The sequence below is a fragment of the Eretmochelys imbricata genome, chromosome 2 (genome assembly GCF_965152235.1).
Source record: "Eretmochelys imbricata isolate rEreImb1 chromosome 2, rEreImb1.hap1, whole genome shotgun sequence".
NCBI lineage: Eukaryota > Metazoa > Chordata > Testudines > Cheloniidae > Eretmochelys > Eretmochelys imbricata.
Window position 1 is genome coordinate 51,517,821 of NC_135573.1, and position 72,089 is coordinate 51,589,909.

The 72,089-nt window shown below is 42.5% G+C and overlaps 2 protein-coding genes and 1 pseudogene across 2 annotated transcripts; 2 read left to right on the top strand and 1 right to left on the bottom strand.

Annotated features, from left to right (window-relative positions):
- Nucleotides 1–16,555: 16,555 nt before the first annotated feature.
- On the bottom strand, nt 16,556–18,757 carry LOC144260113 (myelin P2 protein-like; annotated as a pseudogene).
- Nucleotides 18,758–21,481: 2,724 nt separating this feature from the next.
- Nucleotides 21,482–24,366, top strand: LOC144260342 (fatty acid-binding protein, adipocyte-like). Its single transcript, XM_077808945.1, has 4 exons — nt 21,482–21,554; nt 22,941–23,113; nt 23,336–23,437; nt 24,316–24,366. Exons 1-4 carry the CDS (start codon nt 21,482–21,484, stop codon nt 24,364–24,366), a joined length of 399 nt encoding a protein of 132 aa, XP_077665071.1.
- Nucleotides 24,367–34,486: 10,120 nt separating this feature from the next.
- LOC144260343 (myelin P2 protein) lies at nt 34,487–39,358 on the top strand. The gene is made up of 4 exons (XM_077808946.1): nt 34,487–34,559; nt 37,473–37,645; nt 37,909–38,010; nt 39,308–39,358. Exons 1-4 carry the CDS (start codon nt 34,487–34,489, stop codon nt 39,356–39,358), a joined length of 399 nt encoding a protein of 132 aa, XP_077665072.1.
- The last annotated feature ends 32,731 nt before the right edge of the window (nt 39,359–72,089 follow it).

The following is a 72,089-nucleotide window of genomic DNA, read 5'->3' on the forward strand; positions in this document are numbered from 1 at the left end:
GTGGAGCAGGTATCAGAGGCCAGGCTTCTGCTCAGGATCAGTGTTCACCCAGTCATAAGCAGGGCTCTTTACTGCCACATCATCTGTTGAGAAAGAAAACCAAGATATCAAACACAGAACATGCTGTATTTCTCGGGACCACATTGTGAGCCCCTTACTCACATTGCTGAACGATTACTTACAAAGGGTGTCTCACTGACATCAATGGAAGCATTTGCATGAGTGGTATCTGCTCCCACCAGAAGGTGTTCACAATGTGGCCCTCTGTAGCTCTGGTCCTTCACTAAAATGGGAACAATACATACCTTCCTCACAGTGACTGAGTAGCTAAATTCACTCCTCTTGGTAATGTGCTTTCAAATCCGCAGATGGATGCCGCAATCTAGAATTCTTACGTTCCAGCAGATCAGTTCTAAACACACCTCACTTAAAACTGCTGCTGCTGCTGTTTTTCTGCACAACTCTCCAGAACCACACATCTTACCTACACAGGGGTCCACACAACCCCCTAAGCAGGGTTAAATCACCTTTGAGACACAAAAACCAAATATTAGTAGCACAGAGTTTTATGTTCAGAGTTATCCAGTGGGCTAAACACGTGCACTGTGTGTATTTAGACTCGGCTCATGAACAAAAAACATTCAACATCTAAATGTTTCCATCCCTGCAGCTTGCTGACATTTGGTACATTCCTCTGACCTATTAAGTGCTGATTTGCCAGCTCCAGCGGTAGGTGGTGCTAGAGAACACTGACCCCAAAGGACTGGAGCAGAAAAGATACAGCAGAACATTCACACAGGAGATATGTCTGTTCCACTAGTTCTGGGGTGAAGTTCACACCACTGAATAAGCATCAAATTTTACAAACCAGGTGCCGCAACCGATTCTTAAATTTGCTGATGTTATGGATGCAGCTGCTCAGTCATTGCTCTAACCTGCTGCTCTGTTCCAGTGAGCTACCAGGGGGACTCTATTTAATGAACATCCTGAAGTTCACTAAAGCACAGAAGTCTCATTGATTGCAGTTCCATGCTAGGTAGTACATTGAAAGCCTATAGTTACACTATCGCACAGAACCTACTCACCTCCACATAGGCTGATTATATAGAATGGGCTGAGTTTATTCTGATAACGGTGGTGCTGCAATTCTTCTGTAGGACCTGATGTTGGTTTGGACCCCTGTAATTCAAATAACAAATGAACTGACCAAGTGTCTTGCTTCCCCGCCCCTCAAGACAGTTCCATTTTTCAACGGTCTTGACTCTGTTCTGGAAATTTGACATCTTAAAATGGGACACTCTCAGTTGTCCCATTTTATGCACAGCATCTCTCCTCACTCCTTTACCTAGCAGAGGGCACTGCTACAAGCTGCGGGAAGCCATACTCCCTATCCCCCGCCTACTGGGGGAGCAGCTACAGCAGGAAGAGGACCATGGCAATGCCACCAGATCACCCCCACCAATTAACCATCACCAAACCCCAGCGAGCAGCACCACCACCAGGCCAGCATTAGCAGCAGAACCGCCACCCAGGCTGCCGGAGTGGAACCCAGCTGGTGGTAGCACCAATCCCTAAGGTGAGGGAAGAGGATGAGTGTGAGAAACTAGCTTCTCAAAGGGGTGGGGAGTAGGGTTGCCACTTCTGAGATCCAAAAAAAATGGGACATCTAGGATTCTTCTGAGCCCATAAAACTGGACACCGGGCAGTGTGTACTGAGCACCTTTGCAGATTTCCCAGGCAACTACCTCAAAACAAGGAGGATCCTGGGAAACCTGGACTGGTGGCAACCCTCGTGGGGAGTAATGACAGTTTTACCTTTTCTGTATTGGGTTTTTTCCCACAATTTTGTGAACGTGGTCACCTTAACAACAAATAAATAAATAATAATAATAATAAAGCTGTCTATAGTGCTGCCCCCTAGTGGTGACTTTATCTCAAATGTCAGCAGTCTGTGCTCTTTGAACAGAAGGGAAGGAGCTCATTCCTAGCCTCCGGTTTCACCCTGAATGTCATGTCTTGTTGTCTGTGCAATCAATGGCAAGGTTCCTCCGAAGTGATTATCCATCATTTGCGCTCCGCAAGGAACAAATTGCTTCGGGAGAAGCTAATTTGTAGGGATGACTCCTTAAGAACCTTCAGCCTGAGGTGAGATCCGGTGGGGGTGGATTACGACTGATAGAACTGGCAGCTCTGTTTATGTAATGCTTCTGCAAAAAGACCTGTTGTTCAAGGGTGGAATCAGGACAGCTTTGTTCTTGGAAAACTCCTTGTTACTGGAGAGGCACAGAGAACAGGAAAACTGGGTCACGCTTGTTGGCCTGTGGGCTGAAGGTCTTGATGCAGGGATGGCAAACAAATAGTGAAGTGCTGGGAAAAAGGGCGTGTTCCTGAGGCACAGACATTAAAGCTCTGATCCTTCAAACTCTTATGCATGTGGGTAATTTTACTGGCAGGACTTGGGCCTAAGTCAGGAGAGGAGCCACAACCCCCTCCAGCACAAATGCATTGGCTTTCTTCTTTTGGAATCATTCAAAGAATTTAAAGAACTATTCCACATATAAGAATGTATGCAACTCCGTTCATGTCAGTGAGACTGTATTATTGAGGTCTGCTCGGGCCTAATTTTAAAGGATCCTAGATCTGAACCCAACCCGGACAGAGCGGTCCTGAATCCGATCCAAGGGCATTGAGTCCTTTTCAAATCCACCCCAACTTGGACCCAACGCTTTCCTCTAGACCCATATCAGAGCTGCCACCTCATCCTTGGGGCTTGGCCTCTGTGGGCTTCCTCTTCCCCACACCCTGTGCCCACAATCCATTTCTAGCCACCTCCTGCCCATGAGGTAGGTAAGACAGCAGCTGCATGCCCTAGTCCTGCCAGCTGCCACCGCCTCTCTGCACCGTACGTGCTGCGGAGAGAGAGACACTGCAACTCGTCAGCATACTCAGTCCTCAACACACGCAGCACAGCAAGGCGGCAGCTGGCAGGACCTGGACAGGCAGCCACCACCACACCGATCCCACAGGCAGGAGGAGGTGATCAGAGATGACCTGAGCCCAATAGGGTCAGGTTATTTTCTGATCCTTCCCAATACATGAAGTCAGGTCACATCAGGTTTGGGTCAGATTGGAAGGCTCTACTCTATTAGCTTGGCAAGCTATAGAAGTGTAAAAAGAGACAGATTTCCTCAGGTATCTGTCAGAGGTAGGTAAGAACCACCCAGGAGATGGCTACGTGCTATGTTAGCGTTTCATACCCTGCGTCCCTAATACAGACAGAGTCATGGTGTCCAGAACAATATGACTACCATATTTCCTCAAGTAAACACAATGGGTAGAAAGAATAGTAAATATGGCAGGTGACCAGCTTGGCTTAACAGTGAAATCCTTGCTGATCTTAAACACAAAAAAGAAGCTTACAAGAAGTGGAAGATTTGACAAATGACCAGGGAGGAGTATACAAATATTGCTCAGGCATGCAGGAGTGAAATCAGGAAGGACAAATCACAATTGGAGTTGCAGCTAGCAAGAGATGTCAAGAGTAACAAGAAGGGTTTCTGCAGGTATATTAGCAACAAGAAGAAAGTCAACGAAAGTGTGGGCCGCTTACTGAATGAGGGAGGCAACCTAGTGACAGAGGATGTGGAAAAAGCTAATGTACTCAATGCTTTTTTTGCCTCTGTCTTCACGAACAAGGTCAGCTCCCAGACTGCTGCACTGGGCAGCACAGCATGGGGAGGAGGTGATCAGCCCTCTGTGGAGAAAGAAGTGGTTGGGGACTATTTAGAAAACCTGGACGAGCACAAGTCCATGGGGCCAGATGCGCTGCATCCGAGAGTGCTAAAGGAGTTGGCGGATGGGATTGCAGAGCCACTGGCCATTATCTTTGAAAACTCACGGCGATCGGGGGAGGTCCCAGATGACTGGAAAAAGGCTAATGTAGTGCCCACCTTTAAAAAAGGGAAGAAGGAGGATCGTGGGGAACTACAGGCCAGTCAGCCTCACCTTAGTCCCTGGAAAAATCATGGAGCAGGTCCTCAAGGAATCATTTGTGAAGCACTTAGAGGAAAGGAAAGTGATCAGGAACAGTCAGCATGGATTCACCAAGGGCAAGTCATGCCTGACTAATCTAATTGCCTTCTATGACAAGATAACTGGTTCTGTGGATGAGGGGAAAGCAGTGGATGTGTTATTCCTTGACTTTAGCAAAGCTTTTGATACGGTCTCCCACACTATTCTTGCCAGCAAGTTAAAGAAGTATGGGCTGGATGAATGGATTATAAGGTCGATAGAAAGCTGGCTACATTGTTGGGCTCAACGGGTAGTGATGAATGGCTTCATGTGTAGTTGGCAGCCGGTATCAAGCGGAGTGCCCCAAGGGGCCGGTTATGTTCAATATCATCATAATTGATCTGGAGGATGGCGTGGATTGCACCCTCATCAAGTTTGCAGATGACACTAAACTGGGAGGAGAGGTCGATACGCTGGAGGGTAGGGATAGGATACAGAGGGACCTAGACAAATTAGAGGATTGGACCAAAAGAAATCTGATGAGGTTCAAAAAGGACATGTGCAGAGTCCTGCACTTAGGACGGAGGAATCCCATGCACCGCTACAGACTAGGGACCGAGTGACTAGGCAGCAGTTCTGCAGAAAAGGACCTAGGGGTTACAGTGGACGAGAAGCTGGATATGAGTCAACATTGTGCCCTTGTTGCCAAGAAGGCCAATGGCATTTTAGGCTGTATAAGTAGGGGCATTGCCAGCAGATCGAGGGATGTGATCGTTCCCCTCTATTCGACATTGGTGAGGCCTCATCTGGAGTACTGTGTCCAGTTTTGGGCCCCACACTACAAGACGAATGTGGAAAAATTGGAAAACCTCCAGCAGAGGGCAACAAAAATGATTAGGGGACTGGAACACATGATTTATGAGGGGAGGCTGAGGGAGTTGGGATTGTTTAGTCTGCGGAAGAGAAGAATGGGGGGGGGATTTGATAGCTGCTTTCAACTACCTGAAAGGGGGTTCCAAAGAGGATGGATCTAGACTGTTCTCAGTGGTAGCAGATGACAGAACGAGGAGTAATGGTCTCAAGTTGCAGTGGGGGAGGTTTAGGTTAGATATTAGGAAAAACTTTTTCACTAGTAGGGTGGTGAAGGACTGGAATGCATTACCAAGGGAGGTGGTGGAATCTCCTTCCTTACAAGTTTTTAAGGTGAGGCTTGACAAAACCCTGGCTGGGATGATTTAATTGGGGACTGGTCCTGCTTTGAGCAGGGGGTTGGACTAGATGACCTCCTGAGGTCCCTTTCAACCCTGATATTCTATGATTCTATGAATTTCTGAGTGTCCACATGTCCCTTTAAGACTACCACAGTTCTTCATTTGAGAAAACCATTCTTTCCCTTACATATTATAGGCAGGCTGGTAGCACCACCTATTATTAACATTACCTGAGTCATCCCATTATCAAGTAAGTCCCATTTTTAGTTGCTTATTACTGTCTGGGCTGAAATTTTCCATGGTAGATGTCCACTCAGGCTGAATTTGTTTTTGGAAAATTTCAGCCAAAACCATTCAGATATTTCGGACGAAGTTACAGAAAAAATTATGTTGCTTTACCCAACTTAAAAAATTCTAGCAACCTTTTCTTTGACAAGTTTTACTGCCCCAGTCACTGGACCAGAAATGTGCATGTGGTGTGGGGAGGGAGTGGATGACCTTTGTCCTGAGAGTGTGTCACTTTTTGCCATCTCTGTGAAAATCCACCCAACTTTGGCCAGGTTATAAATCTTTGACAATCACAGTTCACACGTGCTCTGTAGAGATTTTCGAGACATTCAGAGCTAAATTCCTCAATGATTCCATTCCAGTGAGCATGCTCCAGCCCAGGACTTTCCCAGCAATCGCGGGTCTGAGTCCAGGAACCAGAACTGAAAGCTGGGGGGCTGTCTCTTCCATGCTCTCAGTGCTCCCACTGCTGACGCTCCGTGGTATTGAGGAGGAAGCTGCATGATTCAAATGCAGAGGGGACAACAGTCAGACTGAGGAGGTGGGGGAGAGTAGCTTGGGAGAAGGACCCTGGGGTTTGGGGAGATTGGGAATGGAGGCTTAGCAAAGAGGGAGAAGGAAACTAGGGCTAAGTATTGGGGGTTGGGGTGGGATGGGGGAGACTGGGACCCTGGATGGACACCGGGATAGGCTAGGCAATGTGATTGGGAGTAATGAGGGAAACAGAGAGAGGACAAGGGGCTAATGGGAGTGGGGAAAACAGATCAGATGAAGATCCAGGGGGAGACCGGCAATGGCTGGACAAGGCCAGGAATCCATGGGGTAGGAGGAGGTAGAGGTGTGGGGACAGATTTGACAAGGAACTAGGATGCAGTGGCAACTGGGACTAGCTGGGCAAAGGGACTGGGTAGTCAAGGATGAGAAGACTGAGGAGTGGAGGCTGGGACTGGGACAAGGAGGCAGAGGTGGGGAAGAGAGAATTGGAAGGGTGACAGCCTTCAGGGGAAGGGCAGAAGGGTTGAGCTCAGAGGTGACAGAAGAGTGTACACACTACTCCACATTCTTCTCCAGAGCTGAGAATGGCACTCAGATTCCGGAATCTGCTGTCAACAGTCTGCTGAGTTTGATGTCAGCAAATAGCTGTGAAACCCCTGGCAAAGAGTGTCTCCTCTCCCCTACTAATGCTGGTCCACATAAAGGAAGACAATCTATTACTGTTACCAGTTACTCCATTAGCTCAAGTGGCAGAGGTCTGGGAATGGATCTAAAGGTTCCAGTCCTCTCAATGACTCAAATGTGTTAATATGACTGAATTCCTGTTTTTATGACAACCTGATTATTTATAGAAGTTTAATTTCCTTAAACATTTGCAACTGACCATGACTAGTAAGTATTACTAATAGGTTTTTTTAAATATAAGACTATCAGGTTGTGCACAGAACTACATAATCATGTGCTCTTAGCATACCATTTGTCCTTTCTCCCATTTGGTCCTGGTGTGTGTTACACTCAGTTGTTGTGTCTTGTTTTAAAATGATTATAAGCTCTTCAGGACAGGGACTACGTACTTCCATGTGTTTGTACAATGCCTACACAATGGGGTCCTAATTCTTAATGGAGCCTTTGGGTAAGCATAATTATAAGAGTAACTTTTAATCATAGAACTAATATGGTGAAAAACTAATGATTAAAGACAACTGAGTAGCTTTATTTATAACCCTAAGTTCATCAGTTTGGACAAAACTGTCCAGTTCGCTGGGTGGTGTGAATTGAGTTTCAGGTACCTAAATACCCTCCATGCAAAAAAAAAAACCCTCAGCTAGACTGGAGTGCTTCCTCAGCTTTACTCTGAAACTGGCTGTTAGAAGGGTTCACTGTGAGACACAATGAGTTTTGTAACAAAACCCTCACCACTAAAAGTCACTGGTTTCAGCTGAACTTCTTGCTGAATTCCCCTTTTTTGATCTCTACCGAAGCCAGAGACAGGAGAAAGCTTAGTGAGAGAAAAGGTAAAACTCTGATCCTTTTATTCAGTGACAATCTCCCTGAAATTTGGTGGCACAAAGTGGAAACTTCAGCCTCAACTTGTCACTGAAAACCAAAACTTGGATGATGAGCTTTTGCAAAACTAAACCCAGGCTTTCTTTCCTAATTAGAGATGGAATTGACTCTAAAATTAGCTACTTAAGTTATGAATAGTGCTAACAAACAATTTTGTATTTGTATAATTGTGTTACAAAGAGAAGATAGTAAAGAGAGGAACCCAAGAGTCCACATTAGAGAAATGATTGTTCTAGCTACCTCCTAGCAACAACTCTTCTCTTTTTTGTTATGCTCAACAACCCAGAAAACCCTGCCCTTCTCCTATTAAAGGCTGGTTTAAGGCATGTTTTTGGAATGTTTTAGTTATTTTGGAGAAAAATCAAGTCAATTATGGGTTACACAGTAAATTGAAATCCTCTTCGGTTAACCACATCAGAGATTCACCTCTGCTACTGCAAGCATTCTGGAATGGGTTATAAAATACAGGAGATGTTACCAGTGAGTCTTTCACAGCTCCAGCAAACAAGTTACACTGAGACCACAATTCAAGAGGCACACCCCTAGCACGCTATAAGACTAGGACATTTGCACCTGCAGTTGCCCCAAAGAATCCAGTTTAACAGTGTGTTGTACTACCAACAGCAAATCTAGATAGCCACATTCTCCCCAGAGGTGGGCAACTACCACTTTGATCCCCTTACCCTCCCTGGTCACCCTTAGGCATAGAATTACTTTGCTATAGCTACATTGCTCAAGGGTGTGAATAATCCACCCCCGAGTGACGTAGTTACACTTATCTAAAGACAGCACTATGTCAGCAGGAGAGCTTCCCCCACCAACATAGCTACCACCTCTCAGGGAAGCGGATTAACTACACCTACAGGACAGTTCTCGCCTGTTGGCTTAGAGCTTCTTCATTCAAGTGCTACAGTGGTGCAGCTGCGCCGATACAGCGGTTTAAGTGTAGACCTGCCCTTAGATAAGGAGCTCCATAGGGGAGAGCCATTTTCAGGTATGACTGGTAAGCACATTGAGCACTACCATAAATAAGTGATAGTGACCCACTTTCCAATAGCCTTACTCCCACCAAGGAGTGGCCTTCTCCATGGCCTACATCAGGAGAGAGGGTGTTGGGAAGTGGGCCACTTTGAGCACAGAAATAGAGGAAGAAACTATTATCTCCTTACTGGTTTCAGAGTAGCAGCCGTGTTAGTCTGTATTCGCAAAAAGAAAAGGAGTACTTGTGGCACCTTAGAGACTAACCAATTTATTTGAACATAAGCTTTCGTGAGCTACAGCTCACTTCACTTAACCTCAAAATGTCTTTCTATACCTTCACCCCCACCTCTTGATGAGGCCTAATTCCCCTCTGGACTTAATTAAACACAGAAGCATTTTGAAGCCACTGCATTGACTGTTCATTTAGTTTGTCTTTCTGAAGAAAGATCTTTTGGAAGCATCATTGTTACTGCAGCGTTCGTCAACCCTTACTGGCTATTGGGGTAGAGGTTTAGGGTGGTACTTTGCCTCAAACAGTGTAGAATTCACATTACTCTGAATGTGGGTTACTAGTGCCTTTACCCTCAAATTATGGAAAACAGAGTATACTGGTGAGTTGAGTTCTTGTTGTTACCTCATGCCTTACCAGCAGCAATTCAGTAACCATTAAAGAACTAGGACTAAACACAGGCTTACTCAAGGGCCTTAAACTTGTGATCTGGCTCCTGTACCCAGCAAATTAACTGAAGATTTAGATAAGAAGCACCAGTATGCAGGAGATTTAACCACAACATTTGTTTAGGTAGTTCAAGAATTGGCCTCTGGGGTGTAGTGCAATGGGATGGTTCCTTCTTCCTAGCTAGGAGGAATATACTCTACAGCTTCCTCACTAGCTTTTCCTGGTGTTTAATTAAATAGGTGAGGAAATGAGGCTTTGTTGCAAGTTTCCTTTTCAAGAATAACTGTGGAAAGTCTGAAGCAGGCCGGGTAGCCAGGCTTTCATTCCAATAACCCACTCTCTTAGTGCTTACTAAATACCACATCTGTGATTTGTAACAAGTTGCTACAGATTTGCCTTTTTGTTTCTCCAAAATTGAAACTCTGGAAAGACTTTACCATATAGATCAAGAAGGGAATTATCAGGAGACTGTTTCTTCCTGATTTTGTGCAGTCCCTCAGGTACTACAATGATGGATAGCGGTGCAAAACCCTGGAGGTAAAGAGTGTCCTACAGGAAAGTTAAAAACTAACCAGATGAATAGCAGTGGATGAAGTGTTAAAGACTGTATTTCTACTTTCCAACTTGATTACAGAATATTGAGTAAATAGAGATACCTACTGCTTGCCAGTCCCCAATGTTAGCATTCACTCAACAGGACTGCTTTCCTTCCCACACAGCTATCTGAGGTTGTTAGTTCAATTCAATCACGGTATTGCAGCCCTTGTGACTACAGCTATCTGCAAGCTGTTCCTCCTACACACTGAGCTATCCCACAGGAGCAGAAAGCCACAGGTAATGGTGCTAACTTACAATGTGTTAAACCAGATCCTTGCTTTAGTGTTTTTCTACAAGGCACAGGAGCATTTTCCCATCCAGCCCAGCTTTGAACTATTTAGACAAGCTTCTACCTGCTCCCTCCCTTAGATTTCAGTGGTTTGAAGAAAATGGGGACTGACTAGTCACCACACATTTTGCAAAACCAAGTCACGGCCAGTGAAGTTTTGCAGATTTAAAGCCAAACCAAGATTAGCTTCTCTCTTACTGAACCCCTTATTCTCCTTCCCTTTTCTTTCCAGCAAGGGCCCCACACCATCTCCCCCCTCAAGCTATGCATCGCCAATAATTTGAGCCCCATAAGGCCAAGATAAATTGCCAGAAGAAGCCATACTTCTGCTTTAGTGTCACCAGTTTCTGGAATTTAGGTCTCCAGGTTTTTAGCTTTTTCATAATTAAGAAAAACAGGTTTTAGTGAGCATATGTGTGACCATTTTTTCATGCTCAGATGAAGTCTTTTCTGAAGCACCAACCCTCCCCCGCCCCCCATGAGAATGAATTTCAACCAATCCCTTCCATAGATAGTTGTGAGAACTGAAAGAGACAAGAAGGTTCAGATAGTCTCAGTGTGACTTCTAAAATCCCACCCTCAAGTACTTGCTTCCAAAAAATGTTTTAACCAGTAATAAAGCTTCACCCCCTCCCCCAATGAGTTGCAGAGCAGAGAGTCACAGAGGCAGCAAGAGCTCTGTTAGTTTTCATTACAGCCATGGCAAGACCTTACAACCAGCAATAACTTCTAAAAAGAAAGTGAGACATTAAACTCACACACATTTCTTACCCAGTGCTTTTATATAAACCTCAAAGTTTTCACTGGAGACAAGTTTCCAGGTCCCTAGAAATATGTTTGAGAGCACATAGCAAGAGACAAACGATTGGAGTGAATTACGAAACTCTCAACTGTTTCTTTTTGAGGATGCCATGAATATGTGATAAGCCAGGAGGACCAATGAGAAAGCCAGGAGGACCAATGAGGAGTCAGAGGTTCCAATCACCAGCGTTTCACTAGTTTTGCTTTGATCAGAAAACCAAAATCTAAGGCATTGGCAGTAAACAGCTCAAAGACTGGCTGTAAGAAAGTGTCCCTCGCTCCTCCCCCAGGTAAAAGAGTTGCAGAAGAAATCCACACAGAGCTGGGAATAGAATCCAGGACTCCAGGCTCCCAAGCACATTGTCCAGCCATATGAAGATCTGTCTTTGATTACAATTGTGACTTTATGAACAAAATGTCCAATCCTAGGTGAAAAGGAGTCCTTGTGGCACCTTAGAGACTAACCAATTTATTTGAGCATGAGCTTTCGTGAGCTACAGCTCACTTCATCAGAATCCTAGGTGGAATGGGTTCATAAGAGGAAGGGATTACATTGTGATAACTGGGCCTAAACATTTATCCTAGTCATGAGCTCAACTGTGAAAAGTGAGTGAAAGTTCATAAATTATCACAATAACCTATAACAACAAATGTAGATGGGCAAAGGTGCAAAAGAGAAGACTGAATTAGATCAAACAAAAAGGCCTACTGATATAATTCAAAGTCTGTGTTAAGATTATGCCTGGAAACAAGAAAAACGTGGGACTGGCACTCAATGAACCAAATCTGGTGCATCAGAAATTACAGCAGTGGAGGACTGTCAGCACACGCACGATTTAGCCTGCATCCCCATTGTAAAGTGGGTGATTTCCAACCCAGGGATTCTGGGTTCTAATCTATAGCCCCAGCCAGGTAAAATAGATTGGGTTTAAAGCACTTTCTGGGTCAGAGATTGTTTAGTATGGACAATAGGGGAGTTAAGATAAAAACCAGGTTACCTATGTCATCAGGACACATCCCTCAGAATGCTAGAACACAGGGTCACTCTATGCTAGCACAGATGACCCCTCCCCGCATCTTGCTGTCTGTGGTATGGATATAGCTGGATATGTATCCTCCTTTTTGACATTAGGTTCCTTGGAACCAGCGCTACCCATTTATTATCTCTTTTTTTCCTCCAAGGGTCGAGATTATTTCTGGGCCTAGGTTCAATTAGCATTTGTAACCAAAGTCAGCAGTCAAATCCAAAATTATGGGCCAGATTCTACTGCCCTTACTCGCTCACAGTGGTACCTTGCTCTTCGCAATCAGTGCACTACATGAGGAGTCAGGGTGGTAAACTCAGACCCCATCATGGCATTCATACAAAATACTGTTTGTTTAAGCAATAGAAAAAACACCTTAAAGTGCAGCCTTTAAACCTAGCTTGCCTGGGTGTGGGCTTGGACAAGCCAAGCTGGAATAGATAAAATGGTTCATGAAACATTGTACCTGCAGTTCTCAGTTGAGAGAAGAAATTCACACCGTTATCTTCCACCAGGGGGTGTCCATCCAGTCTGTTTGTATGTTTGTTTGTTTTTCCCAAGACACCTCCACCCTCTTCTGTCTTTCTTGTCACATACCCAAAATGCTTCTTTTGAGGACTCATTTTAGTCTCCTTTATATAGCCCACCACTGTCATCTTCAACACTGTATAACATGAGCCTCATCCTGTCTTTTCCTTCATGCTGAGACACCCCCCGGAGTGCCAAGTGGGCAGAGTTTTTCTGATGCTGCCAGCTGCGTGCCGGCTTTTTAACTAAGCTGATGCTGCTTTCTGCATTTTGAACCATACAGACAGTAGGCAAGATTTACCCCCCAGAGCTCAAGCATGTGCAATATCCCCCCCTTTTCCACTCACAGGAAGACACCTTTAGACTCTGATGACAGTGAAGTCTCCCCATGAGATCATCTGAATTAGCACATTCCAAGCTGCCCTAACCTCTGTCTTCTTGGGCTGATGATTTTGCAGGCTCTGCAAGCCTGTCTCCAGGCTGCCTGGATGGTAAAGTTATTAGGTGGCTTCTGCAAGGGTTCACCTTACTTGAGATAGACACGTTGCTGGTAGGGTTTGGATGAAGACTTCTGCAAACAAAAGCCCTCAGGACCCAGAAAGCAAGTCTACTGTACTAAATGCAGACTACCGGAAAGAAGAGGCATTCCCAACCCCAGGAGGAATGGGGAAGATAAAATGGTAGGTTCCCTAGGGAGAAGTGCATGAAAAGTTAAAAATTTCATCCATCCTACTCTTAGGGCCTAATGTATTGATGTAAAGACTAGGGCTGAATATTCTTATTTTCTCTCCTTTTTTATCTGTTTAATTATAGCAGTGGAATTGTTTGTTGCTTTTCTAGGAATGGGATCTTAAGAAGACACCCCTATGCTGCAGCTTCTTAATTGTTTTGTGTAAATTGAATGACTAGACTGGCACACACCCATGTTCTTCTTTCAAGGACTGGTTCATAGAAGAGAAGCTACAGTGAACAGTACCACATTCCAGAGACAGGTCAATTCTCTCCTCTGTACATTACAGAGCGAGTATAAAAAGCTAGCTGATCAGCCTGGCTTCATTGTAAACACATGTGTAAGTGACTAATCAAGGTGCAAGGTAACAGAAAGAACTACTGTGCTTAATCTCCCTAAGAACGGCATTTGTGCTGTCAGATTTGTCCTCAAAGAAAAGCTGGCTGGGAATGCTCTGCTAAAGTTTGAGTTCACTGTGGATTACACTTTCAGATAGAACAATAGCATTCAAGGCTAGAAGGGACCACAAGCTCATCTAGACTGATCTGCTGTATAACCCAGGCCAGCAGGCTCACGCTAGATCCAACAACTGAAATTAGAGTTAAGTATCACAGCCCATAAGAGACTAGACTATTATGTTCCACAGGTAGAAAATAGGAGGGACTGAAGTACACCACTGCCCATGGCCCCCACAGTGACAGGGAAATGATTGAGATATACCCAAATAATCTGGGACACCCCCCCCATCCTCACGATCACTGCCAATCTGACCTAGGGGGAAATTCCTTCCAAACCCCACATCTGGTGATCGGAGAGAAAATGCTTGGTGCCACCCCAGAATCCTGGCCCACCCCTTCCCATGTACCAGCTCTAGTCATGGCCATCCCTGATGCTTCAGAAGAAGGAGATCAAAAGTACTCTTCCTCGTTTGTATCAATATCATTCACTTATTTAACATGGGTGTTTGAGAAAAGCAGCTGCCTTCATCAGTTGGTATTTTTAGGTGAGGAAATATAGGAGTGTACTCTCAAGGGAAGCATTGTATATTCTGTTGTGCATTGCATTTCTTCAGACCAACTAGAATGGCATCCAGCCCATTCATGCGTTAAGATAGAGACTTTGGTGTGAATTATTGGTTTGTGTATTATGAGGAATGTGACTCACCCTGTGAGTTGAGCAGTGGTAATCCAGCATACAGAGGTGGGGGAAAGTTGCACCCTGGGTCCCATCATGTGAGGCTCCATGTTAAATTTGTTTAATCTCTAATATAGTCAGTTAGGGAAGGAGATACAGCCTTTAAGATTACTACAGCAGTGGGGAGGACAAGAATTAAGATATTAATGTACAGTTTAGATGTCTGTGGGGAAGATGTTGTGGTTTTGGGTAGATCAAGGGGACATAACTTAAGAAAGCGTTCCTATAATATTAGGATGGAATATTCACAAACCTCAAGGGAATTAGGCACTTATGCCTTTATACAACTTCCAAAATCCAAGCCTATATTTATAGAAAAGCTTTCTAAAAGGGGACTTTCACTAAAATAGATCTATTTGACTAGATGTAAGCAGGGGAATAGTCCCGCTATTGTGGGGAACTTTCCTGGCTTCTGCACTACCCTGGTGAAGTGGGCAAGCAAAAGGATCTGAGTCCTTGCTCCCGCTTCCTTTAACCAGTGGCCTCTCTGCCCTTGAGGGCTACCCTTCCACTCCGTCTGGCGGAGTCCTCATAACTCCAACAAGGCTGGGCCCAGGATTCCTGGGAGGCTCAACCCCCAACCCGGCTGTCGTCAGCTAGGACAGGGGCTAGGGTGTCCCCACTCCAGGGTACTCTCTGCACTGGGCACTTCTGACCCACTGACCATTAGATACAATTTGAAGCAAATGCAAGTTATTTAATCAACAATTAATTTTAAAAAGAATAAGGGAAAATGGGAAAGGTTAAAGGAAACACATCAACCCGCTCTGTGGCGGGGAACATCACAAACAGCGTCTCTGGAATGTCAGGGCAGTTCACAGTCTGTTCCTTGTAAGTCCCAGGCCTTCTTCTCAGGCCCTGGCTGTGCTGCAGGGATGCTTGTGGGTTGGACACTTGCTCTGGTGGTGGCAGATTCAGACGGTGGCAGACGGTCTCAGGTTCTAGGTGGCAGGGCCCTTCCCAGCATTGCCCCTACCCTGTCAGGGTTACCAATCCCCCTCCGAGTCTGGCCTGCAGAGCCTCTTAGCTGAGGCGTCTCCCTGTGCTGGGCTCACTGCCCAGGGTCCCCCCTTGCTCTCCCCAGCTGCTCATGACACCTGGCTCTGGACTGCTCCAGCTCCAGGTCCACTCTTTCTTAGCTCCAGTTCCACTCTACCTCAGCACGGCTGCTGCTCTGCCTCCAGCTCCCTGGGCTGCTTCTCTGGCCCCTCCGGCTCTGGTTGCTGCAGCTCTGCTCCCAGGACAGGTCTGCTCTGCAGGCTGTTTCTGTGACTCTGCTCCCAGCACTGACCTGCTTCCCGGGCTGCTTTTCTGGCCCCTCCGGCTCTGGTTGCTGCAGCTCTGCTCCCAGGACAGGTCTGCTCTGCAGGCTGCTTCTGTGACTCTGCTCCCAGCACTGACCTGCTTCCTGGGCTGCTTTTCTGGCCCCTCTGGCTCTGGTTGATGCAGCTCTGCTCCCAGGACAGGTCTGCTCTCTCTGGGCTGTGCCTCTGGCTTTGGGGCTGCAGCTCTGCTCCCAGGACAGGGTCTGGTCCCTCTGGATCTGACACAGCTCTGCTCCCCAGCTCAACTTGGGCCCCTGCTCTCTCCTTAGCTGGGCCCCACTCTGTCTGACCCAGGAAATTCCAGCTCACATGGAGGACGGGACCTCCCTGGCCTCCTGACTCCCTGATTAGCCTGCCCGCCCTGTCATTCAGGCTGACCTGGAGCATTGGCCTCTCCCCATTGTTCCTGGGGGCTGTCAGTCTCAGGGTCCTGATTCCCCATCGACCCTTCCCCCTTTTTAGTACTGGGAGCTAGCAACTAAAACACCCCCACTGAATGTTAGTAAGGGGCAACAGTCCCCTTACATAGATTGGAAAGAATTAGTGGGATTTTTAAAGCACTTTAAACTAGAATAGACAAGCAACTTGGAAACATTATTATTCTACAAGAATAGAGGAGGACAGAGTAGGCTGGAGAAGGTGGACTAGACACCTTCATCTCACCTCTGTTTTTACAATTCTGAAGGTCAAATCTTCAAGCATAGTTACAAGCTAACAAAGAATATGGCCTCCAATATTCAGTGTCTGAAAGCGTTTTTGTTACTCTGAGACAAGCCTGTACACATTTGAGTTGGAAACAGAAGCTTGTACTGGAGCTTTCTTGTCAAGGGCCATCTCAGGGAGTTTCTAGTCCAGTGGACAGGGATTGATGTCCTCTTGCTTTCTCATATATTCTGATGCACGTGACGTTGTTCGTGGTACATTCCTAAAAAGGGGGAAGTTATCACAGTATGATTTTAAAATGCCTCCATATGCAGTTCAAAAAGTACTATCACACATGGTTTTCAGAAAACACTTAGAGAAGCAACAATGCAATGCTGACATAAGGTAGAGTTCTTTGCCTCTAAGAGTTTCCTTCAGGTTAAAAAAAGTTAGTCAGTCATCTTTGCTACAGTTCAACTTGCTAAGCATTTACTGTGGAGATACACTGCTCAGTGATCAAATAGCAGGAATGGAACCACCACCTTCCTATCCACTAATCTTCTCTTTATTGTGGTCTCCTTGCCATTCCACTTCTGCACCTGAGTCAGTTAGCCATCATCTAAGGTTACAATACTCTACCAAAAACAAACACAAACCTCAAAGTAAAGAGTTTAGCCCACTGTCCTGCAGGTTAGAAGTTATTCAGTCTGCAGGAGGTTAGGAAAGATTGGGGGGTTTGCCTCTATAAGGCTTGTCACTTTGCCCCCATTGTTTAGCCCTCACCTTTGTTTTCCTGTCATCTGCTGTGGTTTCCTCAAACTCCTCCCAAGCTTGAAGGAGACCTCAGTACTTCTGAAAGTGCTCTTGGTTTGGATTGTTAGCACATCCCCATCAATGCTGATGGTCACAGTGGGTTTGGTGAGGCTGCCCAGTTTCCTGGTGGCTAAACTCACACCTGCAAGTTACAAGATGTCTCAGATACTCGTTAAGGTCATGGGATAAAAGTTAAAGGAATAAGAGTAGGACTAGTCTCCTGTGCTCTCTGTACCAGCAGTTTGTTACTGTAGTGCTTAGACCAGGGGTGGGCAAATTTTTTGGCCCAAGGGCCACACTGGGGTTGTGAAACGGTATGGAGGGCCAGGTAGGGAAGGCTGTGCCTCCCCAAACAGCCTGGCCCCCGCCTCCTATCCACCCCCTCGGACTTCCCACTCACTGACTACCCCCCTCAGAATCCCTGACCCATCCAACCCCTACTGCTCCTTGTCCCGTGACCGCCCCCTCCCAGGACTCCCTGCCCCAACTTCCCACCCAGAACCCCACCCCCTATCCAACCCCCCCTGCTCCCTGTCCCCTGACTGCCCCTTCCCCCCCATGACCCCACCCCCTAACAGGACCCCTGACCCATCCACCCCCTCCACTCCCTGTCCCCCCCTGCAACCCTCCCGTACCACCATCCAACTCCCCCACTCTCTGTCCCCCCCCAGGGCCCCATGGGACCCCACCCCCATCCAACCCCCACTGCTCCCTGTCTCCTGACTGCCTCCCCCAAAAACCTCCACCCCAGGACAGTCCCGTGGATTGGATGTGGCCCGTGGGCCATAGTTTGCCCACCTCTGGCTTAGATCCTTTAGTCCAACTGAGGTGAAGCAAAATTTATATAGTAGTCTTACGAAGAAACAGCATCAATGTTACACTTGTGCTTGTATCATGTCTCACAGAGCAGTCCTCTCATGTATAGTTTGAGTAAATTACAGAAAGGCACCTACATCAATTTCCTTGTTGCGGTAGAGTCTAAAAGTCAGCAAGATATTCCAGTTCACTTGTAAGGTGAACAAAGCTTTGTTGAAACAATGCTATGGGTCTAATTCTTTACTACTTTGCACTTTGAGTCATTCATGCAACAAGATCAGTTAAGATAGGTAGCATTTGATACACCTGTGCAAAGTGACTACATGAGATGCAATGCAATGGAGCTCTAGACCCCATGTTACCTAGAGTTTAAGTTTCATAATGTTTAGTTTACTTATGTACACAGCAAGCACCTCACCCCTATTATTCTCTCCTTTCCGTAGTCCATTTACCTCCCCCACCCCCAAAAGACATGCTCAGTCTTCCACTAAGAGCAGCTCAAGGGGCAGCATTCATGAGAACAGTTCACATCAGAGAGCCACTTTCCCTTGTCAGCTTACAGTTCTCAAAATAAACCCCTCATGTCCCTTCTGAAGAAATGAGCACTGGGAAGCTGCAGAGTGAAGAAATGTAGGAGCAGAGTTCAACTAGAACATATCCTTCCTAAATCCCACACATTACAACATTTCTCACCCAGCTCTTTCATGTCATCATCAAATTTTTCACTGGAGCTGAGTTTCCAAGTTCCTAGGAACAGGTCACACATTGTGAGGATTTGCTCAGTAGACACACTCAAGAAAACAATAGCAACTCTCAAAGAGAGCCAAGAAAAGAGCCTAAGCTATACACACCCTGAAAGTCTGTTTTTAAAGCTGATCTGAACATGTGACATTATGAGATAACCAGTCAGGAAAGTTATCATGGACTCCAGTGAATAGAATTTTAGTTTGATTTCTTTTAGCACAAACCCACAGTCAGTAAATACAGCAAAGGATAAAAAAAAAATCACAATTTTAGCCCCAATTTAAAACATAGCTTCTCCAGAAATAAAAAACAAAAAAAGAAAATCACCATTCCAAGACAAGAGCAGCACAGTCTTAAAGAGATGTATGAAGGCTCAAGAAGCTAATTGTTTCAAAAAACTCCTAATCATATGCCATTAATAATGTTATTTATAAAGCACTTGGGCCTATAGGTGCTCGAACTAGGGGTCCTGGGGGTGTGGCAGGACCGCATGGCTTGAAGTGGTTTCCATCACATACAGGGTTTACAGTTTGGTTCAATGGCTCTCAGCACCTCTACTATACAAATTTTTCCTGCCCCCCTGCTTGGGCCCAGATGCCCAACTTTAACTTCCACAATGGCTCTACACCTGCAGAATGTTCCCACTGGCAGGAGCTGACACCACTGCTTGAAGTGCTGCTTTCTGGCACTGGAACTTCACAGGGCAGTTAGGAAGAGGGTCCAGCAAATGGTGCATTGGCCACTATGGCAAAAGCTCAGTTGCCTTCTAATACTAATATTAGTTATTATTTGTGTTTAGACATAGTGCCTAGAGGCCCAGTCGAGATCAGGGCCTTATTGTGCTAGGTGCTGTACAAACATATCAGTCTGTGCCCCAAATAGCTGACAATCTAAATACACAAGGCAAAGGGTTGGAGGGGAAACAAAGGCACAGTGCCACGAGCTAAGAGTAAAATCCAAGTCTTCTCTGGGTCCCAGTCTAGTGCTCCAATCACTAGACCACACTTTCCCTGATATAAATCACAATAGTGGAACTTCTAAGAGTGGGTGGTGCCAGAACACAGATACATGCCAAGATACTGCTCACTGGGAGAGTGCGTGCGTGCAGGGGAGCTAGGTCTCAAATACCAAACCCCTTCCATGACTTCAAAAACTGACAAGACCACCTTAAAATCAATCTGTTACTGTCTAGATAGCCCATTTAAGATTGCTGGTGATTGTGATCATCACAACAATGCTCAGCCTGTACAAGGTATAAGTAATGAAGACTTGCTGGAAGCCCAGTTAAGAGAATGTGAAGTAATTGGAAGTAAGTGTTGGAAGGGACATGTGGAGAAGAGTGTAGCCTGTGCCTGTAATGCAGCTGGAAGGAACATCTAGTCAGACGCATGGGTTTCCACGGAGCCCACTTACAGAATCAGGGCTTAAACCAACAAAGAGCAGGCGCTTCATTGGAGAATCCTCTTAGATACCCAACCAGAGCCGCAGAAATTTACCAGTTTAACTGACCTGAAATCTCCGCCCTGCCCAAGCATGCTACACTTTCTGCTACCGAAACCTTGACAGAAAAAAGACCTGCTGCCTGGTTTGATCAGAGAGGTCTAGCTTTGATAGGAAGTTCCTCAGTGAGGTCCCTCTCCTCAAAACTCACTTCTAACATGAAGCCTAGGAGTGCTAGGTGTGCTCGAGTGTGTTCTGTGTGAAATCTGTTGCTTGTGTTCTGCAGGAGGTCAGATGATCATAATGCTCCCTTCTAGTCTTAAAATCTATTACTCTAACTATATTTGTTTAATAAAGAGGGGAGAAATGCAACAAGAGGTAGGGAGCATAAATTTCTATGATCAAACCTTAGCATGGCTCTACCAGTGTGTTTTTTGCTGTCCATCTGTTTAGACTGTAAGGCCCAGATCCTCAAAGGTATTTAGGCACCTGTCTCCCATTGATTTCAATGAATTTCAGGTGCCTAAATACCTTTGAGGATCTGGGCATAAGCTTCTAAGAGCAGGAACATTGTCTCCTTTGCTGTCCCATTCTGCAGTAAGCACACCATTGGCACTTAACAAATAAGAATAATTAGCACTAGAATTCCGTGGATAGGAACAATACAATTTATTTTAATAGATGTGCAACCCTAATGGGGTTAGGATAAACTATCACCCAGATCCTGCAACTAACAACAGGGTTCCAAGTGGGCAGAGAGATCCACTCATGCTCATTCAGTTGCAGGAAAAGGGCAAAAATCTGTTCCTGGGATCATAGCAAGGTCTAAGCAGGTGCAAGAAATGTCAGCTGAACAGAAACTGATTCAGACTCCAATCCTGCAAAAATTTACACATGTGCTTAACTTTATTAAGCACTGTGAGTTGTCCCACTGATCAGAACCTAATGCTGTAGACTTTTCTTCCTGAACAAAATGCTTCTCAAATATTTTTCTTTAATGCACAGTATTTTTGAATGCTAAAGACCATTAAGTGCTGAGGACACAGTGATCCATGTGCCAATGAGAGAAAATAAAGGAATAACAACACTATGACCTACTAAGAAGGAAAAAAAAAAAAAAAAGGAGCAATGCTCAAATTGGAGTTCCTGATATTCTCTCTCACCATTGGGCATCCCAGAGGGTCACATGGTCAAGGATCCTTTTTAAACAGGTGATGTGGTCTTATAGAAGTCATACTACCTTCTTGTCTGATAGTGAGAGTTGTTGCCTGATTCCTGCAGAAGCCTGTTTAACAAGCCTCACATAATGTGTGATCTATTTGTAGGCACCTGGAAACTCAATTCCAGTAAAAACTTTGAGGATTATATGAGAGAACTAGGTAAGGAATGCTATGTGGGGTTACTTCTGGTTGTATCTGTGTCTTCTTAGGGAAAGATCACTGAATTTGCATTTTAATCCAGATTTCTTCATCCTGGCTTTAGGTTTCCTGTACTATTCACTGAAGGCTTCCTTCCTTGCTCCTGCCCACTCCCCCCTGGCTGATTAACTGTCTTAGCCAGACGATCTTAAACTGCAGAGTTCTTGGGGAAGCCTGTTGCTTGGTTTAGTGTGGTCAGGCTTCTTAATGTAGAAAGAATTGGACTGGAGGGAGTGGTATCCTGTTAATTGAATAATGCATAATTAACTCCTAGTAGAAATAATTCAGTAGTGCTATTGTCTAGGGTAGAAAAATCCATTGGAGTACTCAGTACCTTTGCCCCTTGGAAACACAAAGCAGTAGAACGCTGAGACTATAATAAGATCTGTAATTTAAACACTTGTCTAATCTGGATTTCTGTCTAAGTGGTTGTTTCATTGAAGTACGATTTTATGTTGATATTGGAGTACTAGAATTTCTAGTTCATTAGAACTGGAATTTAAGTACCCTAGGGACTGGAAGTAGCTACTGCTAGCTGGCTAGTGTGTGCTTAAATTAAGGAATTGCATGGACTCCTGACTAGATACCTGGAGAAGTCTTGACTAGGTAATATGCTTCTCTAAAGACTCCTAGTTTTAAATTGAAGTTGACTTCAAAGGGTCTTATCTCTCCCATAGACTGACTGGAGACTCTGACTAGCTTCTTCTGAGTTAATACTGTAATCTAACAAGTCTTTCATCTAGAGACTAGAAGCAAAATTCTCAGACTTCTAAATCCTGTTTCTCTTAATGAGACTTGAGCATCCTGGAAAACTCTCCTAAATCTTATGGAGAGCACAAGTGTTGCCTTTTAGTCACTTTTCAACTGCTACTAGTTCTGTAGCAAACTGTTTGTTTGTTTGGGACTGGTTTGAGGAGGAGGAGGGGTCTAAATCCCTTTAAAAGCATTTATGCTCTCTGGAAGCGAAAGGTTGCATAACTTGGTGAAATTGACTCACCAGGATTCTCTTGGCCCTTAAACTCCAAGGGCATATGCAGCTGAATGTTTAATTCAGTAAAAGGATTGAATTTGCATGGCATTGCACTTCAGAATAGTGGCTGTACCAAAAAAATCCTCACTTCATACTCCCTGGACTGGGCTTGGAATGTCTTTATCAGAAGTTTCAGGCAGCCTCTGAAATGTAGGATTACTAAAATAGAGCAAGGGGCAGATTCTCACGGAAACAAGTCATGAATGTTTTAAATCCCTGGTCCCCTGCCTTCCCTTAGTTGAAAGCAATAACACTAGGCAAGAGGGTGTTCTGGAAGTGAATAGGCTATCTAATATAGTCTCCTGCATGATCTACAGGTGTGGGCTTTGCTACCAGGAAAATAGTTGCTGTGGCCAAGCCCAATGTAATCATAAGCACCAATGGAGATGTGATAACCATCAGAACTTTAAGTACCCTCAAAAATACAGAGATCTCTTTCAAGCTGGGTGAGGAGTTTGAGGAGACCACAGCAGATGACAGGAAAGTTAAGGTGAGTCTTCCTTAGCACCAGCTGGGGTTGTGGGAGGGGAGGGATTTCAAAATTGCTCTTGAAATTAGCATGTCTAATATGAAGAAAGTGCTACAAGTGTTATGCAGAACTATAGGTATACCCAGTCAACTGGGGTCTGTTAATGTTGGACTTGTGGTCAAATCTCCTTTAATCTGTGGGACACAGACTAAATAGCAACACTTTGTTTCCTTGTCTCTGCAGAGCATCATAACACTAGACAATGGCTCACTGGTTCAGGTGCAGAAATGGGATGGAAAAGAGACCACATTAATAAGAAAATTGGTGGATGGGAAGCTGGTAGTGGTGAGTTAATGCCTGGTATTTAATCACTGAATGCAATATGTGTTCCATATTGGCTTCTAATGAGGTGGTGGGATGGAAACATGTAGGATGTGAATTATGATAGAATGGGGGTGGGGCTGTAACTTCAAAACTAGTGAGAGACTTGCACACTAAAATTCAGGAGTGTTAAAGATGGAAGAGCTGGAGAAGCCCTCAAGGCATGGGCATTCTCCTAGTCTTCCATCTGCCTATCCCAAACTGTGAAGTGAAGAAAAATGTGCACATAAAGCTGTGTAGCAATGAGTGGGTAAAAGTCCAAAAGTCAAATTCTCATGAAAGTTGTGTCCCTTTTCATGAAAATCTAAGTCTTGACCAGTTGTAGTAAATGTTGTTGTAAAAGACACTCCCCACCATCCCCTGCAGAGCCACTATCCCAGCATGATAGTCTAACACACTGACTGGTGAGCTTGCATCATTGCTTGTCATTGTGGTATGTTGACTGACATGTGATCTGTCACTACTGAATTGACAATGTGGCTCTTTGCCATATTTCTTCCTGCTCTTGTTTCCTGGGTGCTGGAAAAGGGAATTTTTGTAGCAACTCTGAACCCAGGATGTTGCAGAGAAAACATATATGGGTAGTTCCTATGCTAAGTAAATGGTGCCTGTGCTCCCTCAAATATTAAAAATACTCCTGTCAGGTTGGCCTCCTGCTGAGACCAAACCGTGATTGAGAGGCCTATACACTCCTTAGGTACAGAGAGTTTGAGTTGTTCCCTATTAACTTGCTTGAAGGGAGGAATGGAGGTGTTATCTAAAGCTTGCTATTGGTTTAAAATAAAAAGTGAGTACTTGATATGCTGCCTAACATACATTTGTTCAACAATCTGTCCTCCTAGGAATGTACCATGAACAATGTTATCTGCACTAGAGTCTATGAAACTGCATGAAGAAACCCTGTCTCCACAATGGACTGGGATCTAAGTTGTGGAGAACCAGCTCAGTTCCAGGAGAGAAACTTCACAAGTCTGCTTTGTGACCGAACCAGACTGTTCACAGACTTTATGCCAAAGCAGTGTTGTAGCTAATCTGAACTCTTGTGGTTATGCAATAAAACATTCAACTGTCTAGAAATGGTGGTTTTGGAATTTGTACAATATAGCACTAGCTAATGGGGGGTGGGGGGGAGGGTCTTAACAAACTGGGGAAGGACCAGGGTGTCCAGTAACTTTTGACTCCCTTCCTTACTATGGCAAGAGTAGGTAGATTTAATCTTAATAAATACCAAGTAATCAAGCTGATTCATAGGGTTGCAGCAATGGTGACAACATCTTTGTGCATCTGGCTATAACACTCAAAGCTCTTCTGACAGAATTCAGTCTCCATATGCCTGAGACAGGTAAATAGTCACAATTTTCTAAAGGGGGAAGTTTCCACAGGAATGGAATTCCTCCCCCAGAGATGAAGACTTTCTTCCTCCATTTTAATATTGGATCTTAGTATGGGAAAACAATGTGAAATAGATGTGATTCTCAGTCTAAAGGACTTCCGTCATTGGGTGACAAGCAAGAAAAAAGAATAGGCGTACTTGTGGCACCTTAGGAGACTAACCAATTTATTTGAGCATAAGCTTTCGTGAGCTACAGCTCACTTCATCGGATGCATAAAACTGTATGCATCTGATGAAGTGAGCTGTAGCTCACGAAAGCTTATGCTCAAATAAATTGGTTAGTCTCCTAAGGTGCCACAAGTACGCCAATTCTTTTTATGAATACAGACTAACACGGCTCTTACTCTGAAACCAAGCAAGAAAATTCTACTAAGAAAACCATAAAGCAGGAAGAATAACTTTTTGGAAGTATAAAACATTCCAGGGCAAGAGCACTAATGGAGGCAAGTGGTGTACAAGTATGAAAAGGTATGGTGAATTCAATATAACAGTACCCTCAGAATGGCAGGCAGATGGGTCTTAGTGGGTAAGGTGGCCTAAAAAGCTAAGGGCCCACAGGTGGGGCCAGATTGTCAAAAGAACTCAACTTTCCTTTAGGCCCCTACATAAGGACCCCATTTTCCAAACAGCTCAGCATCCAATGTATTAAGCTCCTTTTGAAAGTCAGGCTGCTTATTTTGATGCCAAAATGGGTGCTAAGCTCTTTTGCATGCACTTAGGGCTGGATTATCAACACAAACCAGGGACTTCATTTATTATAAACTCCAATACACTTGCACTCGAGTGTGTTTTTAATTTAACATTGTCAACAATTCACATTAGTGATGCTGCTTTAAAATATGCCTGTGTACAACAGTCCTTTTCTTGAGGAAAGAGCAGTATGGAACTTTCTTAACTTAGCTGGAGTTTATCTGGTGTATAATTTTGTGATTATTTTTTTAAATAGCCTTTAAAATTAACAAGCAAAGCCTCTTTTCTTGTATCCTCTCTGTTCTGGTCAGTCTCTAATTGATTTCTCTGAGGGCACACCAATGGCAGAAAGTTAATGATGAAGTCAACTGGAGAATGACCAGAAAAGAGATCCTGAACACAATCACCATCGTGGTTTTTGGAGATGCTGAGATGTGAGCTGGGTACTTAGAGACCATCTCTAAACTGAGTGGTCTTCATCCTTCTCAAATTGCTTTTCAACTTAGGGCAAATTAATAATATAGCAGCATATTGGCTTCTAGTGCTGTCAGTTCATTATGGCTTCATTTCTTTGTCAACCCTCCAACATCTACCTTTTTCCTTCTTTTCCAGGGTTCCTTCCCCACTCTATCCCCCTTTTTGTCACAAACTACATCTGAAAGCCTAACTATATACAGCATGAAAGAGCGCCAATATTCTCTGTATCTGTGTAGCACCCAGGTCTAGATCCTCAAAGGTATTTAGGTACCTAACTCCCATTGATTTCCATGAGACCTAAATACCTTTGAGGATCTGTGCCCCAAAAAATTGGTAGTTTCCCATCTGCCAGCTTCCTGTAGTCTCTTGTCCATTCCACTTCTGTACTTGAACTAGTGAGCCATTCTCTAAGGTTACAACATTCTGAAGAGACACCAGGTTGGAAATGAGTATTTACCATCAAAGTCCTTCAGTTTAAAAACGAAGCAGTTCACCTAATTTTCAACAAGTCCCATGGTCTATGTACCTAGTACACAAGGTACCTTTGAGTTCCAGTAGGACATTTTCTCCAGCTATTTCACTTTTTATTAATGAGTGACATTGAGAGACACCCATATCCAGCAGCTATTTTTTACCTTGATATTAATGTCCTTTGCTGTAGCTTCTTCAAACTATTCGCCCAGTTCAAAAGTAATCTCCATATTTTTGAATGTGCTCTTGGTTTAGATTGTCATTGTGACTCTGTCACTGCTGGTGATCTCCTACTAGATTTTTTCCAGCTTCCTAGTTTCCTCTGGTATGACTAAACCCATTTCTTTGAGTCAGACAAGACACTGGCTCAGATTTTAAACATCATGCAAAAGTCATTGAGGGATGAAAGAAGGAAGAATAGGGTTAGTTTTCTGCTGAAATTTCCTACTTCAGCTCCTCCCCATACACAACTGATGATGAATATTTAGGCACTTTGGTCTAAGTTTTCAAAACATAGTGATTTTGGGTGTCCTGCTTGAGTGACTTAAAGGGGCCTGATTTTCAGATATAGATGCTCAACACTTTCTGAAAATAAAGCCCCTTTATTTTGGATACCAAAAAATATCAAGGCATCCAAAAATATTAGTCACTTAAAAATATTAGCAAAAAGAAAAGGAGTACTTGTGGCACCTTAGAGACTAACCACAAGTACTCCTTTTCTTTTTGCGAATACAGACTAACACGGCTGTTACTCTGAAATCTGTCATTAAAAATATTAGGTACTGATGTAGAAATTGGGCCTCATTCTGATCTCACTTAAATCTAAAGTAATTCCACTGATGTCAGTAGAGTTCACACCAGTTCAAAAATAGTGTGAAATATGAATCAAGCCTAATGTATTAAATGGTTGACTAAAATATTATCTCCATTATATTTTCCACACACTTTTTTTTGTTGTTCTATGTTTAAAATATCCAAGTTTGCTTGGCAATACTTTTTCCAAATAAAGGCATGCTTCTTACTGCTTATGGCACTGTTATTCTCTAGGGTGCAATCCTGGCACCACTGAAATAGCGCAACTTCAGTGGGGGTCTGAGTTTCACCAAGATTTTTTGTTTTTACTATTTTTTCCATTATTCCATGATGAAATGAAGTTAGATTAACTGGATGATATTTGTCCAGATCTTCTTTCTTTATTCTGTAAAATTTGTAAGCACATTTGCTTCCTTTCAGTTTTCTAATTACATCCTCTTTGAGAAGGAGAATCTGCATCTAGACTTTATTCCTGGACTGTTCGTTCATGGCTCCTGTGCTGTCTATTGTTCGCTGCTACTAATTCACTGAGGTAAATGAATTTCATTCTGATCTTAACCTGACAAAGGGAAATGTACCATCTTTCCCTCACTCACCTGAGCTTGGAATTCCTGTCTCTTTTTAATTTGCTTAGGAGAAAAGGTTTGGGCTTCAAGATATGCTATTTCCACTTGTGATGGTGCTGGTATTTCTTGCTATTCTTCTTTCTAAGCTATAAATCCTTTGCATGAGCTGCTGTTTCTGCATAGGGACACAAGGATGGATGGTAGCAATGTGGACACTGTTTGAGTAGCTTAAGAATGGCTTTTCGTCTGTATAATTAATGCACTGTCCTTTCATTCTTAACATTACTGGTACTGCAGTATAACTGCTGTATTCTGACTAAGGGCTTGCACAATGCATTAGTCCGTGCTAGAGGGTGTAAATTCTAGTGTACAATAATGTGTGATGCACTAACTGGCCTGTGTGGACCCTTCTGGTGTGCACTAACCATTCCCTAGTGCACATTAACTTAGTACTGTTTGAAATGGGACTACTCTAGGGGACATTTTGTGCACCTTCAGGGTCCACATGGGCCAGTATATGCTAGTTCACGCTCAAATTCACACTCCTCTAGTGCAGACTAATACTCCATGTAGACAAGCCTTAATTCTCTCTCCTTGCATGTCTTAAGGGCTGATCCTACGAGTTTCTGAGCACATTCAACTCCCAATGACAGCAACAAGCAGTTACCTTATAAAAGCGCCGCCCTTTGGATGGGAACATTAAATGGAAAAACTGAAGAATTCCAGTTGACTAACTGTAGTAGGATCCTTGTATAATTCACATGGGGAAGCCTTGTGAAACAACAGAAGAATCTGACTTACCCAAGAAGCTAGGACACTTTTTCTAAGGGGGCTGCCTTTGTTTATACTTTGAAACATATGTGATAAATTAATCTGTGCTTTGGAAAACAGGTCATATGGACAACATCTGCTAAGATTAACATTAATCTTCATTTTGTGGATTTACTCTCATGTTGGCGCTTTTTTACTTTTTAAAAAAAATGTTCTGCTTTTGGTACCTTTCATTCCCCTGTATTTCAGATATTGCTCAACCACTGCAGCACCAGAATCAGGACTGTGCCATAGAGCAGGGCAGAAAATGGTTTTCCTGTCCTGCATGAAGTTTAATGAGTTCAAAAAAATTCCCATTTCACAGTGGGATAAAACTGAGACCTTTTTGAAAATTTTCACGGATATCAGAGGTGCAACCCTACACTCCCGGTCACTCTTTCTTCTTAAGAAAACTGAAAAGACTGACACTCTTTCTCCCATAATGAATATTTAATTATTTATACAAAGTAGAACAGCTTCAACAGGAGAGCTCGACTCAGAATAGCTAATAGCATTAGTGGTTAGGGCACTCACCTGGGCTGCAAAAGACCTGGGTTAAAATCCCTGTCCCAAATCAGGTAGTGCAGGGACCAGAACCTGGTTCTTCCATGTCTCCTGTGTCCCCAGTGAGCACCACAACTGCTGGACTATTGGCTAGAATGTGGGGAGGGTGTTTCTCTGGCTTTCACAGAAATTCCATCCTGGCCCAGAGTCACTTTCTGACAAAACGTTTGCCAAAACTGGTCCTAGGGTTGCTACCCATCTGGGTTTTACCCAGGCTGACTGGTTTTTGGCTTCTGTGTCAGGGTGCCATTGAGAGTTGCCAGGTGTCTGATCAAAAAGGGAACTTGGCAGTGTCCAGTCAGATGTACTGATCAAACGCCAAAAGCCAAGTTACTGCAGGGCTGGGGGAGGCACCTGGTCATTAACCCACACCAGCCCCTGCTCAGCCAGGGCCAACCCCTATGTGCAGACAGGCTCCTTGTCAGGCTGAAGCAGCTCCTGTCTCAGCCCCAGAGCAGAGGGAACCCAGCTGGTGTTGGGGGAGGGAGGTGGAAATGATCCAGAGAGTAATGGGGGAGGTGGGAGAAGAGTGAGCAATGAGGGTGCAGCCTTGAGGGGGAAGAGGCAGAGGGGCAGGGTTTGGGGGATGAGGCATAGAAGGGGCAGGGCATGGGGGAAGCGGCAGAGCAGGGGCGAGGCCTTGGGGGGAAGAGGTGGGATGGGTGTGGGGCTTCAGGGGTCCGATTACCAATGATTAGAAAGGTGGCAACCCCAACTGGTCCTCTCATGGGAAAAGTTTCAGGTTTAACTAATCAGCATTTTGCAACAAAAAACTATTTTATCAAAAAATTCCCAACCAGCTCTACTGGCAGTAATGGAAGCTTAATTACACTAGCTTACTTTTGTCAATATTATGAGATACTTGATGGAATAAAAGTAGATTCTTTACATATACAGTTGTATTTAATAATGTAAGGCCCAATCCTCCCCCTACCCTCATGGTATGTCCCAGAGACCACAGCATGTTATCTACCATTCTTCACATCATTTCCTCACTCAAATAGGATCCCCTTTTCATTGCTCCTGGGTACCACATTTGGCATCTCAATATTAGATAGAAGCCCCAAACTCAAGCTTGAGCTGATATAAATACTGTTTCTTCTTTCCATCATGACAACCTGAGATGCAACCCCACCATCTATATTCCCAATATTCTGCATATCCTTACAGTGTAAGCCTGAGAACCCAATGTACGTAATATAGTCCAGAAGCATGAGCACATTATAATCATGCAAAAAAGACTATCTGATCAGAATTCAGATACTTCAGAAAGAAGACTCATTTCTTCCAAGGAGCAGGTAGTATAGTTCCCTCCCCACTAAGGAGCATTTGGGAAGGTAAGGGGCAAAATATGAGTGATGTCGATGCTGTTACTCCTTTGGACCCAAGCTGCTGGTCAAAGTTCAGGGCCCTATAGGTTGTTTCCAGTAGAAAGAGAAATTGATAGAGCCCGGTATTTTCTTTGATGCAATCTTGTTTATTTACAAAGATTATACATAATGTCCTGTTTCCTGCACTCAGTAGGACTCAAACAGCAGTAGATAGCTACTTTGTGCACTATTTCAAACCTGCCTTTCCAGACAGCATTCTGTGTCCCAAAAGCTTTTTGTCAGGACCTCATTACCATCACTTCTGCTACATCTGTCTACCTAGCTTGTGCCTTCTCTCTCTCTCTCTGTGTCCGCGCCACCCTCATCCCCAAACACACGTACACCAATGAAAGCCCTAGTCCCAGCATTTGAAAACCCTTGGGCCACATCATTTATTTTCTACTCAAGCTTTTTCCACGTGCTTTTGTTTGGTACTTCTGAGATTGTTTCAGCCATTTCTTTACACTTATCCTGAAAGAAAAGCAGTGGATACGCCCAACCCATAACAACAAGGTTTAACCCAACTCACAACAATACGTTCACTTTAGTGTTCCAGAATTTTTGGTATTTCTTTGAACTACAGAGATCTACACTCCTGCCTTTCAAACATGTTTGTTAACTGCAACACTGTAGTTATAAAATGAATGGTCCTTTTTAGAAGCTGAACTTTATATGCCTGCAAATACAAGGACATTGATGGGTTCTATGTTATGCAACTTAGATAATGGAACTCTAAAACAGGGATTCTCAAATCACCACTTAATGGTCTCATCTCATCTCATGGTCATTATATTATGAACCACCTCTCTTCTCCACTTGTCCACTAGTAATGGGGGAGGGAAAAACAGCAGGTGTGGGGGTTTGGTCTTAATAGTGTGATGAAAAAAGCATTTCACAGTTTGTGATGAGAACTCCAAGTGGAAGGGTAAAAGACAGAGCAGAATAAAGAAATACATGTTTAAAAGATCAAATAGACATGTCATTTTGAAGGTGGCTCATGAGAGAAAGGTGGTTCAGTAGTTTAATTACTGAGTGTTCTGCCTCCAGCTCTTCTCTGTCTAAAAGACTCGTGGACTTTAAGGCCAGAGGGGACTATCATGGTAATCTAATCTGACCTCCTTCACATTGCAGGCCACAGAACCTCACCCACCTACTTATGTAATAAATCCATACTCTCTGGTTGAGTTACTGAAGTCCCCAAATCTTGATTTATAAGCTTCAAGTTACAGACAATCCACCATTTACTTTAGTTCACTCCAGCAAGTGATCCATGCCCCACACTGAGAGGAAGGCAAAAAAAAAACAGGGTCTCCACCAATCTTACCTGGGGAAAGATTGCTTCCCAACCAGAAATATGGTGATCAGTTAGACCCTGTGCATGTGCGTGAAACCCACCAGCCAGACAGCTGGGAAAGAATTCTCAATGGTAACTCAGAGCACTCCCCATCTAGTGTCCTATCTCTGCCCAGTGGAGATATTTGCTATTAGCAGTCACAGATGGGCCATATGCCATTGTAGGCAATCTCATCATACCTTCCCCTCCATAAACTTATCAAACTCAGCCTTAAAACCAGTTAGGTATTTTTGTCTCCACTAGTCCCCTGAAGGCTGTTCCAGAACTTCACTCCTCTGATGGTTAAAAACCTTCATCTAATTTCAAGCCTAAACTTATTGATGGCCAGTTTATATCCACTTGTTCTTGTGCCAACATTTTCCTTAACTTAAATAATTTCTTTCCCTCGCTGGGGGACAGACAGCAATCATATCAATTTACAGACAGCAATCATATCTCCTTTGTTAGGGTAAACAAGTCAAGCTCCTTAAGTCTCCTCTTGTAAGGTAGATTCTCCATTCCTCTTATCATCCAAGTAGCCCTTCTCTGTACCTATTCTAGTTTGAATTCATCTTTCTTAAACATGGGAGACTAGAATTGCACACAGTATGCCACATGAGGTCTAACCAGTGCCTTGCATAATGGTAATAACACTTCCTTATCTCTGCTGGAAATATCTCACTTGATGCACCCTAGGATTGCACTAGCCTTTTTCATGGCTACATCACACTGGCGGCTCATAGTTTTCCTGTAATCAACCAATACACCCTGGTCTTTCTCCGCCTCTGTCATTTCCAACTTATACGATCCCCTCTTATAGCAAAAATTTTTGTTGTTAGTGCCTAAATGCATGACTTTGCACTATTACATTTCATCCCATTTCTATTATTCCAGTTTTCAAGGTCATGTGTGATATTCCAGTTCTCCTCCGTACTGGCAATACCTCCCAACTTTGTGTCATCCACAGATTTTATTAGCACACTCCCTCCTTTTGTGCCAAGCTCATTAATAAAAATGTTAAATAAGACTGGTCCCAAGACCAATCCTTGAGGAACAACTCTAGTAACCTCCCTGCAGCTTGACAGTTCACTTTTCAGCATGACACACTGTATTCTCCCCTTTAACCAGTTCCTTACCCAATTTTTGATTCTAGTATTAATCCTATTTTCCATGTGGAACTGTACAAAATGCTTTACTGAAATCCAGATAGATTAGATCTACTGCATTTCCTTTATTTAGAAAATCAGTTATCTTCTCAAAGAAAGAAATCAGGTTGGTCTGGCATAATATATCTTTTGGAAAACCGTGTTGTATTTTATCCCAATTACCCCTATGTCGTTACTACCCTCACTTTTAAAATCTATTTTAACACCTTGCATACAATTGAGGTCAAACTAATGGGCCCATAGTTTCCCAGATCACCTTTTTTTCTCCTTTCTTAAATATAGGTACTATATTTGCAATTTTCCAGTCAGAGAGTATGACCCCTGAGTTTAAGAGTCATTAAAAATCCTTGCTATTGGGCTAGCAATGTCACATGCCTGTTCCTTTATGTTCTACTGAATGGAGATTATTCAGGTCCCCCGATTTGGTCCTATTCATTTGAGTTTGGCTTCGACCTCAGAGATGGTAATTTCTACTTCCATATACCTGTTCCCATTAGCTGCCCTGCCACCGCTCCCAATGCCTCATTACCCTCATTAAAAACTGAGGCAAAGTATTTGTTTAGGTGTTGGGCCGTACCTAGATTATCTTTAATCTTTACCCCATCCTCAGTGTTATCACTTTTCCCCTATGCTTTCTGACCTGCAAAAGGTAGCTTTCCTTGCTGATCCATCCCATCTTCCATTCCTTGCAGGCTTTCTATTTTCTCTTAATAACCCTATTTGAGATGCTTGTCATCCAGCTTGGTCTGCAACCCTTCCCTATGAATTTTTTCCCCTGGCTTGGGATGCAGGTTTCAGCTAGCTTCTGCAACTTTGACAAAGTAATTCCAAGCCTCCCCCACATTCAGATCCTTGTGAGATGACCCACTGTGTGGCTTTAGCTTAATTCACTGGCACCAGGGTGACAATAGCAGTGAGGATGGTGGCAGAGGAAGATGTGGTGGTGTTGGGAGGAAGGCAGCATTAATGTTCACAGTAGGGTGGTGCCGTGCTTGGCATCATGATTTGTCTCAGATACTACAGCAGCATCACTGAAATGTTCTCCTGGCACTGCAACAGTAACCTCATGTGCTGGCCCCCACGCCCGCCTGATTATTCTGCTTTATTCAGTGGAGGAAGCAGTGGCAGGCACAACACTGAGTCTTGGTACTAACACAAGTGGCTTTGGACAAGGTGTGCATTGTCTTGCCCCTGATGTTGTTTCTCCTGGTTGGTCAGTCTTGAGAATTACAAGTTCAGGGCATCTTTATAAAGAAGCTATTGAGGCATGCATAGCTCACACAGTCCTTTTGCCACCCACTAAGAGCTGCTGCTGTCATTGCCTTTCTCCTGAGGAACACTGCCTCACAAAGCCAATATAATGTGCAACCGGTTTGTGGGAACCTGGAAGCTTGTCTCCAGTGAAAAATTTGATGATTATATGAAAGAATTGGGTGAGAAATGCTATTTTTATAATCTTTGTTTGGAAATGTCTCTTCTTCTTCTATTTGCTCCTGGAAAATGTCTTCTTCCCAGGCCTGGGGACTCTTCACTCTGGTTATATCTGTGGTGTAGTTCTTTATTTTTTTCCCTCTCTCTCTTCAATTTCAGCATCTTAAAATGAAAAGGAGAAATCTCTGGTTTGTTATAATAAATTTACTAACTACCTGATCTGCATCTCTTATTCCCATTTAATGAGAAATGGGGGAAAAAACATATTTTTTGTCCCTCTTGCATACACTGTTAAACTTAGAACTTACAATCACTTACTGTATTCCATCAACTTGTGATGGTGCTGCTGTCTCCTGACACTGAGCTTCCTGGGGTCTAAATCCATGAATGAATTCATCTGTTACTGAGCAATTCTGGGAATGAAACAAATTAGGCATTCTTTTTTTAGTTTAATACTGGCTTCATCATTTTATAATGATTGCACTAGCGGTCACTCTCAACATTACTGTTGTTATTGCTGAGACCTTAATTCCCTTTACTTTAAAGGTTAAAGAGAGTAGCAGAATAATTCCAATTGACTAACTACAAGCAATTTTGGGTATAAATTCTGCTAGGGAGGTTTTTGGGAAGATACCAGGTCTTAAGAAAATTATTTCAGCATTGAATATTTGCAGTGACTAATGTTGTACTTTACAAATACTTTGATCTCACTATACCTAGTACCTTTCATTGAATTTAGCACATCATAGAATTTACAAAGATGGTAACTATTATTATCCACATTTTACATTTAAGAAACCAAGATGCAGCAAGTCAGAGGCAGAATGAGGAATAAAAATCTCAGACTATTGCTCTAAGTAGTTGACCAGAATGTGGGCTGTGTGGTATAGTGAACCTTGTAAAAAGAGCCTTGTAGATGGCAGTTGTATTTGTAGCTTTTTGCTCCCATTTACTTTTATATTTGAATTTTTCTCTATTTGACATTTTACTTTTCACTGATGTTTAGTTTCAGAGTAGCAGCCGTGTTAGTCTGTATTTGCAAAAAGAAAAGGAGGACTTGTGGCACCTTAGAAACTAACAAATTTATTTGAGCATAAGCTTTCGTGAGCTACAGCTCACTTCATTGGATGCATTCAGTGGACAATACAGTGGGAAGATTTATATACATAGAGACCATGAAACACTGGGTGTTACCATACACACTGTAATGAGAGTGATCACTTAAGGTGAGCTATTACCAGCAGGAGAGCGGGGGGAGGAGGGGGAACTTTTTGTAGTGATAATCAAGGTGGGCCATTTCCAGCAGTTGACAAGAACATCTGAGGAACAGTGTGGGGTACGGAGGGGGGGGGGGAAGCTCACCTTAAGTGATCACTCTCGTTACAGTGTGTATGGTAACACCCATTGTTTCATGTTCTCTATGTATATAAATCTCCCCACTGTATTTTCCACTGAATGCATCCGATGAAGTGAGCTGTAGCTCACAAAAGCTAATGCTCAAATAAATTTGTTAGTCTCTAAGGTGCCACAAGTACTTCTTTTCTTTTTACTTATGTTTAGATATTCCAGAGACACTTAAGTGTTGTAACTACCCTTCCATAACAGAGAATACTAACTAAGAGTACCCCAATTAGTCTCTTGTATATTTTATGTTGTGAAGTACAAACAGAAATGTGCTAGATTCTAGATACTTTGATTCTCTACTACAGCTGGTTGAAAAAATTGAATTTTGAAATGTTTTGACTAGTAAAAGACAAGGGGAAAATGTTTCAAAAATATTTCTGTGAAAAACGTTTGCCACCAGCTCTATTCTCTACATAGGTGCAGTGCAGATTAATAGCTGCCTGTGTTCCTGCTACCTGAAAATACATAATTCTTGTGTAGTCAGTATATCCTGGTTTCTAACTAGACATACAGTATAATTCCAGTTATCTGAATTCCTTTTATCTGAAAATCCTAGTTTTCAGAATCCACAATGTGTCCCCAAGTAGCCCTATGTGAATTAGTCACCTGCTAATAACTTTTAAATTAGCCTCTGAGAGCCTCTTAGGGCAGGTCTACACTACATCTGGGGATCGACGCTTTGAGATCGATCCACCAGCAGTCGTTTTAGTGGGTCTACTGAAGACCCACCAAATCAACAGCAGATCACGCTCCAGTCAATCCCTGTACTCTACCCCCAACAAGAAGAGTAAGGTAAGTCGACGGGAGAGTTTCTCCTGTCAACCCCCCGCGGTGTATACCCTGCGGTAACTCAACCTAAGGTAAGTCGACTCCAGCTACGTGAATAACGTGAAATACATGAGTTGCATAGCATAGGTTGACTTACGGCAGTAGTGTAGACATAGCTTTAGTGCTAATCAATGACTTTGTATTTTTGCAGTGGTTTTGAGAGGTTACCTGCAGTTACTGAGACCAAATCCAGTTTCAGCAGCAACAGCAGCTTGGAAAGACTAATTAAATTATGTTTAATTTGAATTAATCAGTATTAAGTTATGTACACAATGATTCTAATACCACTCAGTAAAGTTGTTCAAGTTGTTTTTTTTACTCTTTTATAAAGTACAAATTATTAAGCAAACATCAGCATTACACTCTTCATTCCCCATATCTCTCTATCAGTGTAACTGCAGCTCAAAATAGCACTTCCATTTATCTCAATGCCCGGCTATCCAAAACTGTCAGAAGTCCCCCAGCCCATTCAGATAAACAGAAGTGTACTGTACATACACTGGACTGGGGAATGCCTCAGCCTATGAAATGCAGTTTTATATGTCGCCTCTGAATCTGAGGAATTAGTGTCACATTCCAAACTGTGGTATCTGTTTAAAAGGAAATTGCTCTGATGCTCTGTAAAGTGATAAAGAATTTCTTCCTTCATAGAGTATAATGGTATTTTTATGTCTGATTTGCAGGAGTGGGCTTAGCCACCAGGAAACTAGGTGGCCTGGCCAGGCCCAATGTGATCATCAGAATGAAAGGGGATGTGATAACCATCAGAACTGAAAGCACCTTCAAAAACACAGAGATTTCCTTCAAATTGGGCCAAGTGTTTGATGAAACCACAGCAGATGACAGGAAAACCAAGGTGAGGGTAATGATTTCCTTCAGAGGGTTTCTGATCTGCTGGATGACAAATGGGAGGATTTTTTTATCCTTAAAAGCATAAATCTGCAAACCATCAGTGAAAAGGACCATAAGAGGAGCAAATGTTGTGTATAAAACGAATGTTGCTGAGTGGGCTGTGTGCCGAGAATGTGGAATTTGCTCAATGTTAAGTGAATTGTCTCTTTAATATGCAAGGCTCTGGGGAAATAGTCACATTTTGACTCATTCTTTGGGTCTTTGCAGAGTGTCGTAACCTTAGAAAAAGGGTCGCTGGTTCAAGTGCAGAAGTGGAATGGCAAAGAGACTACAATAAGGAGAAAATTGGTGGATGGGAAAATGGTGGTGGTAAGTGACTAGACCATCCCTAACCATTAATCACTGAATGCTGCAACGATGTAGGCAACAGCTTAATAGTTTAAATCTAATTATACTGTCAATTTTCACCTTCTTTTTGGTTTCACTTATGACAGAAATAGTGAGAGAGTGGGGCAAGAAATGACTTTAGGAAGCAAGTGGGAATGAAGTAAACATTATATTCCACTCACACCTAAAAAACTCTCTATATTAAGGTGAAGTTACAGATAAGACTGATTCATAGATTTGTAGATGTTAGAGCTCGAGGGGACCATTGTGAACATCTATTCTAACCTCCTGCATAACACAAGCCAGAGGCTTCCCGGAATTAATTCTTGTTCAAGTCCAACAGCTATGACAGCACTAGAGCAGATCTTTTAGAAAAACATCCAGTCTTGATTTAAAAATTTGCCATTATGAAGAATCCACCACAACCTTTGATAAGTTGTTCCAGTAGTTAATTGCCCCTGCGCTGGTAAAAAATGTGTGCTTTATTCATACTCTAAATGTATCTAATTTCAACTTTCAGCCATTGGATCTTGTTATACCTTTGTCAGTAGACTGAAGAGCCCGCTATTATCGAATTTCTGTTCCCCATGTAGGTACTTAAAGACTCTGATCAAAGCACCCTTAACCTTTTCTTTGATAAAGTAAATAGACTGAGCTCCTTGAGTCTCACTAGAAGGCATGTTTTCCAATCCTTTAATAAGAGGGGCATGAGGGAACAGCAAGGGGTAGAAAGTGCTATATACAGCCTTCCCCTCCCACAGTCTTAGGAAGCTCCTTTGGTTTATTTGCAACTTATGAATTTTAGGTGATTCATCAGTCTCCTTGCAACGAAAAGTTCATTTTTCCATTGACAGTCCATATTTGTAATCTAGTTACACTTTGAACTCACTACAAGGAAGCGGGGACTTCTTTTTAAAATCAAAGCAGTCATGTGAACTTCTATATTAAGTTACAAGAGCTGATATTGTTGTCATTGCAATAATACTCATGAAGGCAACATGTGTTCTTGGAAGAAATTTGAAATCTGTGACTAGCTACCACGTCATGTCTAATTTTATGAAGTATGGTTTTCTTTAAGCACTCTTTTGAAAGTTTATGCTGTTGAAGTAGAATCCTTTCCCACTTGGAGGATAAAAAATAATTTTGCTGTTTGGGGATCTATATAAATTAATGAAATAATATATAGGAAATATTTCTATTGACTTCCTTGGTCTTTGGATTAGATGCTTATGCACTGTCATTCAGAAGTTTCTATTAACCCTTCTTTTTTTTGTCTTAGGAATGTGATATGAAGGGTGTTGTCTGCACTCGAATCTATGAGAGAGTGTGAGGAAATCCCATCTCTACACAGGACTAGAAGTGGCTCTGGAAACCCAGTTCAATGAGCAAAGCTCTATCTATTATGCACCTTTTTTTCTTATTTCCTTTATCAGGAAAACAACTAAATTATCAAATGATATTTCAAAGCCGTAGTGTAACTAATCCAAAGTATCGTGGTGTTTAAATAAAAGCTTCCGGACATGTGAAATGTAGCTTTTGTCTGTCTTGTAGAATTGTTTTGATTTCCTTTATTGGGAATTGCACGCCTTTCCTTAGACTCATAGATATTAAGGTCAGAAGGGACCATTATGATCATCTAGTCTGACCTCCTGCACAATGCAGGCCACAGAAGCTCACCCTCTCACTTCTGCAATAAACCTCTCACCTATGTCTGAGCTATTGAAGTCCTCAAATCATGGTTTAAAGACTTCAAGGTGCAGAGAATCCTCCAGCAGGTGACCCGTGCTACAGAGGAAGGCGAAAAACCCCCAGGGCCTCTTCCAATCTGCCCTGGAGGAAAATTCCTTCCCGACCCCAAATATGGCGATCAGCTGAACCCTGATTATGTGGGCAAGATTCACCAGCCAGATATCCAGGAAAGAATTCTCTGTAGTAACTCAGATCCCACCCCATCTAACATCCCATCAAAAGCCATTGGGCATATTTACCATGAATAGTTAAAGATCAATTAATTGCCAAAATCATGTTATCCCATCATAGCATCTCCTCCATAAACTAATGGAGTTTAATCTTGAAGCCAGATAGGTCTTTTGCCCCCACTGTTTAGTGATGATGTACTGCATAGAAGATATGAATCTACTTTCCTTGATGTATGGATGAACAAGACTGTTTCTGTTTGAAATGTTACAGTACAGACTGCAAGGCACTATCTTTCTTTGGAGGTGTTAAGACACTTTTACTGAAAGCATCCTATCTAGAATAATCCTTATTTCATGGCTTTGATATTACAGTTTCTCAAATGGTTTTACTATTGAACAGTACACATAAGGATATCATCCTTACCCTGCAAAACTCATAAGGCTCTCCATACAATGTATAGTGGTTGTGCTTGCAGAAGAAATTGCAGTACATCAGTATTACCACATTATTACTTCACTCTGAAATTCTAATCTGATCGCACAAGTTTATACCTTTAAATGTGATGTTTTTGCCATCTTGGCTCTTATTCCCAAAAACACTTCCTGGAGAAAAAACAGCATGTGTCTCATTCAGTATTTCTATCTGGGAAGGAATAGATTCTCTAATGTCAAATGTTTCTTTCACTGTGAAATGAAATGTGAAGTGCTGTCTTGAATCCATTCTTGAAATCCCAGATCGAGAAGCACTCGACCTTTAAAGGTGCTGAGCATTCGGGCTCAGATCCAACAAAGCACTTAAGCCTGTGCTAAACATTAGGCACAAGTGATCCCTGTGACTTCAATGAAATTACTCACATACTTAAAGTTAAGCATGTGTTTAAATGCACATTGTGCTCTGCACCTTGAAGGATCGAGCGCCACAAGAGAATACTTTCAGACTTTTAACTGCACATATATTTTGAAGATCATTTGAACACCAACTCTTCCTTTTCACTTACCTGACTTGACTTAGAGTTAAGCATATTGTGCTTCACTTCCAAGAACTAGCTTAAATGAAAGCAGAGCAGGAAAGTAGCATCAAAACCTATTCTTGCACATGGCGCTCACATTGACTAGAATGTGAGATGCACAAAGAAAATGCAATATCCTGAATTAGGTGGTCACATTCTACCATCAGTTTACACCCTATGAAGTTTCATTGGAGGTTTATACCAGGATAACCAGGGGTAGAATATGTCACCAGGGCCCAGATTTTTAAAGTTATTTAGGCATTGCTGTACTCAGTGCTGCAATGCCTTTCTAAAGGGATTTAGGTACTTAGCAGTCTAAATCCCATTAGCAGTCATGCTTGTAATTTACGTAACAAAACTAGACAACACCTGTAAATATATTTAATTGAGCTGCGTATTTGGCTTGTCAATACTTATTTCCTTTAGTTCTTCCACTTTGTGATGCCAAGTCATTCAAAGTGAGTACATCCAGCAGTATCTATTGACTCGTTAATCAGACTGACCCCTGTGCCATGACCCAGCTACGTGGGAAGTTAACACTGGATTACACGCCTTTTCCTGCTTGGCTAGAACTGATGTGATAGAAATAAGTGTTTACTTTGGCTTGATATGCAGCATAGCAGTGGCGTGAATCTTATGCTGGCCAGCTGTGTGACCTTGACTATATCATTTCAAGTCTCGGTCTTGATTTCCCCATCTGAAAAGTGAGGATAATTATATTTTCCTCCTTTGTAAAACACAGCGAGGTATATGGACGAATGCTCTCTAAGAGTTATGTATAATTATAAGGCTCCTATCCTGATTCCCTTAGACAAGTCAATGGGAATTTTGCCTTTGTCTTCAATGTGAACAAGTTCCAGCCTTAACATTTGTGAAAGTGAAGTATGAACACTTATGACCTGAAGCAGATATAGAGGTAGACTCATCCTTGCACTAGAGCAGGGTCCAATGCAGGGGCAGAAGGGAGGCAGCTTGTGCTCAGCATAAGGCCTGTGTTCATGGAGAGCACTAAACATTTCCATGTAGCCTCCTTCTTAATACACCATGCTTTCTGTACATATTGGGAGTCTTCAGTCTGCCGTGTGGCATTAGGAAACACTCAATATATAAGAGATACTGCTGATTTTAATACACAGGAGAATGCAGTTATAAACATTTAATACCAAGACTTTCCACATTTTTAAGAGGACAGTGTGTTAAAGCAATCACAGTACGTGGAACCATAGATCGACATTGCTAATATCAATACCATTTAAGTGGTCAGTACTCTGAGACTGTTGTGGGGAAAAATGTTAAGTGAGGCTTGTTTTAATGGTTCAGCCAGTTTTAGGGGCAGGGTAAACATACAGACTACAGCCAATTTCTGGAGTTGACTTTAAAGATATGAACCGCAGTTAAAAAAGAAGTGTGGCAGTCATATACATGTACACTGAGGATATGTCTACACTGGAGCTGGAAGGTGCAATCTCTAGCTTGTGTAGACATACCTGCACTAGCTCTGATCAAGCTAGTGTGCTAACAGTAGCAATGTAGCCATGCAGCATAAGCAGAGGGAAGGGCTGGCCACCCTACTATATGCCTACAGTCTCAGATGGGTTTGTACTCGGAGTGGCTAGCATGTCCTGCCACTTGCACCACCAAGGCTGCACTTCTGTTTTCAGTGTACTAGCTCAATCAGAGCTAGCAAGGATATGTCTACCTGAGCTGGAAATTACATCTTTAATAGATTCAAAGGCCAGAAGGAACCATTGTGATCATCTAATCTTACCTCCTGTTTGACACAGGCTATAGAATTTCCCCAGAATAATTTCTAGAGAATATCTTTTAGAAAAAATACCCAATCTTGATTTAAAAATTGCCAGTTATGGAGAATCCACCATGATCCCTGGTAAACTGTTCTAATGGTTAATTACCCTCACTGTTAAAAATTTACTCCTGATTTCCAGTCTGAATTTGTCAAGCTTCAGTTTCCAGCCATTGGATCATGTTATATCTTTCTCTGCTACACTGAAGAGGCCATTATGAAATATATGTTCCCCGGGTAGGTACTTATGGACAGTAACCAAGTCACCCTTTAACCATCTTTTTGTTAAGATGAATAAATTGAGTTCCTATCACTATAAGGCATGTTTTCTAATCCTTTAATCATTCTTGTGGCTCTTCTTGGAACCCTCTCCAATTTATCAACATCCTTCTTGAATTGTGGGCACCAGAACTGGATGCAGTATTCCAGCAGCAGTTGCACCAGTGCCAAATATAGAATAAAAATAACCTCTCTTCTCTTACTTGAGATTCCCCTGTTTATGCATCCAAGAATTGCATTAGCTATTTTGGCCACAGAATCACATTGGGAGTTCATGTTAGCTGATTATCCAATACAATCCCAAAATCTTTTTCAGAGTCACTGCTTCCCAGGACAGAGTCCCCTATACTTTAAGTATGGCCTACTTTCAGTATAAGCCCCATATCAGCCTCGCCATTATCTTGCCTGGGATTGATGACAGACTGACCGTCTTATAATTTACCCAGGTAATCCCATATACCCTTTTAAAATATTGTCTTAACATCTGCTTTCTTCCAGTCTTCTAGAACTTCCCCAGTGTTCCAAGACTTTTTGAAAAATTAGCATTAATGGTCCAGCTAGCTTCTCAGCCAGCTCTTTTAAAACTCTTGGATGTAAGTAATCGGGACCTTCTGATTTAAAAATGTCAGACTTTAGTAGATGCTATTTAACATCTTCCCAAAATACTAGTGGAATAGAGATACTGTTTTCAATTATATGACTACTTCATCTTTTTTCCCGAGATACAGAATAGAAATATTAATTGAACACTTCTGCCTTTTCTGCATTACTATTGATAATTTTAGCAGTTCCATTTAGTAATGTCTTCCAGCTCCAGTGTAGATAAACTCTTAGATATATACATATTTAGATTAGGAAGTTTCATTTCCCCATTCTTTGTACATCTATACATGTTTTTTAAAAATATATTGTCTCATCATACTCACTTTCTATTGGGAGCAAACAACACTGGACTGAATTCTGCTCTCCCTTTCACTAATATAAAATCACTGGTTTAACTAGGTGAGATGATAGTGATTTGTCAATAGATGTTGCTGAGGTTGCCTTGTTAAGGGAGTAGACTGGGGCTTGGGAGATCTGGGTTCAAGACTTGTGGCTACCTGTGTGATTTTGAGCAAGTCACTTAATCTCTCTGAGCCTCAGTTCTCATCTGTAAGAGTGCAGATTACAGCGCTTGTGTTGTCAGCTTAGGTTATAAAACTTTCAAAGTAGGCACCATCTATCATTATGTGCAGAATATAACACAATGGGATTCTGATCTCAGTTTGGGCTTCTCTAGGTACTAATGAAATACAAGAAGTAAATAGTAATAATGCTATAAATATATAAAATGACAGAGGATCCTAAACTATTAAAGTTAAATCCTGACCTGGCTCTAGATTCAAACTTTTCCAAAGTTCCAGGTGGTTTCAGTTAAGCCCCATCTCTAATCTTGCCGAATTACACTAGATCTATGATCATTTTACTAAAAGGAAAAGGAGTACTTGTGGCACCTTAGAGACTAACCAATTTATTTGAGCATAAGCTTTCGTTAGCTACAGCTCACTTCATCGGATGCATACTGTGTGCATCCAATGAAGTGAGCTGTAGCTCACGAAAGCTTATGCTCAAATAAATTGGTTAGTCTCTAAGGTGCCACGAGTACTCCTTTTCTTTTTGCGAATACAGACTAACACGGCTGTTACTCTGAAACCGATCATTTTACTGTTTGGAACATGATGAAAAGGAAAGCGGCCAAGCTGCAGAGTTTCTGTTTAACTGTCTTCTACAGTTAATGACAGCAATCAAAGTGCATGCCTCTTAATACTAATCTATTCACTTAACACTTCACCTAGTCCTTAAATAAGCAAGACCAGTTCTTGTGAACAGTTCAAAGCTAGTCACCAGACACATTGACATGGTGCTGACCGTACAGATCAGAAATGAAAATTTTCTGGGCTCTTTCCTCATGCATCTCTCTCCCAGAAGGTGACTCAAATGTTCCATTACATTCTAAATAAAGACAAGATGCAACAAATGAGAGTAATAAAAAACAAGACAGAAGTAGGAAAGGAGGACAAAGGTAACAATATCATGTGGTTATATAGGCTATTAGTGGACCCAATTCAAAGGCCACTGGGAGACTTTCCATGGACTTCAGTGGATGTACCATCAGGCCTAGTGTGCACAGCCTGATGGTCCTGAATCATCTAAACTTTTTAAAGTTATAGCCTTCAAGATTCCCTATCAAATCATAAACTCCAGTGCTCCCTGGACATTTGCCGTCCACTCAGAAACCCTTATCTTGTGTTCACTGTCTGCAATTAATTCTTTATGGGTTTATTTGTCTTTCCTTGTTTTATCCCTTTCACTGGTATCTGGCTAACCCCTCACACCCTGCCCCTTCTGCCTAGTGGTTTTTGGGTTTAATTTTCCCCAGCAATTTAGGGCCAGGGTAATTGCTGCTTTAGGTTTTTAGCTCCTGAATAAATGTTACTACTTGTTATGAACTCAGTATTTGGCATGTTCACTCTACACAAGAGTCATTTTTAAACTGTCCTGGGAGCTGGGATTTTTCCAGAACCGGAAAAGTGCAACTTAGCTGATAGTGAAGAAAGCAGAGACAGCTGGAGTAGGTGCTACATTCAGTCAGTGCCGTGAAGAAGCATTTTATAACACTAACCTCCTTAAAGTACTGCAGGGAGAATCAGGAGAAACTTGAGGCTTTCTGAAACCTCACGAAACTTTATAGAAACATATTTTTCCGCAGAAAATTAGTTTTTCTCCACTTCTATGCTTCTTAAATGGAACAGGTGCTGTTGGGACATACACCATGATACTCGCAACAAACTACATCGATACATTTTGGTCTACACTTCGACCTGTGCTTACACCCAGACAAGCAAGTTTATTTGCTCTTTCCCCATCCTATGGGGCTCACAGTCAGGAACTTGGTTAATTCACAAACACCCTTAACTCATTCTCAGTACTTGCATATACACACTAGTCTATTATGCAGCACTAATGGCCGGATCCAGTGCCCACGGAAGTCAGTGGAAAGACTCCCTCTGATTTCAATGGCTTTATGTCCCTTACCATGCCAACCTACTTATCCTGTCTGTAACACTTGTACTTTTTCAGGGCTCTGCGGGACTCTTGGTTGCCCTCAAGGAATACCTGTGGCACTAGGGGCAGGCACAGCACTGCCATCATTGCCCTTCTCTGTCCTTCCTGTCATCCCCTGGCATAGGATTGTGCCAGGGTTGAGAAAGGCAAGTGAGTGGGCATGGCCATGGCATGTGGTGTTCCAGTTTTCTTGGCATGTAGATGACCCATAGGAGGCAGTATCGGGGCCATTGCAGCCAGAACATAAATTAGAGCTGTCCTGAGGATGCTCTCACTCATGCCAGGGGATGGGAAAGTCCCATGTAAAGACAGAATGCAAAAGTAGTTTAAAGCCACTGGTGCTGCCTCCGTGTCCCTCCCGCCACCTCTCACACACATCTTTTTCCTGTACAAAGAATTGAGACCACTGATTTTAATGTGTGGATATGACATAGCAGGGCCTCTCCCCATCTTAACAAGCACTCACTGCCGTTCCCAATGTTCTTTAAGTAGATTTATTTGTCCAAACATAAACACATAACACAGTTCCTCAGCTCGCCCTTTGTCCTAGGATTTCACAGCCTCCCGTCCCAGGGGAATCTGGTAATCCTGCTTCTTGCAGCTTCCAAATCCCAGCCAGCTCCATTCTCACAGTCAGTTCTCATTCAAGCAGCATTGTTCCACCTCTGGAACACCAGACCCAGGGTTACCGCCCTCAGCACCTAGCCCCTTGTTTCAGGGACCCATCACTGGAGTTAGTTCCATTCCCTGTGGATCCTCTCCCCAGCCATAGCCTGCCCCCATCCTTCTTCTTCTTCCTCTACTTCTTCATCCTGTATTTAATGGCATTGCAGACTCACACTGGGAGTCTATGACCGCCAGGTGCTGGATTTCATGATCTATAGTTACAATCTCTTCCTTGTCAAGTACTTTTTAAAGAAATTGTAATATTGCTTGCTTAATGGTGCCCCATTTTCTTGATGTTCTTACAAGGTATTTTAGTGTAAACTTTGTCACTTCTGGATGTCTGAGTTTGTCATACAAAACCCCCCTACAAATGTTATGCTCTTTAAACTCCCAGAGGATGTGATAAACTATTTTTTTTACCTTGTTTGTCTCACACTGTCCATCTTTGTATTTGTTAATTAAGGTCAAGTTACTGTTTAAGCCACAGTGTCTGGTAAGTACTCGAAGTAGAGATACCTCACTCTTTCTCTCAGGCTCTTGCAGTATGTCAGCATTTTCAGTTCTAGGGCATAGATCATGAAATCTTTTCCCCTTGTTTCTTTTGTCCAGTCTTCCTGCCACTCGTCTCTTAGTTCATTTTTAATTAGCTTTCTAAATTCCTATTTACTTAGAGCAGTGGTCATTAACCGGTAGATCACGATCGACTGGTCGATCCTGGAGCCACTAACAGTCGATCACAATCTCAGGCCGCTAAAAGTCCGGCAGTGCAGTGGGGCTAAGTCAGGCTTCCTGCCTTCCCTGGGCCTGCACTGCTCCTGGAAGCGGCCAGCACACCCCTGTGGCCCTTGTAAGGGGTCTCCATGCGCTGCTCCTGCCTGCAAGCACCACCCCGCAGCTCCCATTGGCCGGGAACAGGGAACTGCAGCCAGTGGGAGCTGCGGGGACAGTGCCTACAGGGAGTGACAGCACACAGAGCCACGTGCTGCCCCATGGGCCACATGGGCATGCTGGCCACTTCCAGGAGTGGCCTGGGGCCAGGACCAGGGCAGACAGGGAGCCTGCCTTAGCCCTGCATGCCACCACCAGGGAGCCACCCGAGGTAAGTGCTGCCTGGCTGAAGCCCACACCACTCCCACACCCCAACCCTCAGCCCTGAGCCCCCTCCTGGAGCCAGCACCCCGCACCCCCTCCCGCACCCGAAACCCCTGTCCCAGCCTGCTGAAAGTAAGTGAGGGTAGGGAAGAGCGAGCGATGGGAGGTGGTGGGGGATGGAGTGAGCAGGGCAGAGCCTCAGGGAAGTGACGGGGCCTCAGGGAAGGGACGGGGTAGATCCTGGGTTGCACTTAAATTCAAAAAGTGATCTGGTACATAAAAAGATTGGAGACCACTGACTTAGAGGAATCTCTATGTCAAGTTTTTCATCTTTTACAGTATTTTTTGCTACTTTGTCAGCTGCTTCACTTCCTGCTATCCCAACATGTGCTGGGATCAATGCTGTTTCAATGTTTGAACTCCCATCTGTGCCAATTCTGTTGTTAGTAATAATATTTCATTAATTATATCAATACTGCTATCTGAATTCCCATTTTTGTTAGCCAGTAGTCCTGGCAGTGAATCTGTCAGGCAGGTTACACATCTAATATCAAGTATAATACCAACTTTATCTCTGCTAGTTCTGCTCTCATAATGGGTACAAAATTTGATAGTCTAATGGATTTCTTTGTTTCAAGTTTTGGGACACAGAATGCTGTTTTTTCATCCTTATACCATCCATAAATATTTGGCAAAATTACCCAATTTATCACAGATATATCAATTTGCTAAATTTAATACTTTAGTTCTCCTTTTCCCCTTTTACTTTCATTAGATACTTCCAGATTTTTAACAGGGAGTGATTTTCCACCCATATGCATGTTCCTATGGCTATATATGCTAATTTTCTTTTAGGCCTTTCTTTTCTTTTAGTTCCTTTGTCCATACTTTAATCCTATTAACATGATGCATTTTGGGTTTTTTCCCCCATGTTGTCCAGTATTCTTCATATATTTGTTTAGTGTTTCTGTTTTTCGTATTTCCTCTGATATTTGCTCAAATGGGTTAAGTTAAGTCCATAACTTCATTCTTAATGCTCCAGACATTTCACTAGCAGCTCTTTGCATTACAAAGATGTCATGATGAAAACACCACATGCAGTGCATAATCCCTGGTCTTGGATTGAGTCTTGTTTCCTTAGGTTCATTTTTGATGCTGAACTAAATGATTAGCGTCTGGATTCTGTTCAGATTTATTAATGCTCTCTAAAGCTTTACCCTTTCTTTCTCGTCCGTGCCTCAGGTTGTTTTGGAAATACTTTTAAATAGATTGATTTTACCTTTACATTTTCAGTGTGATCCTTCAAATGTTAGCTTGCTATCAAATGCCACACCCAGGAATTTGTAACTTTTAACTATGCCTATTTGCCGTCCATATAGAGACAGCTGACAATTTTTTTAGTTTTCCTTTTAGTGACTATCATTGCTTTAGTTCTGAGAATTGAAATTTAAAGCCTGACATGTTTCCCGATACTGCACTTTTCCTAAGTGCTCCATTAATTTGCTTTTCAGCTATTTCCTGATTTCTGTTTTTAGCCAACATGGCACAGTCATCTGCAAACAAGAAAATACCTATTCCTGCACTTACCCTTTTCAGAAGATCATTTATTGTTATGTTAAATAAGATAGGGTGGGTGACCCTCATCCTTGAAGTGCCTTTTGTGATTGTATATATGCTAGAATAGGCTTTCTCTGCCCTGCATAGTTCTTTCGCTTACAAAATCCTTTACCCACCAATATAGTCTTGGGTTTATGCCCAGGGATGATATTTTATGCAATAAGCACTTTCTCCATAATGTGTCATGTGCTTTTTCAATATGTAGCAAAGCTACTGTCATATATTCTTTATTTACTCTTACTTTATGATCAGCTGTACTCCTTCCACTCCTTCAACCAATTGTGATCACTGTCGATAAGTCCATCTCTCTGTAGGTATGTTAATAATCTTTCCGTCATCATTCTTTCCATGGGCAGTGCATATAAGAAGCCAGAGGAGGCTAAGTCTCCCCAAAAAAGGCCAGCCATGCAGGGAGGAAATGCCGCAGATGCGGCGTGAGCCACTTCTCTGAAGGCACGCTGCCCCACCACCGCCTATGGGGCGCTGGAAGTTAAGCTACATAGAAAGGGGGGCACCAGCTCCAGGACCATGGCCCCACCTGCGCTCTGCCCCACCCCCACTCATCTCTTCCCCCAAAACTCCCCACCTCTCCACCCCACCCCCACTCCATCGCCCAGCTAAGGCAGGAAAAAGTGATGGGGCCATGGCTCCACGCCCCCCCTGAGCTCCCTGTTCAGAGAAAGGGGTGGAAAGGAGCCAGCAGCGGGTGGGAGGGGGCTCCAGTAAAGAGGCAGAGAGGATAAGTGGTGGATGGGGGGACCTCAGTGGAGGAGATGGAGAGGAGCGAGCGGCGGGTGGTCAGGACCTCGGCGAGGTGGTGCAGGCGAGCAAGCGGTGGGCAGGGGGACCTTGAGGGAAGAGGCAGAGAGGAGCGAGCAATGGGTTGAGGGAACCTGGGGGGAAAAAGGGGAGAGGAGTGAGCGGTGGGCAGGGCCTCAGGGGAAGGGGCAGAAAGAGGCGGAGTGAGGGCGGGGCCTCATGAGGAAAAGGCTGAGTGGGGGCAGGGCCACGGTCCAGGTGCCTGTGCACGCCCCCCACACACACACTTCGAAGGAGCTTCCCGCACTCACGTGTGACCCTCCCCAAACGGAAAATTCACGCCCCCCTATGATTATTTCCATGCCTATACCCATGGAAGGACAATTGGACTGTATGCATCAGGTCTTGTTCACAGCTTCCCTGGTTGCCACACTGCAACTACAATCCATTCCGTTGGTAGCTTATCTATTTCCCATATGCTGTTGTATAGTTTTAGTAATATTTTCAGACTCCCTTCGTCCAGGTTTTTTAGCATTTTGTTAATATGCCGCCCTTGCCTGGTGCAGAGTTTTTCCTTTTAGCTGTAGATTTTTGAAGTTCCCTCATACAGAAGGTTTCATTCAATAGCATCTTCCTCCAACCTCCTGCAGTTCGGATGATTTTCTTTAATAATTTTTTTTTAACCTTAAGCACATTCTTATATTTTGATTTTCATCATTACTAACATTGTGGAATATTTCTGCCAGGCCTTCTGCTTTTTCTTCATTTGCGCTTTTTAGCCCTTGGCCTTCTGCGGTGAGGTCTGGTAAAAAATTGCTCTTACTCTGTATTCCGTTCATTTTCCTAACCTGCCTATATACCACTGATATTTCAGTATCTTTATTTATTTTCCCACAATACTTTATCCAGTTTTCTTTTTTTGCCTTTTTAATAGGCCTGTGCACAGTTGCCATGCTTCATTTATATTTCATTAAGTCCGCACTCTTCATTGTATTTTTCACTTTCTTATATGTTTAGTTACTTTTTTTCATTGCTTTATTACATTGCTCATTCCACCACTGTATATGATTTCTACCTTTAGGATGACTTGATATCTTAGGTATAGCTAACTTTGCTGCCACCATGATTCCATTAAATATAATGCTACCAAACTCCTCAGTGTCATCACTTATACAGTGTTCATTACTACTTTTCCTACATTTGCTTCTAAACAGTTCCCAGTTTGCTTTTCTCATATTCCAAATAGGGGCTCCTCCTCTTCCAGCCCTCTGAGAGGCCTTTATAGCCCCAGGTGTAGCTGTGCCCTCTTTAAGTGGCTTATTTGGGCCCACTTGCTCTGACACAGTGGCACTGGGCCTGGTCTACTCACAGGGGCTAGCTACCCTGTGACAGTGGGAATATTTGTCTCTGCAGACATCGTACATGGTAACTTTTAATTCTCCTAGACTGTTTTGGTGAAGTGAACTTGGATGCCAAATTGGGGGCAATAGTGTTCTCTTGGGGGGGAATTCACACTTGAGCAGAGGGCCAGTGCAAGATGCTATGAAAAATGACCTTCAGAAAATCTGGAATTTAGATGTAATCAAGTTCTTTGTTAGGGAGGTAATTACTGCATATCCTTATTATTTCAGTGTGAAGTATCATGATTGGCTATAGGCCATGGTACTGCATATGGGAAAATAGAAGTCCTTAAAATAACAATGTAATTTTTATCTAATGGCAAAACAACATTAGAAAATGATGTAGTCCCCGAGGCAAGCCTATGGTAAATGGATACAACTGTTCATACAATATTTTGCAAGGAACAGTAAACTGCTTTACAATTTGGGTAGCAAATCAGCATTTACATATGCTTTTCCCATATGTTGTTGACTTTTTGAAATTAAAATGTTTTATTGAGAAAACAGGATAGCTCAGGGGACTGGAAATGGGATAGGTCACCCATCTGAATGTGGGCTACTCAGTATTAACCAAGACGTTGCTGGTCAGGGTGGTTGTTTGTGAAATGAGTAAGGAGGTCTCTATCTGCTTCCTAGTAGACAGATGTCGGTATTACAGTTGGTACCTTGTAGCCTTAGCTGGTCTCTGCAGAGAGGTCAAAGATGCTACGAGAATTGAGGCCATGCTTTCCACTCTACTACTAGAGCCAGTCCCTCCATGTCAGGATTGAGGTCCATCAGTGCAACAGAGATGGGAAGTCTGTACTGGAGCAGTGTAAGATCCTGTCAGCAATTCCAAACCAATGGGTGGCCTACAATAAGTTTGACTTGCTTTAGGATTTCACTGTGAATTTTGCATTGAGCAGTAATATAGTGAGGAAAGAACTGATGTTTCTGTGTGTCTAGCTTACTGTATACTATCAACTGTAATAAGTGAATCAGAGAGAACGCAGCTTGCCTTTCTAATCCCAGGTTGAGTTATCAGGGCTGGCATCTAAAAAAACCACAAATATACATTTGGAAACTGAACATATTTGAGATGAAAAAGCAGTGAGTGACAATGAATGCTCCATGGTATCATTTTTCACAGTCTCTTAGCAAAGGATAACATTTTTAATTACTGCACCACTGTTTCCTGTATTTTATACCACTTATAGTCCAGGGTCTTACAGTGTATTAATACTTGTAAATTTAATTTAGGCAGTTTGTAAAAAAAGGCATACGTGTGTTACACAATAGTTAAATATTCTTTGACAAAGTCCTCCACTATTATTTTCTGCCAGCTCTCTCAGAGAGCTTTCAAGCAACTAGAAGTCAACAGGTTCAAGGACTAGTTTACTTCAATAACACTAAATCCTGTTTTTAGTTAACGAGAGATAAAGAAGTAGGCACTATACACAAAGGTGTGTGCGTGCGCGTCATCCAGATTCCATAAAGAATCTGGATTAGCAAAGGGAATGTGGGCCTGGGTTCCTCCCTCTGTCTTTCTTTCAGTGTAAACATGAAGTCCCATTACAACTGCATTATGTTGGCTCTGTTCCTAGCTGGGCAGAGTACCACACTGGACAATAAAAATGTAATCATTATAGCTTGAAAGTATGAAGTTTGAAACATTTTTTCAAGGAAGACTGAGAAATTTGACCATCTATTTTTCTTCTTCTATCTGTTTCCAAAACTCAGGCAAACATAGGAGCGATCTGGCTAAATCATACTTTTTCTGCTGATGGCCAGAAAAAAGGCATCAAAGAAGTGAGAAAAAGGTGTAACATTTTAATTCCTGGTCAAATGTAACGTTTTAAGTGAATGTAATATGTATGAAAGGTGCCAAATTCACAGCCCTGGAGCAAGATCCAAAGAACAGGATAATCATGGGCAGCAGCAGTTCAAGCTTCCCGCGCTGTCTTGCTTGAACTGGAAGGCTCTCTGACAGAGGAGAGATCTAAGTTCAGTCAATAAGGGTACCAATCAGATTGTGGTCTGAAGAGAACCCTTCACTAGGAACTCATTTCCTAGATAGTAGGCCATCAAGCAACAGGTATTTTCAAGTACCCTGAAGAACACAGCAATCTCATCTACTCCACCAACATTTACTGTTTCTCCTGCTCAGTCAGGACTCAATTCAGCAAAGTGCTCAAGCACTCGCATAATGTTTAGCACTTGCTCAAGTGTTTTGCTGAAGTGGAGCCTTAATTCTCTTGAATCTTGGCTTTTGAAACTTTTTTGACCCCATGTGCGACTACATACCATACCCCTGCAAAGGTCGATTACATGACAGAGCAGAAGCTAGAGCATGTCCTTGTGCTCTGGTCTGGGTGGAGTTGCGTGGGAACTGTTGTTTATCTGATACTTAGTGTAAAAGCCAACTGTCCTGCAGCTAGAGCACCTTATGCTGTTATTCTGGCAGCTCTTATGAACTAAACAGGATTAGGGTTGATCAGTATTTCGGCAGGTCTCCAAGGAACACCCAGCTCCTGCATGAAGTAATGTTGGTCATGCAATGGGGACACTCATACGTCTCTGCCAATACTGGGCCAAGGGCACAACGTGACACTAGTCTAGAGCTACTGGGCCAAATTCTCTGCGGGTATAAATGGGTCCAGCTCCAATTACTCCAATTAAGTTCAGTTATTTATACCAGCAGAGAGTCTGGCCCACTGTTTTTCAGCGAGATGTTAAACGGTGGCCCTGACTGTCACAGTTTCAAGATAACGGCACCTGCATTCCCCTTACGTGGTCCACTGTAGGAGTGCCCAGTCAGGTCTTAGGTCTCCAGCCATCACCTATGTCTTGGGAGGAACTCTTGTCGTACTCCCGCGTGACCAGGGTTTTTTAAGGCTGCACAGGTCCCTGCCTTATCCTGTGATAACCGCAGCAAGCCAATCTGCCTAATGACCAGCACCTCTACTGTGTTTTCTCTCCCAGGGCCATGACCAGCGGTGTGCCTATAATTACAAGTTACCGAACAGCTCTTTCTACGCAAGCACATTTATCCTTAAGGCAAAAATGTTACAGAGAAAAGGTATAAACAGATTTAAACACACACTAAAAGCACCAGGAGTCACCCATCAGCCTCATGTGGTCCTACTAGGCCAAAGTCTTTCCAACACTTCCGCAAGGGTTGGAACCCCCTTTGGACAGCTGGTCCTGTCTGTTTGCTGGATCAGAAAAAAAGCTACAAGTCAGTCCAAGCTCATCTTTTTATACCAAAAACCCTTTCTTTGTTTTCTGGACTCTGGGCATCTCAGCTTGAACCAGTATATGTAAACCACTCCAGGGGGTGATACCCCTCTAGAATTGTTTAGTCTCAGTGACTCACCTTAATCACATCTACACATCCTGTAGGAGCTATGGTAACCATTCATAACTTTAATACAATATGGTCCCCAAAAACATTGCATGGGATTGCAATGTCTGTCAAACTGACCATTGATCATTTAACGTCCCAGGGCTCTTTTCATAATAGTGGGGTTGTTAGTACTTGCATGCATTTCATCCCAGCTGCATTCTGCCTGCTTATATCCACCCTGTTCTTTCAATTGGCTATGTACTCACATAAATTATTGTGTAGTAGTGATGTGTGCTCTCCAACAGTTGTCACGTTCCAAGCCAGCAGTGGCTTCATCCCAATGGTTGAGGAAACAATCCTTACATATGTAGTTTGTATATGTTTGTAAGATGCCTTGGGATCCAGTGAGCTAAAAGGTGCTCTATAACTGAAATAATATTATTCTGGTGACTCTCTGTAGCACAGTATGGCATTTCTATGAGGTTCTGATGTTTCAGATAAGCATCCAAACTCTGGGGTGCTTAATGGAACCAAACATCTTTGAATCTTTTGATCTTTATCCATCACAAGTTTTTGCTTCTCATTTTTTAAAAGAATACAGTTTTCATCAGGAAATCGTAATGTGAACCATCTCCAAGATTTTCAGGGTGAAAGTTTATATATTTGCAGGAAATTACTCAGTGCCTTACAGAAGACGATTGCATAGTGCTGTTTGCAGAAAGCATTCTCAACATTTGGGTAAAGGGTGAAAACACAGAAAGGATGTCAGAGTTCAGCAACCATGTACTATATTTCAAAATTGGGACAGTGATTTGTTTACTGAAAATCCAGACCTGGAAATTGCTCATGAGTTTATTTTCAATTATATGTTCTACTGATAATAATAGAAATATCACCCCAGGGACCTGAGCTGAACATTGAATAAAGCATTTGAAAATTCAGATTCGAAGCCAAGAGATACAAGAATAGGTAATTTATCTTTGTCGTGATGTTAATAGCGTCACAACCAGGTGTGGTGGAAGTATGCAAGGCAGCCAAATGGAAATCAATTCTTATTCAGTAGCAGAAAATTCTAAAAGCACTGCTGGGAATTTAATCGGCGCTATTAGTTAAGGGAAATAACATAAATTATTCGGTCACTCCTTTGAAATTTACATGCCTTTACACACATGTCCATTATTATATCACATTCACAAATATATGCACTCCCAAACAAGAGATATGTGGGTAAACTGGTTTGCATCCCCGTGGATTCATGAAACTCAAGTCTGAGTTTCATGAGCTGTGGTGGAATGGAGAACACGTGTGGAAGATGGAGAATCTAGGGCCAGCCACCTTTGCATCAAAATGTGAAACTGGTTGAGTTTTGCTTTTTTTAGTTGTTTGGTTGGTTTTAAAATAGTTTATGTTAAACTTTATTGACTCATATACTATGGTTGATACGGAAGAGTTGAATCTACCTTGGTGGAGCTACTATAAAGTGGATGAATAACTGGTTGGAAAAGCGTTCCCAGAGAGTAGTTATTAGTAGTTCAGAGTCAGAGGTAAAAGTGGGCCTTACACAGCTTTAACGTCACTGCCCTTTTTGTCCCCGTCCCCCCCGGGCCACCAACAGTGGGGGCAACAGGGGCAGCTGCCCCGGCGATTTAAAAGGGCTGGAGCCGCAGGTGGCATGAGGCAGACACTGTGGAAGGCTGACCCCTGGCCCCACCCCTTCTGGTGGCCCAGACCCGGGCCCCCATACCAGTAAGATGTTTATATTACTTTCACCCTGTTCACAGTCAAGCTGGAAGGGCATACTGACTGGGGCCCTGTACCTGCAAGTCTAAGCTACATGAAATTCAGGTAGTTTATAGAATCATAGAATATCAGGGTTGGAAGGGACCTCAGGAGGTCATCTAGTCCAACCTCCTGCTCAAAGCAGGACCAATCCCCAATTTTTGGTCCTAGATGACCCCCTCAAGGATTAAACTCACAACCCTGGGTTTAGCAGGCCAATGCTCAAACCAATGAGCTATCCCACCCCCAACTCTACTAATGTTTTCAAGTATTCTCCCATTCCCCATCCGGTCCTCCCTATCAGTAAGAAGTAAATGCAGGAGGATCATTTTATTAGCCCATATCATCTAGAAAATAATGTTTTATCTGAGTCTGTTGAGTTTTTTTCTTAACTATAGTAAAATAACAATAGAGTGATTTATTATAGGAGGTTTTGTGTGGAAGTGAATGGTTTCCTTATCTCAAGGGAATTACTGTATAATATAGACATTTTCACAAGGTGGTAGAGCATGGAACCAACTTAATTCACTATTCTCCAGCAACATTTTTTTAGGGCTTCCTGTATACTCTGATCCGGGGTAGTAGTATTTTGTTGTGTCTTCCAGACCTATGTAAATCCAAGACAAATATCCCTTCATAAATGCATTCTTTTGTCTAACTGAGGGAAAATTCTCCTGTCATATGTGCATAGTGGTTCTCTGTTCTAACATTCCACTCCACCCAATATACACACACATCCCTTCTGTGTAACTGACAGTGGATAGTGTGCATGAAAGGATAATTTTGCCCTAACTTTTCTTAGTTTCCAACATCGCTGTACCCGCCACCTTTAACTCTGTTTTGTGTCTCCCCCGCCCAACTCAAGTGTTATTAATGTTTGTTGTTACCACTGTAATTCTATTGCAGTAGCACCCAGAGACCCAATCAGGGTCAGAGCCCCAGATGTTAGTACAGTACTAGGTTTCAGAGTAACAGCCGTGTTAGTCTGTATTCACAAAAAGAAAAGGAGTACTTGTGGCACCTTAGAGACTAACCAATTTATTTGAGCATGAGCTTTTGTGAGCTATTGGGAGGGAGGAGGTATTTTTTCATGCTTTGTGTATATATAATAAGATCTTCTAAACTTTCCTCAGTATGCATCCGATGAAGTGAGCTGTAGCTCACGAAAGCTTATGCTCAAATAAATTGGTTAGTCTCTAAGGTGCCACAAGTACTCCTTTTCTTAGTACAGTACGATGCTTCCCAAATCACATACTACAGTGTTTATACAGTGTTCAGAATTTACTGCCGTATAGCAGCTGAATAGTAACCTAAAGAAATACTGAAGTAAAACTGAGCAGCTCCATTTGGATTCACTAACTGCAAGCAAGAAACCTTATAATGTAAATGCCAGTAATTTCCAAGGACTGTACAAACACAGGCCCTGATCCTGAAAACAAAACCGCACAGGGGTCCACCTGCATTGTTCTCTCTGAGAATTACAGCCATATTTTCTTATACTAGCGGTACACTGATTTTTTTGTACTTCTCACTTCTAAACTGTACTTTCCCCTGTCCCTTCCCTTCAGGGGCAAGTACAATAGAACGGTCTTTTTTCAGAGAAAGTCTCTGGCTCGATGACTTTCAGTCTATAAGTGTAGAAATGGTCACACAATCCAGGTACAGTCTCTGAGGGGGTCAATATTCATCAACTAACAGTACGTAAAATATAACCGTAGTAAACAGCAATAACTGCTATTCACAGCTGTTGTGAAATGATGCTGTTAGAAACAAAACAAAAAAGGATGCTATATAGATTTCAAAGGCAGAGTACCCTCCTCCTCTCAGTTGCAGCAGTCAGACATGCTGGCATTAGTTGTTCAAGAACATAGTGATCTTCCCTAGTTGCTCGGCTATGATTTTGTGCATTAACAAAAAGGCAAACTACATGCCACTTTTGCCTCTGGTCATTTTCACAGGCAAAAATTCACAAAGCAAAATTTGGTAGTTTTCACATGGCTAATAACTAGAATACAGTGATTTGTTGCAGCAAATTTATGGTAGTAAAGAATGAGTCATAGATTTCACCGGGCAAGGTGAAATACCATCACTGGTGTATCTAGTATGCAATTGGAACCCATTGGGAGCCCACTGCTCTTATTTTTCATCCCAGGTGACATGATGACCAGTCTCACAAGATGTTTGCACAGGGCCTTAGCTCAGGATGGAATCAAGAAGTTGGCTCTGACCTCAAAATGGAGGAAATAATGCTCTTTCCATGAAAAATGGTATAACTTCCATCTCTCCACTGCTAACCTTAGCGCAAAGATGTGATCCAAAATGTGTTGAGCTGTAGGTATTGAACCAGAAATAACCTGGGACAATCCTGTGTCAGTCATGATAGTCCTGAGATCTTGAGCTTGAATTAGAGTTAGTCGCTGCATGGATGTTGAAATCACCCATAAAAAATTAATCTCAAAACCACCCAGCTTAATCAGAGGCTCTGAAGTGCAGTGGCACAGCCTGGATTTCAACACATTCTGTTTTAACATCATCCTAAGACTTTCACTCAAGATAGATATACAGAAAGGATCAGCAGTGTAACAGTACTCACTGGACTCAGTGAATACTGCCCCCTGCCATGTGAGAGAGGTATTGACCTTTTGTTCCTCTACAACACAATGGGAGATGACTGCAGCCAGGAAATAAAGACTAGCCTCTTACCAATACTCCTGTATGTCACACATTTATTATATACAGTGGACCTGGTTGAAATCTTTCATACGAAAATAATTTTGAGTAAAAATTGTGGATTTTGACCAAAATGAAAATTATTTTTAAGGTGAAAAAAAGCACTTCCTCTCACTTTTTTTACTTTCCCCCCTTTTTTTCATTTGAGAAAAAAGGACAGGAGCTAAAAAATTAAGAAGAAAGTGGGTTTTTTCCCTAATTTTCTCTCATACTTGTACTCTCCTCTGTCCCCCCTCCCCCTTTTCCCAGTGGGAAAAAGTAAACAAATGAGAGAGCGTTTTTCTCCCATCAAAGTAATATGAATGTTTTAATTTTTTTTTCATTCAGAAAATATCATTTAGATTTTTCATTGAAAAATGAAAAATTTTGGAAAAATAGTCACAAAAATCTTACATATTTAGAGGGTTTAATTGGGGTTTTGTTTTGCTTTTCGTGAAACATATTTGCCATTTTCCAACCAGCTCTATTATATAGTATGGTGTCAGACATAAGCAGAATCTTTGAATTCACAGGTAGTTAGGCGCCTAAATACTTTTGAGGATCTGGGCCCTGATTCCTTGAATTTGGAAGGGAATCTGGCGGAGAACTACAGGAGGTCATTGGGCACTTTCAAATGTTCTTGGAAGCAAGTGGTATAGAAGAGAAAATGGAGAGGTTGAAATTCTCCTCACTACCACATATGGTAGGCTCAGAGGCAATAGAAAGACTCAATGCATTTCTGTGGGAGTATGAAGGGCACAACAAACTACTAAACAAAGTCATTCAGAAATTTCAAGAACTCTTTGATCCATACAAGAAGGACACATGGGAAATGTACATTTTCTTACAGGACACTAGCTGCTAAGTGAGACCAGGGATCATTATCATAGAATCATAGAATCATAGAATATCAGGGTTGGAAGGGACCTCAGGAGGTCATCTAGTCCAACCCCCTATTCAAAGCAGGACCAATCCCCAATTAAATCATCCCAGCCAGGGCTTTGTCAAGCCTGACCTTAAAAACTTCTAAGGAAGGAGATTCTACCACCTCCCTAGGTAACGCATTCCAGTGTTTCACCACCCTCCTAGTGAAAAAGTTTTTCCTAATATCCAACCTAAACCTCCCCCACTGCAACTTGAGACCATTACTCCTTGTCCTGTCCTCTTCTACCACTGAGAATAGTCTAGAACCATCCTCTCTGGAACCACCTCTCAGGTAGTTGAAAGCAGCTATCAAATCCCCCCTCATTCTTCTCTTCTGCAGACTAAACAATCCCAGTTCCCTCAGCCTCTCCTCATAAGTCATGTGTTCCAGACCCCTAATCATTTTTGTTGCCCTTCGCTGGACTCTCTCCAATTTATCCACATCCTTCTTGTAGTGTGGGGCCCAAAACTGGACACAGTACTCCAGATGAGGCCTCACCAATGTCGAATAGAGGAGGACGATCACATCCCTCGATCTGCTCGCTATGCCCCTACTTATACATCCCAAAATGCCATTGGCCTTCTTGGCAACAAGGACACACTGCTGACTCATATCCAGCTTCTCGTCCACTGTCACCCCTAGGTCCTTTTCCGCAGAACTGCTGCCTAGCCATTCGGTCCCTAGTCTGTAGCTGTGCATTGGGTTCTTCCGTCCTAAGTGCAGGACCCTGCACTTATCCTTATTGAACCTCATCAGATTTCTTTTGGCCCAATCCTCCAATTTGTCTAGGTCCCTCTGTATCCTATCCCTGCCCTCCAGCGTATCTACCACTCCTCCCAGTTTAGTATCATCCGCAAATTTGCTGAGAGTGCAATCCACACCATCCTCCATTATGGATCATAGAGTTGCATTAAAAAGTTAGGTATTGTGAATTTGAATTAATAGATGGACTAATAAGAGGCTGAATTATCTGTGATGTAACTGATACCCAGGGATCCTAGAAATCCTTTTGCCATGGAAAAATGTGCAATTTGCATTTTTAGAGAGAATCTTTAGTTTTTACAGTTTGTGAAAAAATATAAACATATACAGTAGTACTCCATGCCACAAGTGCTCACATAGGAATATGGGAAATTGATGTTTCAGCCCCGGGCAGCAGGGTTCCCACTGTCAGATTTAATTTTAATTGTGGAAAAATGCAAATGTTTATGTTTTTTTATCTGCAAATTTTGGGGGGGTTATCGTGGAAAACTAGGATCCCTGCTGATATCCAGGTGAGAGCAAGGTATTGTGGAAAATGAACTTGCCTTTGGATAGATCAGAAGATATTTGCAGGACTCATGAAACCTATGCTTCCCAAATGAACATGAGGGGATACAGCTGAAGCTGAGTAAATAGGATGACATATATGGAAGGAAAACATGATTGGAAGCTATTTTTTTTGTAAGAGATGTAGATTTTCCAAAATCCTAAAAGGAAGGGTATTTAGTGAAAGTATGAAGCTCAGAAAAAAAGAGGGATTGAGTTATCTGAGTCAGAAAAAGCAAATGAAGGCAAAGTTATTGCTGAGACAAAGGGGCAATACAGAGCAAATTGGCTGACAGTCCTATTGACTTCAGTAACTTCCATGTTATCATGTTTACTCAAAGTCAGCTGTACTGCCTTGACTTAGATAAATATTTCCTGATTTAATTATTTTAATAAGCAATATATTTTAAAAGCACTTTTGTCCCTTTGTATTTCAAGGGAAAGAAAGGGAGAGTCTTTTATTTCACATATCCTACAGGAAGCCCATTGCATAAGCTGCATTTCATTAAATTCTTTTTTTCACCATTCATTTTTAGATTTTTATTTGTATTTCTTTTGCAGGAGCACTTAAAAGTAAAACGTCATTTTTCTGAATTCCTAGCTGCCAAAGTTCTTGGGTCCTGTTGTCTTGCCTTTCATATATCTTGCACCCTGAGATGGTGGCAGGACATACATTTGATTTCAAGTTTCAGAGTAGCAGCCGTGTTAGTCTGTATTCGCAAAAAGAAAAGGAGTACTAGTGGCACCTTAGAGACTAACCAATTTATTTGAGCATAAGCTGCTTATGCTCAAATAAATTGGTTAGTGTCTAAGGTGCCACTAGTACTCCTTTTCTTATTTGATTTCAAACAGTTGTTTCCCCTAGCCTATCTTTTGTATTTTCTGGCACGCTGACTTTCTGATTACATGGTTTTCAGAATTTCCTTTTTCTTGAGTTCTGAATATTTTATAGCTTTTCACAGTGATTTAATTCAACAACTAATGCATTAAGATGGTTGTGTAGCACAACATATGGATTAATTAGAACAGCATGTGGTCTGTGGTGATCCAATTGGCTAGCACTGCCTGAGGTCTGGAAAGGCCAAACTTGATCAAATACATCTGTATTTTAATTAGGATTCCTTTGTCTATATAAGTGTGGGTTTCAGTGAGATTTGGATGCTGATTACACTGCTGTAGTGCTCTCTAACACTTCTTGGACTTCTCAATCTATGCCAACCTGTTTGTTAATGAAATTCAAGCTATCACATTTTGGTTTCTCACTATACAATAGGATGTGCTCAATGTTAAATCAATGCTGAGTCTGATTCACCCACTAATACAATGCAGTGGTGTGCCTCAAAACATCTCTCTTGCCTCGGATTTCTACTTCCCCATTGGTTCCCTTAATTCTAATGGCAATTCCAAATCTAGAACTTCCCTGAGTGCTGAAAAAATATGTCCAGTGTGCAGTGGCAGTCAAAAACACTAACAGAAAGTTAGGAACCATTAGGAAAGAGATAGATAATAAGACAGTAAACATCATAATGTCACTATTTAAATCCATGATACTCCCACACCTTCAATACTTTGTGCACTTCTGGTTGCCGTATCTCAAAAAACGATATATTAGAATTGGAAAAAGCACAAAGCAAAACAAAAATGATTAGGGGTATAGACAGCTTCCACATGAGGTGAGATTAAAAGGATTCTGACTGTTCAGCTTGGAAAAGAGATGACTAAGGGGGGATATGACAGAGGTCTATAAAATCATGGATGGTGTGGAGACAGTGAATAAGGAGGTGTTATTTATCCCTTCACATAATACAAGAACCAGCAGTCACCCAATGAAATTTATAGGCAGTAGGTTTAAAACAAACAAAAGGAAGTGCTTCTTCACACAATACACAGTCACCTTCTGGAACTCATTGCCAGAGGATGTTGTGAAGACCAAAAATATAACTGGGTGCAAAAAAGAATTAGATAAGTTCATGGAGTATAGGTCCATCAATGGCTATTAGCCAAGATGGTCAGGGATGCAACCCCATGCTCCGGGTGTCTTAAGCCTCTGACTTCTAGAAGCTGGGACTTGACGACAGGGACAGATCATGTGATAATTGTCCTGTTTTGTTCATTCCTTCTGAGGCATCTGGCACTGACCACTGTTGGAAGAGAGGATACTGGGCTAGACGGACCACTGGTCTGATTGAGTACGGCCATTTGTATATTCTTAAATTCAGCACATACCACAGACCACTACTTTAACAACAACAACGAGGCATCACATTTTTAATAGTGATTGTCAAAATTCAGATTGGAAAAGGGTGGGCTAATTTTAACTTGTTACACCAGAAAGTTAATGATCTACCAAGCTATTTGACACCCATTTGCATTAACTAATAGGGTCAGGGCATCCGTGTGATCTTCATAGGCCCATTTTATCCAGTGAGTGTATATTTTGCTTCCATTCATGACCCAGAAAGACAATAAGTGAATAGTCCTTCATCATGGCCAATTTCTTTTTGAAACGCAGCCTTCTGTTTCAGGTGATGTTTAGGAGGAGTTTTTAATTCAGCAGCTTACTGTGTTGCTGCGACTTCTGGACTCTGTCACAAACTCTTTGTAAAAATAGATTTAAATCTAAAAGCTGTTGAAGGAAATTAGAATATTGTTCTCTGCTCAGATGCTTTAGCCCTGCTATATTTTCTGCCAGCTCCCTTTTATGTATTGAAGAACTTGCACTAAAACAAACTAACTATAGAAATGCTGCTGCCACAAAGAGTGATTTCCTAAACTGTCTGTCTAGTACAGTGGTTCTCAACTGTGGTCCGCCGCTTGTTCAGGGAAAGCCCCTGGCGCGCTGGGCCGGTTTGTTTACCTGCCGCGTTCGCAGGTTCGGCCGATCGCAGCTCCCACTGGCCGTGGTTCACCGCTCCAGACCAATAGGGGCTGCAGGAAGGGCGGCCAGCACATCCCTCGACCCGTGCTGCTTCCCGCAGCCCCCATTGGTGTGGAGCGGCGAACCGCGGCCAGTGGGAGCCACGATCGGCCGAACCTGCGGACACGGCAGGTAAACAAACCGACCTGGCCCGCCAGGGGGTTTCCCTGAACAAGCAGTGGACCACAGTTGAGAACCGCTGCTGTAGCATGTAACAAAATGTTCTCTCTCTCTCTCTCTTTCAATCTCTTTTTCATGTGTGTGCATGTCTGAAGCAGCATCCATCAGCATAATATCTATATGCCAACTGACTGGCAGATTGAATCCATTCACCTCCCACTGAAAGCTAGTAGCCCAATAGTTTAGGACAGGATGTTAAAAGTAATTACATTAGTACAATGTATAATTTGAATATTCATGAGAGCTGGGTATGTGCCAGCTGGGATAGGCTTTGGCAGTGTATGAAACATATAGAAAAAAACATATAACAAGATCAGTCTGAGAGTTTGTAGCGTAATATACTGCTGCCCAAGCTCTCTAAGTCTGCAGTACTGCTTAACCACAGAGAGAGGAGCATACACTTACAATGCTCTGGATTGATCCACTCTGGTCCTGACTGCAAGTTCTCAAGAAAGCCACAGTCACAAGAATGTGTTGGCCTTGTCTGCTGCAAATGCCGTTAATACAGATTGCAGGGCTATAGGACACTATGTAATGGAAGGATTTTATTTTGTAGGATTCTTTCTCCCTGTCCTTCACCCATACTGAGCCTATAGTAATTTCACTGGGTGCGAGCAAGATTGTAAGACTGCCACAGCAGGCTTGCTCTGTTGTACCAGATTTCCACTTCTAACCACGTAGGCCCTCCTTGCTGCTGCTGTACTGTCACTATGCTTTCACTGATTGAGGAGTGGTTGTCTGAGTATCATCAGGAGCAGCAGTCCCTTAGTGCTCACTGTTAATTTCTCAGACACTGTGTCCCAAAAGGTTACTATGGAGTCTGTAATAAAGACTGATATTGTGCTTGCTTGATTTCACTTTTTAAGACAAACGGTATTGTTTACTAAGGCAACCCATATACACATCAATTATTTTATTGTTTCACTAGAAAAGCTCTGCGATATCTTGTTTGCAGTGTTTTCGTAACCATGTTAGTCCCAGGATATTAGAGAGACAAGGTGGGTGAAATAATATCTTTTATTGGACCAACTTCTGTTGATGAAAGACCTGAAGAAGAGCTCTGTGTAGCTTGAAAGCGTATCTCTCTCACTAAGAGAAGTTGGTCCAATAAAAGATATTACCTCACCAAACTTCTCTCTCTGAGATACCTTGACATTACAGTTCAATAGCTACTTTGGGGGTGGGCTGGATTAAGTCATCAAAGAAATTTTAGCCAGAAAATCACTTGCAAATTGCATGATTCATCTCAAGTCCAAGAAGTATTCTGGATCTCTTAAAAATGGACCAAGTAGCTGCATATATATAATCTATAACATACTGTTTAATTCATCACCACTAGTCGGAGACTAAAAGAGTAAAAGAATGATCTGTTCAAGTCATTTTTCTTTCTTGGTATTTTAAATATGTATGAAATAATCATGTGCCCTGGATTAAGGTTTATGTTAAAAAGTCACATGTGTCCTGAGCCAGGGACCACTTCTGGTCGTATGATTCCTTTATTTTATAAAGCTCTTTGGATAAGGATGCAGTTGATGAAAGATGATTCACAAAGCCTTGAAAATCAATAATATATATATAGTATATATATATTATTGATGATTTATATAATAATAGATGATTTATAAAATAGCTGGCTGCATATCATTAGTACTAGATAAGAACTTGCATGGTCAGATACTGATAACACAACCTGTTACGATACAGTGAGCCTGGTATCATGGAGCGGTTTGAGCATTCTTAGAATGTTTATTACTTTGCTTCCAGTTTAGTCATATGGCCATATGTGTTCCAAGACATTATATTCTCAGCTTATAAGGAATGCACTCTAACTTCCTGGCAATAAAATAACATTAACAAAACAAAACTTTGGATATTGGGCCACATCTGCTGGGAAAAAAGTTGGAACTTACTCAGAATGAAGACAGTGAGACATCCCTGTAGGGTAACTATTTTACTGCTTATGGTATCTGATGCTAATTGAGTGCCACTACTAGCCAAAGGGAGCACATGAAGAATTTTTAAATGACGTAGTTGCATTATTTGGTTTTGGTTTTTTTATTTTGTTGTTGTTGTTTTTTAAGTATTTGACATTATATTTATAACATTTAGATGCTTGAAACTGAAATGAAGGGTTAAATCCTGATTCCAGCATTTGGCCTTATTTTCTTTCTTCTATTTTACAGCTCCTTACACTCACATAGGTTTGTTGTTGTAGAGTTACTCAAGTGCATGGGGGGGGGAGACAAAGTTTCATTTTTATTTTTCATTAGTCATTGGCACTGGTTCAGTTTCAGTGGCTTTCTTGGTATGGATGGAAGACCAACAAATTACAAGCCGTGCTTACCAAAGGATGCCTCTACAGGGCTGGTGATCATGAGGTCCCCGAAAGGTTTGGTAGCATAATAAGATTGCAAATGACAGACACAGACTGAGCATCCAGCCAGACCATCTTAAGTACCTACCTAGAGATCTAGTGCTCAGTCTGGAAGGAGGCTACATCTCTTTGGGAGATGGTGATGAATGATGTGAGGGAGAGGGTTACTGAAGTTATATCTAAAGAGAAACATGTGTGGTGGAGCAACAGTATGAAGAATTGTGTAGACTTTGCAAACTAAATTTAAAATGGTAGGTCAAATTTTGAGGCTACCTTCCCTTAATACAAGGCAAAACCTCTAGAGCCTTCTTGCTGGCTTGAAAGCCTCATCCTGTGTCACTATCGCTTTATCATTGACTGTCATTGCCATTTTAAATTATCTGACTGGGAACCTGGGTATGACAGAGCACAAGGAATAAAGACTATTCTGCGGGCAGTAGAAAGGGCAGGTGAACATCGCAGGTGCAGAGGGAATTTTTAGAAGTCAAAGGCTGGTATTAAGAATCCCAATCCCACTGCATAAAGGCCACAGCTGGCTACATAAAGTCCACAGCTGCCAAGTTTTGTGCAGCTCTATGAGAGAGATTTTATGCAAATTATTATTATTGTTATTGTTGTTATTATTTTATTTTATTTATGACTTGTAATGCAGTTATTTCTTAGAGACCCCAAGTCAGGGATCAGGCCCCATTGTGCTAGGCGCTGTACACACACAAAGCACTTACAATTTACATTTTGTGCCAATCTGCCTGTTTATATATAATTTATGTACAGTCATAAACTTCACTTTTAAAAAAATTGTATTGATTTAGTGCTGGTGAAAGGTATGTGACTGACAGCCCTGGTGAATGAAGGCTTCTGTTTAGCTATGGGGCAGCAGTAGGACAAGTTTCTCAAGCCCACGTCTCTGCTGGCATACTTTACCCATGATTGGGGTGAACTGAAACAAAGGTCGTTCTCTCTCCATGGCTTGTACAGCTCTTGGCTTCTCTGCCAAATTGGCCAGTTAGTGCAAAGTCTGGTGGTGAGTTAGTGATGTGGGACATGGAAATGACACTCACCAAATTCATCTCAGAGCGGCCACCAAACACCTATAGGAAGTGAACAACTTTGAACTCCTGCTTTGCTGGGCTGGATTCAAACTATCGACCTGCAGGTGAAAGACTCTCTGGTTCATTATCAAGTTAAGGCCTCACTTAAGAGAGGGTTTTATAGGTAGCCATATAATGTATAAAGAATAGCATGAGTACAAGGTCAAGCATTCAGCAGTTAGGAAATGCCTGAATTAAGGTTATCCAATAACCTTATGTGTATATGCATTATGATACAATATTGAATTACAAGATCACATGCTTCTTTTTCCACATGAGTTGTCAGGGTGATTTGAACCCAGGCCCTTCAGAGGTCACATTCTACTTGAGCCGAATGACTACTGGCAGCAGAAATAGTCTATTGTCTCTGTGGACCAGCCTCTAGAGGGAGACAAGACACATACTTTGTCACAAGTATTTGTGAAAGAGCAGTGCAATGTTGGGAACCAAGATTCCTGGGCTCTATTCCTAGTTCTAGAAACAGACTGTGGTCTAGTGGCAGATCCAAGCACATAGATTTGGCACATTCATTCTGAAAGGTATTGTGGATGAGACTTGGGTCTGTTGTAGTAGAGGTTCCAATCCCAGCTCTTACAGAAGTGATCTTCAGAAGATTCTCTCCTTTACCTTAAACAGGGCGAATGATAAATGCAGACTCCTAGGGGAAGGGCATGAGGCCATGGTCAGCACTAATGAGTGTGAACTTCACAGAAATATTAACACCAGGCAGTAGAAGAGGTAAGACCAGAGCTCCTGACTCCCAGGCTAGGACACCGCCTCACTAGGGCAAATGGTATTTCACAAAGATTGGTTGGGCTCTTTCTCTTTCTCTCATGGGTCACATTATACCAGAGATGCAGGTAGCTGTGATGTGGTTGCACAAATGAATCTAAAACACAACACTGCAGATATCCTTCTGATACTTTTCTGCCCAACTAGAGTAAAAATGGTGCAACAGGAACTGGAGCTGCAGGAATTGGAACTGGAGCTGCGGGAACTGGAGCTGGTTGGTGCCGCTTTGCTCTTTGAATCACCGCTGGCACAACACTGGCTTTTTGACACAAATGCCCGGTCCAATATCCAAACACACGTTTTTAAAGAGAACTGTAAACCCTGCACTTTTCTTCTGAATTAAGAGGAGAGAAGTTAAACCTTTAAGGAAAAAGTTACCAGATGATCCCTGTTACCACTGTTACTCTCCCTGCCCTACCACTTTTCACTGCAGTCTCTGCCATCTCCTCTTGAGGGTTTTGTCTTAACCTAGGAGAATAAGGGGAATGACTTCATCTTTGTCTTTAAAGTGCCAGACACTTCTGTGGTGCCATGTAAATAATAATAATTAATAATAAATTATAATAATTAATAATTAATCATAATTAAGAAACACTGTCCTGAAATGATGGAAGGGCTGTATGCTCTTATAGGTACCTTCCTTCCTTTGAGGTGTAAAGGAGAGGCCATTGTGGTCACTAAAGGTCCCATGTCATTTTTATAAAACTCAGACTCTAGTAATTATTTTCTGCCTACTTCAATTCCCACTGATCTGCAATGTCATGGTTTTTGCCCTGTTAAACAGTTGCTGCATTTCACCCAGTGGTGGGTCAAGGGCTCCTGATTACACTATGAAAACTGCCATTTTGATAAAAGAGGCTGCTCCTGCCAAAATCTGAACTAACCTCCTGCTTTGGCTTAATAGCACAGGCTCAACCTTTCCCTAGTCATCCTCACTCAACAAAGTTTTGTTTTAAAGTTTCCCTGGGTTCTTGCCATTGGGCAGAGTTAGGATGACCAGATAGCAAGTGTGAAAAGCTGGGTCGGAGGTGGAGAGTAATAGGTGCCTATATAAGACAAAGCCCCGAATATTGGGACTGTCCTTATAATATTGGGATATCTGGTCATCCAAGGCAGAGTTCACTATGAAATGCAGATTTCCTACCTATTAGCCATTCTAATTACATTTGTAACTGTGTTGGTCATAGTTTCTCATTCAGGCTCAACATGGCCAAATTGTGGAAGTCAGTTATCATGGCAATGAGTGATATAAAAATGCCTGTAAATAAAGAATAGCAAAAGGCCTGATCAGAAGCCCTGTTGAGCTCAATGGAAAGACTCCCACTGACTTTAGTGCACTTTGGATCAGGCCCAAAAACTGTGCAAAGCCAGACAAGGAGAGGTTTATGCAGTGATTGTAGTGCTTGCCCTGTGTGCTGACAAGTATTAATTAGCTAATACTCCAATGGTCTTTGGTAGCTTGGATTCAGTGTCATTCCTTACAGTTGCAAGCATGTAAGTGTGTACCTAATTTTAGGTAATCCCAGGGATGTTAATGGCTTCAGTGCTTTGCAGGATCATGGCCTAGGTTTGTAAAATACTTGATCATCTACCTTGTGAGCAACATTTCTCTCTGATATTGTGTTTGTTATCAGAATCCTTATATACTAGCCTCAGACTGCTCCATTATGCCAGACAGTTAATACTGTGCTTGCCCTTTAAATTATACTCAGTCAATATATTAAGTTTCAGAGTAGCAGCCGTGTTAGTCTGTATCCGCAAAAAAAAAAAAGGAGGACTTGTGGCACCTTAAAGACTAACAAATTTATTTGAGCATAAGCTTTCGTGAGATACAGCTCACTTCATCCAATGCAGTGAGCTGTAGCTCACGAAAGCTTATGCTCAAATAAATTTGTTAGTCTCTAAGGTGCCACAAGTACTCCTTTTCTTTTTTCAATGTACTAAATGGCTCACATGGTAGTATATGGCTATTTGTTATTCTTTAGAGCAGCAAGTTTGTCCCTTGTAAGGATGGACCATACTTTACTGAACCAGATGTTCATAAAAGAAGCCCGGGGCTTAAAGCATTGGTCAGGAATAGAAAGTCTCACAGCTAATAAAAGAAAATGGAGGAGGGAATCAGTTTTCTGTGTAAGAACATTCTCCATCAGCACCCAGGAGGGCTCTGAATATAGTTAGTTGTGTCAGATTCCTGCTGTGGCTTCCAAACAATGCTGTGTTGTGTGAAGGCAGTGCTAATGCAGTGGTGTCTCTGTGTTATATTGACTGCTAGGCTGAGCAAATCCCGGAATGATTAGGAATTCACTTTGTGTGCCCTTGTCTTCCGCAGCTAGTTGGTGAAGCAGGCTATTGTGGATGGAAAAAGGAAACAAAAAGCATTTTGATCTGCACAGCGCTCATGAGATGGTATTGAATTTATTGTGATTTAAAACAAAAACAAAACCCAGCAAAGAAACAGATCAGTATCTGATTAGAGATCAGCACATGCACAAATGCTGATGGCGAATAGTTGCAGGCATCATTTTTCAGGGCCTTGAAAAAAAGCTTTGTATTTTTGTGTCTAGCTACTCTTTACTTAGAGATGTTAGAGTTTGCCTTAAGCATTAGCAAGACAAGCAATTGCTTGGGACCCAGAATTCTTGGGGAAATGTAATAACCATTATCTCTTCCAGCAGTAAGACTGGAGGTGCAGGAAGATCTCCAATGGTTTAAGTAGGGAAGGTGATTTCTGTACCAGGTGCCGTGGTCGTGGGGGGTGGGCGCCATGGTCAAGAGGCAAAGAGCAGGGTGGGCTGTGTGTGCGAGGCCACAGAAGGGAGCTTGGGGCAATGGGCGGTGGGGAGCCCAGGGAGGCAGCAGGGGCCAGGGGGATGGCGACATGGATGGGGAGGCAGCAGGAGCCAGGGGCAATGCACGGGTCGGGAGGAGAGGGAGGCAATGGGCCTGGGGGTGATGTGGGGTGGGTGGGGATCCTGGGGAAGCAGCAGGGGCCAGGAGTGATGGGTGGGGA

Coding starts and splice junctions, on each gene's coding strand:
- LOC144260343 (XM_077808946.1), top strand. CDS start 34,487: ATGTGCAACCGGTTTGTGGGAACCTGGAAGCTTGTCTCCAGTGAAAAA. Junction 34,560..37,472: donor TGATTATATGAAAGAATTGG/GTGAGAAATGCT, acceptor TCTGATTTGCAG/GAGTGGGCTTAGCCACCAGG. Junction 37,646..37,908: donor CAGATGACAGGAAAACCAAG/GTGAGGGTAATG, acceptor GGGTCTTTGCAG/AGTGTCGTAACCTTAGAAAA.
- LOC144260342 (XM_077808945.1), top strand. CDS start 21,482: ATGTGTGATCTATTTGTAGGCACCTGGAAACTCAATTCCAGTAAAAAC. Junction 23,114..23,335: donor CAGATGACAGGAAAGTTAAG/GTGAGTCTTCCT, acceptor TTGTCTCTGCAG/AGCATCATAACACTAGACAA. Junction 23,438..24,315: donor TGGATGGGAAGCTGGTAGTG/GTGAGTTAATGC, acceptor CTGTCCTCCTAG/GAATGTACCATGAACAATGT.